General features: G+C 42.2%; 1 protein-coding gene across 1 annotated transcript; it reads left to right on the plus strand.

Moving 5' to 3' along the window:
* The first annotated feature begins 1,187 nt into the window (after positions 1–1,187).
* LOC124270821 lies at positions 1,188–59,734 on the plus strand. The gene is given in 18 exon segments (XM_046705879.1): positions 1,188–1,621; positions 8,072–8,187; positions 32,678–32,837; positions 39,057–39,090; positions 40,071–40,216; positions 42,112–42,486; positions 42,489–42,514; positions 42,517–42,828; positions 44,426–44,590; positions 44,984–45,069; positions 46,221–46,321; positions 48,475–48,545; positions 49,624–49,731; positions 50,159–50,229; positions 51,656–51,776; positions 53,320–53,484; positions 53,821–53,914; positions 54,314–59,734. Coding segments are annotated over 18 exon segments (6,582 nt in total). The 5' UTR covers positions 1,188–1,209; the 3' UTR covers positions 58,333–59,734.
* The last annotated feature ends 12,355 nt before the right edge of the window (positions 59,735–72,089 follow it).

Consider the following 72,089-nt stretch of genomic DNA (forward strand, 5'->3'; position numbering starts at 1 on the left):
CATTTTAACACTCGGCCTAATCCAGCGCCTGGCTTGCATATGACCTGCATATGCACACATCAGGGTCATATCAGCTTAAATATTACATATGTGTTTACGCTAACCATACAATATTACATGTACTTTAAGTCAGCTCGACTAACCGCATTAGAAATCAGCAACTGATACACCGACACCAAAACCTGCTTAGCCTTCAGTCCGTTACTCCTATAAACCAATAGAAATTACGATGACTGTTTTAAAATTTAAATTATAATTAAATGGATATTTCTAACAACACTTAATTCGTTAATCCTGATTTTTTGAAAACCGGACGATTTAAGTAGGGTTATTGATGAATGGGCACTATATATCGTAAATGATATAAAAACAAAAACGTTTTATTTAAAATAATTGATCTGTTGTTCAACTTTATTCACTCTTAAGAAATGAAAATAAATTTGATTTAACTGCAAAAGTATCGAAACCTCGATGATCTAAGATAATTTATGTCCCGGTAGGTAGACCACGCATGTGACTAACTCCATATCTTGTTTGAAGCTGATAGGGGCAGGGCCGTGATAACATATCTCCGCTCTTTTGTACACAAGTTCGTCAAATATTTGAAAATTAAATTTACATATCAATACACAGAAAAAGAACTTCAATAAAGAAAATCACGGAGCGTGATGGCTTCAGTGAACGCATTCGTAACCTTCCTCGTATTTTGTTTACATAACAAGCGAAGAGCCACAGGAGCTCTGCTTTAATACACTGAAAACGAAACTTGTAAAAGCAGGTATGCTGCTAATAATAAACCATTGCTAATAATTTCTCATGAATATGAAATAGCTTCTTTTCCCCTGAGAAATGTGATACGCATGCCACTCTTTCTCCGAATTATGAAATCCTACAAATATTTTAATCTTGCCATCCTAGCTTCTATGGCGACGTTGAACGAAAAATAGCGCATACAGTAGTGGTCTTTGCAGAAAAACTCTTGAATAGTCAACAAATGTTATTAATTATTGTGATTACAGTTATACCTGGCGTAAAATTGCACCCTCATTACTTAAATGTAATTTACATAAATTTCGTTGAATATTAATTGTAATAATTAGTTCTTTAAATACATTCCTGAATGTCATCAGTCGTATGGAATCGTTAAAAAGCACTAATCACATCTATATTTCTTTATTTCCAGGCTGGTATGAAATTCAAACTTTCAAAATGGATGAAAGTTACTATCTCGACAATGGCCCAGGCTTGTGTAAGATGAAGCGTGTCATTGGCTACGCTGTAAGCCAATCAGCGAAGACCAGTACGGCAGTAAGAGCAAACGATCCACGCATTGAAGTGGAAACAGCGTTAGCGCTAGACCGAGCGCCTCGCATTCAAACCTATATCGCGCTGAAGCGCAAACTAAAATGCGACGACGAATGGCTTGCAGATTTTCTTCACAATCATGGATTGGGGATACTGTTTAAAAGTTTGGACAAGTCTACAAGACAAAAGAGTGGGAGATTTTACTGTGTGGTACTTCGAATTGTGATTGTTCAGTGTATACGCGCAGTCATGAGTTCGCAAACCAGCTTGGATTATATCATTGAAAACGAGGAGTTTATACGCAAGTTCTCCACAGGTAAGTTAATATTGCTGAACACAGTTACACATTTGACAACTGCCACCGTAGTGAGAGAAATACACTACATAGGTCTGCGGCAAGGCCCACTGCTCTTAGCTAGCTTGTTATGTTTGCCGGGTCTAGGCGGGAGCTGACGCGGAATTTTGCTTTTAAGTGCGTTTTTAATCACTAATGTGTTGTTTAAAATCGACAGATGTGCTCGTAATTATGAAAGAAGAGGGGTTACAGGTAAAGGAATTGTAGGTGATGTTGGATGTATTGAAATGACTGTGACTGAGACAAGAGGTAACCGTACTGTCAACACAGGTAGCCTTTAGGCCAGGTGAAGTTGGGAGGGGAAGGGGGGATATGTTTGATCTCTGTAGCGGCGGAAGAACGTTCTGGCATTTTGTTTCACCTGAAGAATCCTTTCGTCTCGGGGGACTGGATCGTTGCTTTTTGAGAAACTTTAGATTCGTGTTTGTGAATTATGAATAAAACAGTAACTGTTCTAGAACACACACGTCAGCGTTTTTTGCATATAGTTTAATCACTTTATCTATATATGTAGATAATTAATATACGTGTTAACCAAATAGTTTTGATTGAATTTTTTTACGTTTTAATAAAACCGCAGATTATTCATCAGTCTTGAGTCTCTGGGATCAGGTTCTGTTTCGGAAGTTGTTTGGTCTAAAAAATACAAAACACTTTTTAACGTAAAACAATATATAGTTCATTATAATCACTTTTCTTGTATTAAAGTGGAATATATCCAGATGCTTACACTACGAGCAGGTAATAATTTGAAATGAACATTGGAAACTGACAACCCCAAACAGTGAGCTAATTATCGACTAATTAATCGTTTTCGCAATTCGTCCCCAGGCTAATATTCGTAAAACCTGTCACGTAGCTTAAACAATACTCCACACCCGGGGATGATGTTTCCAGTCGATCCATCATCACCTGGAGCATCTCGCACCTGGTCTACCTGAGCGACCTACCTGTGATACCTGCCGTTTCAGTTTGTAGCGTTCGCCCTGGAGTTGAGCCAATTCAGGTCTGTGTGGACATATTCCTCTGCTGACTAGAGGCGATGCCGGCCAATTTGACACACATTTCCAAGTGATGACAAACGCACAAGCGACTCTCTCTCCCTCCCCCCTCTCTGGTTCAGATGTAGCTTTAATATAGCCCCCACAAGTTGATTCTTTTAATAGCATGAATGGTTGACGGGTACCTGTATTTGTAAGTGTAAAATTAACACAAAGGGGAAAAAACACATTGTTATGTAGTTACTTCAGCTAGTTCCCATTTAACCTTTTAATTATCAATCATGAACATACCTGTGATGAAAATGTCATAGCATATGGAATATTGAACTGTTTTTAACAGATCTGTAAGGCTTTATCACTAGGTATGAGTAATACCTGTTAAACACCTTAAACGTTAATGTGATAGCGGTAATTCATTTTAACGTTATCGTCATTCGAGTTTGGCACTGGTTAAATCTACCTGTGAATACGTATCAATGCATATACATATCAAACTTTATGGTTATCTTAAATTAATTAAAACAGATAATAAAACCAAATTTAGATACGTGATATAACTTTATACTTTCAGAGCGGCGAATCTCTTTGAACTCACAGGCAACCCCGCTAGGCGTCTTATGATTCAGCCGTTGTAGCCTTTAGGTGAAATGATTCAATAACTTCCGTGTTAAGAAATAACAAGTTAATTTAGTCATATTTCAAACAAACAGACCCAGCTTGTACTGTAGCGATGATATTAACGACAAATCTAACTCATGGCACCAACACTGCCTATCCAAGAACACAAAGCCAGGTTAAATTTAATTTAATCCCTAAGCTGTACAGCGACATGGGTTTAACGTACCTACATGCATAATATTCAAATCATACTGGAATACTTATCCGATATTTCAAATGATCCCCACAACATGACTCTGTTCGAAGTCATAAATACATGTGCGAATCTAGTCCATGCTCAATCGTTTTCGCCCGGCCTTAGTCACGGTATTGTAATATAGATATATTTGCCTTAGGATACTATTAAATATGTTAGTATTCATTATATGCGTCAAGTTACTTCTTCAATGGCTACACTTGCCCGATTTATGCTGTTCAGGGTTCATGTTAGACGCTGTACATGAGGTTAAGAGTGTTATAGAAGGGGTGATAGCGTTTGGGGTAGAGCGTGCGAGTGTGAATGGTAACTGGCTGGATACCCCGACGCTCGCTCTGGTAGTTGGGACACTTCATCCACCCGGGAAGTCTACCCGTCTCACACCAGCTTGAGACATCTGGTTTGCAAAAGGGGTTTCAATGATGTCCAATATAATTTTATTTAGATCAAGAATAGTTTGTCGATTTTATTAAAAAGCATATTTGTATTCACAGTTTGAAAGGTTATTAGTGATGTGTTGATTATAGAATTTTCAAATATGCAACTTCAGTTTAGGGCAACATCTGTTATTGAACAATATTGATAACATGTACGCAACCCAGATATTTTCGTTGCTTCCAAATTTTTCGTCTATGACAGAGCGACGAGTCACGGCTGTGAGCCAGGATTACTAAATTAGCATTTGTCACTCAAACGGAGAAAAACAATACAGTGATAGTTTTCCCTAGCTCTCAAGTAAAGGCTGCACTGGAAATAGTGTTAAATTGTTACTGGAGTTTGAAAGTGTGTTGGAAAAGTTGTTTTAATATTTCGGGTTTTTTCTCCATAACATGCTAATATCTGCTGGGGATTTACTCAGTCAATACGGCAGATGGCGATGTTGACGTCTCCATTTCGGCTTGTATAAAAAACCAATATGTCTGCGTCTAGCTAACAACGGCTGCTTCCTCCTTATGCGTTAATTGTGGAATTCGGTTGTCTCAGTCCGTGCGACTTCACCTCTGTGAGACTGCAGCGGAGCTATAGTGTTGGTAATTTTGAAATGCTCAGTGCTATGTTTTCGTTAAGACGCTGCGGCACCATTACCGTCACCATTACCCACAGATGTATCCATGGGTTTGTGACTCAGTTCTTCCTCCACCTTTAACCCAACGGTAACCACCGCAGGGACGGATCCAGGATTTTGGAGACCCCCTCTGGATCCGCCTCTGTACCACACCCATCCCTACACCCTAAGATCTACCCCAGAAAACACGGATATATTTAGGTCCCACCCTGGTCATCGACTCTTAAGACAAGATGGTTAATGCTCATTTTGGCGCCCACGAAACAATCTCACCCCCACCCTAAGGTACCGTCCCGACCCACAGACACCCACCCTCACCCCTGATCCAGTGGTGTTGTTCCTTTGCTGAAACTTCCACCGTCAGTTGAACGTTTAGTTTCCCCATTCATCACCCATTCCTTCAACGTTATATTCTCCCTGTACCTGTCCCTCGTTCCAAAGACTTAAGACCCACATGAACACTAATCCGCATTTATTGTTAGTAACACGGCTCTGGGCCAGTGTTTGTTTTGTTGGTCTGTTATCCCATAACCTATGACCCGATGGGTCACCCAGACGGTGAGAGGTCACCCCGGGTGGACATGAAGTTACCTGTCCTTTACACGTCCAGCTGGGCTGACCCGACGGTGGACAAACCAGGAACGGTTACATCAGACCCAGCCAGAAAATGACACGGAGAGGGACAAAAGAGTTCTTTCTAAGCGTCCTTCTAACTTCAAACCACAGATATCAAACAGCACCTGAAAGGGAATTCTGTCAATATGTAATATGTTTTATATTTGGCTAACTCTAAAAATTGCATATTCATTTCAGACTTTCTTCTGGTTTTTAAACGACATTTGCTGAACGTTCTAGATTTGATCCTCTTCAAATACATTTTCAAAAGAACCTTTACATTGAATTACGTTACAGTTTTGAATTAATATTTATTGAATCCCCAGGCAGACTCAAATACTCACATCCCGTATTTACTTTAATCAAAGAGGTGTTTTTCTTCCACCACCCGGTAGAGACGAAAGCGGCTTTGAAGTGGTAGTAGACGTTGATGAAGATGAGGAGAGAATGAGTCACTGTCACCCTGCCCCCCTCCCCATAGTCTCGTGTCGTCATCAAGCAATACCCCCTGCAACGTCTGATGCTGCTCTACAACAACAGCTGACGAAAAGAAACACGTCTATATGTAGCCATAATTAACTTTCGTGACATTCATTTTTGGCATATGATTGTCTCTAAAAAACACCTCGATTACTCGGAATATACATCAACTGGGACACCACTTTAACACTTCCTCAGAATTTGATTGAGTGGTACGAGACTCTGAAAAAACCCATAGTCGTACATAAAAATCGCACGACCTGTGATATTTCTGTAACACGACACATCCAATACCCTTGCTGGTTTTATTGCCAACACTATCAGAGGACATATCCGAACATACAGTGTATTATATTGCCCTTTCATAATGATAAAAACCCTGTTCCCTACTCAAGTTTCGTTACGACAATGACGTCACCTCCTCATCTTGTCAACGACGTGGCGCTGAATTTCTCTCGGGTGTGATTTGATTGGATGTTATTTTTAGCTCTGAACGACATAACGTGGCGAACGGATCCGGGGTGTACATTTCAACAGACTGGGAAAATAGTGATAATTGGAAACGGTCTGAGAAATACTCATGGTTGATATTTGTTGCTAACACCAAACAGTGGCAGATAACATGCTAGTTTATTGCATTTAATAAAACGCATGTTACGTTAAGAGAACGTATTAAGAGACACGAAATTAAGAGACACGTACTCGGAAACAAAGACCGAACTCAACCTCAACAACAACGTTGGCAGTGTTACCATACATGGGCAAAATTATAAATTTGATTGAAGTTTGCCTTCTGTATGATGAATCAGTCCGTGTATTCTTTGTGCTGCGGCCCATCCAGCGATCGATTAACTACCGAACAGTGTAGTTCCTGTGTCACATCGACTCCTGCCGTAACACAGAGGCCCATGCAATATTGAGACAGTTCTGTTTTAGAAAAAAAACAGCAAACAAAATTCCCACGTCTGTGTAAACACGGAAGATCATTGGACTTAGTTTTTTCGATACCACTGCGCGCACCTCGGACGAGTCATAGAACGTGATATAGGAAGTGTCGGTTTAGTTTAAAATTGAACTTTAAAATTGGAAATACTAGCGTTTTGAAAGAGTAATTCAAGAATAAGGTGCAAAACCTACCTGGGTTTTGGGGGATTGTATACACCGAAATGCTCCAGAGGTTTACTATTGATGTCGTGGAAGTGTATGTTTAAGCAAATACAAAGATATGAGCTGGGTTTGTCTTGGCAGAGTGTGCCCTTATGTCGGACATTCTCGGATGATCACCTGTGTCCGGTTTGGTCCGAGATGACAGTACAAGCAGATGTGGCGGCGACTTGAAAAGGGTCACCTCTTGCACGTGCCATTGTGGTCAGCTGATCCCTGGGCGATAAACCACAAAGGGACACATGATGACCACGGGGACATTCAACTGGACACAGAAAGAACTAGTCCCCGTGTAGTTGTTAATGTAAATCTTACTGTCACAGGTCATTGACGCGAGGAGACAAGGCATACCGTATCTGAATTCAATAAAGAAAATGGGGGATAGTTCACAAACATGGATATTGAAATAGTGAGGGCTGTGTATAGTACTAAGGACGCGCCTTCCCACTGTATTCTCAGAGAAATCACGCCCAAAGCATGATCTAGTAATTACCTACAGTGTTGGTCCAAGAAGGTGTTTGGATGATGAAATGGACACACTGTATACAGAGCAATAAATGAAGATATTTATTGTTTGTGTTCAATATTTTGAGTTGTCCTTTATTACAAATGCGAAGAAATATTATGAGAGGGTGGAGTGGTTTTCAATTAATTACATAAATACATCTATAATACGAACAATTAGTCACAGAGGATGAGCACGTTCGGCTCTACTGTTGTCACAACCACATAATGCATAAACAGGTAAATGTTTGTTTGTTGCCTGGCAACACATTACAGAAAAAAACGATCTTATAATTTTTGGCAGTGGTGGGATTGAGATAATATTGCATACAACCAAGATGTTTGTTATTTACACTGATCCTGATGAACAAGCATATTGTAGACTTTGATTGGGGATTAATTAATAGAATTAGTTACACTTCCCGAAAAACAATCCGTCTTTTTGCACAGGCTGATGCGAGATGATTTGGTGTCGAACGAAGGCGTGTGCTGATTAAACTCAGCCTGTGGACGAATTAATTGCTAGTATTTGTCGTTGGTTGCCCTTATTGGCAATGTCAACAAGTCAACATAGAACCTGACGACTAAATACTCCCCTCTCGCCCCTCTCTGTCCCCTCAACACGCTGCAACCCCCTGAACCCCCCTTCGACTGTACAAACTGTGTATGTGATTAACTGTTTTATCAATATTTACTCTCTGTTGCAGGTTTGGATACGGGCGACATTTCAGTGAGGAAACAGATCTTTGAACTTCTGTCGGCAATATGTGTGTATTCCAAGGAAGGCTACGCACGCGCACTCGCCGTGTTCGAACAGTACAAGGTAAGGCTGCTTGTCATACAACTATTCAATTCATTTCATTACCGGAAGTATGATGGCGGCAGATTAAAGATATCGTCCAAAGCATGCTGGGACGAACTGTTTCAGTTGCAAAGGCGTTATGTAGACGGGACGATGAAAAGAAGCATGCTTGGGGCTCCACAAAATTAATCACATGTCTGGATTGTTGTTTTTAAAACAATACATGGTCCTTTCGAAACCATGTATTGACTTTTGTCTCAGTAGATGCACTGGCACCACGTTAACTACACCGGATTTTTTGTTTCTCGAAATACGGATAAGTCGATATTAACGATGATACTTAGGACTTCGAGTTAACGAGGTTTTTCTACATATACTATTCAACATTTGATAAGCATATTCTCGTGTCCAGGTTGGAAGGATATTGACGTTTGGTTTGGATATGTTGTCATGATAAATAGTATTTGGATGCATATTCCGTTTCAGTTCAAATTAAGTAAACATATGGACATGAATCAGAAAGATACTGTTCCTGAATACCCATTACGGACATGTAAGGACGTTTACTCTTAGCTCTTGTTTGTAAAAGAGCATTGGTAGGGGAGCTTTTATTGCCAGGGAAGTAGTTGTCTGTGATTAAGTCAACATCACAGCAGTATTGATTTAAAGTCAAAACACCGGGAAACTAACACACTGATTTGTTATGGACCGAGGAAATTGTCTTCTTCGTGGTGAATGTTGAACACCTCAGCTGTACGTGGACTCGCTGTCCCTGTCGGCTTATGCGTGATGACTGACCACTTTGGACTCTTGGCTTCCCAACAATCATGGCTGACATTCTAGGAAGGGGTTCAGGGGAGTACACACAGGCCAACACTCTCAGCAACACACCGCAACAATTCACCAACGCGCCAACTCTTGTAGTGAAAAAGTTAGTCATGATTCAGCTCTTCAGTGTATAGAACGATGATTTTTTAGGTTTTCTGTACATCCACCTACGTGTTAATGAATATGATCATTTTGAAGTTTTAGAAATGGGTTGACTAAATTACACAGAGTCAGAACATCGTCACTGCGATACCTCATTTTTAAACTTAAAACAACACACAGTCAGTACACAATGGCAAAGGTGGGGTGGTCAAGTGGTTAAAGCGTTCGCTCGTCACGCTGAAAGACCCGGGTTCTACTCCCCACATAGGTACAATGTGTGAAGCCCATTTCTAACGTTCCCTGCCGTGATATTGCTGGAATATTGCTAAAAGCGACGTAATACCACATTCATTTTTTATTATTATTATAGGATATTTATATAGCGCACATATCCACGCACTAGTGCATGCTCAAGGCGCTGGTATTTTTTCCCTCGACCATTGGATGTAAATATCAACAGCACTCATTCACTCGCTCACTCACAGGACACAATGAAGTACATTATCACCACGATACTGAATTTTTAAAAACACTCCAGTACACAATCTACAGATATCAGAAATGTCGTTATTGAACGTAGCCTAAATACCTTATTCTGAAACTTTAAAACGCCAGGACACTACAATACACATTTCACAATTATCAGTAATGTCTTAATTAAACGTGGCCTAAATAACACAACATTATTCTAAACCTAAAGACGTCAGTACACCATCAGTCCGGAATACACATAACCTATTTAAGAAACCGAACGTGACCCCAATAAAATAAGTTCTGTAACCGTCCTGTAACCGTTCTGTGACCGTTCTCAACCTACTCTGGTAGTGAAGTAGTTTAAACATGCATTAACGTTACCGTCTTGCCGTAACAGCATGGCGTTATCGCAGACACACTTCACCCTTTGTTCTACCGCACATCACAGCGACCAGACATTGAAAGACCAGCCTCGGGGGCTACTGGAGATTGGAGTCCCCCAATGCCTTCAGTGTGTAATAAATGTAATAGTAAAGCCTCACCAGGGTTAACCTGTCGTCAGCTGTTTTGGTTTGAGTGGCTAAGCCTTGATGATAGTACATGGACATGAGATCTCAAAGCATTGGGAGAACAATATTGAATCTCATTGAATGCTCTTTCAATGCGGGTCATTTGGCGATGTTTTCTCAAGTACTTGACATGCATACAAACACAGATATAAGTTAAGAAGGCGGACAAGAGCTACCCCCTTCCCTACTGTACAGGTCCTTGACGTAATATTAGTAAAGCGTTTGAAGCTCGTTTCTTTGGTGTAACATGGCGGTGATGATTGGTCTGGTCTTGTCCGACATGTTGGTTTTGAATACGATTGAGATTTCAAGAACATGGGTGGTTATCACTTAAGTGTGAGGCAACATAAGAGTCTGGCTTTATAACAAACTTGCCGCCCACGATATATGCTCGATCCTTCATTACCAAGGTGGTTTGAATAATTCAAGCGGGGCTCATTACCACTTGTGATTTTACTGTCTCAGATTTGATTTTAGATCCGAAATATTATTCTAATTCAATATCCAGCTTTTCTTCCTGAAATATTATTCTAATGCATTATCCAGCTTTTCTTCCTGAAATATTATTCTAATTCAATATTCATCTATTGTTATTCCTCATAGTACCCCGGAGAAATTTCTCACTGTTGAGACAGCCTGATCGGAATATTTCTGACATGTAATTCCCCCATTATCATATTATTGGGGAACCATTATCAATCACAGCCGTACCTAATGGTGAATTTGTCTGGGGTCACGTGCAGCACATGCGCCTGCATATGCAGTGTTGTGCCACGTCACAATGACTGCACATTATGCAGACAATATGGCATCGTCACATTACCGTAGGGGGTAGTGGCAAACGGACCACATGTGAGATGTCGTGTTGCATCGATTCTGTCAATATTGAGATTTATACGTAGGCATGAGTCATGCTCCTTCTTGAACTAAACAAACAGGTTTGCGCATTCTTGAATTTCTACCTTGAGTGTTTTTGTATTCACAAGAAATGCCTCTTTTATAGCCATTATACTACGGTTGACATTTTATTTCGTTCATGGATAATGCTTGAACGCATTGCCCAAACACATCTGTGCAGTTTGTATTCTTTGAAAATACTTCCTTCAACACACCAAACCGGTTCATCAAAACAAAAGCAGAATATTATAATAGACGCAAGGCAATTAACATTTCGCTTGAATTATCTAATAAGGAGACATCCATTATTATTTAATAATTGTACAAAAATCCTTAAAAATAGTTTGTTTGCCATGCAGATACGTTGTCTGAGAAGTGAAAGAGCGGGAATTTAATCGCCTTGTGATAAATTCACTTATCTGGACATTAATGTTTGGGTTTTTAAATGCAAGACAAGTAACTGTGACTGTTGCCATGTCAACATCTGGTTTGTTCCAGTGTTGAACCGGTTCGTCCTATATTTAACCTACACTCTGGTCCACCATCAACTGACTCCTCCCTGCTACCGTGACGCACGTTTTGCCGAACACTGACACCATGTGATAAACGAGTTAAATATGAAAATGAAGTTTATACAAGTCTATATTCGCTGCTATATGTGATTTATCAACATGTTGGCCGACACTCGTGCATAATACGATTTCATAATACGGAATCCAGAAGCATCGTCTCTTTACAAACAATAAGAGAAGTTGATTTTTTTAGATGAAAAGCGTAATTGTGACAACGTTAAGTCACTATTATGGGCCCAGGCGCCTGTAGGCTGACAAGGAGCAAGTCTCTTGACAGACTGATATGTCACAGCCTCAGTGAAGTGCTCGCGACCAAGCCCATGAAGCTTAAGCATGTTTAAGTTCTTTGGTTTGCACACGCGAAGACCTCAACCATTAACTGCCATCCACACGCACGCACGCACGCACGCACACGTCCATTGAACACATTTACCACCTGTTCCGCTTTCACGCCAACAATATTTCACGATCTACTGCCTTGCGAACCATCCTGGGAATACCCAATATAACAAAGATCAGGCTGCGCGAGCACCTGTTGCACGTGATCACGGGAAAGTGACAATGAGCGAGAAAAGCAAGTGCCACGTGCAGACCGTGATAAAAAAAGGCTGTGGCCGGTATGACTAATGAGGCAGATAGAGTCATTAGTGACCTGTTAAAAAGGCCTTGTCCCCGGGGGATAGGCATAGACCGAGTACCTGTCGATGTCACTGAGATTGCTCACAGTCTATGCGAATTTTAACTGCACAGGTTCTGTAGGATATGTCAAGTTGTCCTATGTTGTATTATGCTGTAATCTGCTTCAGACTTTGACTTGAGGAAATTTGATAGACCACGCCGAACTGTTTTTATGCCGATGTCGCAAAAGTGGACGTTAAAGAAACACTTGAATTCAGTTGTAAATTTTAGTCCCGATCGTGATTTGATATTAGTAACCATGGACATTATTTCTGTGCATTAATGGGTTGGTGGGGTAGCCAAGTGGTTAAAGCGTTTGCTCGTCACCCCGACGACCCGGGTTCGATTCCCCACATGGGTGCAATGTGTGAAGCCCATTTCTGGTGATTCCCTTCGTGATATTGCTGGAGTATTACTAAAAGCGGCGTAAAATAAACTCACTCTGTGTATTTAGGATAATCATTAAGTGATAACTATCTCCCTTGAGCAACCAAACCGCGTGTGATCGTGGGTTTTAATCCCTGTTGTCCCCATACTTGTGTCGGTGGCTTCACCAAGGAGACCAGGGTTACCTCGGGTTTCCTCCCTCATTAAACAGACAAACTGTGATATAAGTGAGATTCTGTTTAAAGCGTCGTTAAGCCCGCGTCATTCACTCATACAATTAACTGACATGTTGAGAGATCATGGCTATCAGTAAGTATAGTCACGTGACTTGACTCGTGATTGCTATTGGTCAGTGTCCAGCTCTTTTATAACTCAAGATCCGACATTCAGTGTGAATATATTTGTTGTAACAATCGTAAGTGAGGGTGCGGGGCATAGATAGGTCACACATGCCCTAGTCGCGGCAACAGGTACATTTGTACAGGTGCGCAGGTAAAATGTATACAGGTAGCAGTCACGTACAAAAACCACTGTACCCTTTATCTGAAGAGGTTTCCCCACGGAGACAATAAAAGACATGCTCGTATTGACATGTGTTTCGCTGCAAAGCGCACCTACACCATATCTAAAGAAAGAGTAACACACCTGCTTGGCACCTGAACTTAAAACAACAACGCACCTGTAGCAGTTTTTCTGTTTGAGCACGCGTTTTTAGAGGTAATTATGAACGGACAGCGACCGGCGTGAATGGGAAGACAAGCGATGGCTTCGAGTGTGGACGGAGAGAGGGCGAGAAGGACCGGAGTTAAGACCTTCCGTGTACGTGACAATGACAACATGGTAGATGTGTGACATACCTGGTCTGTGATCGAGTCTGTGACAACTATGATCAATGGGGTTAAACACATTCATCGAGTTAGGTATACATTTTTTAGAGTGTAGATGTGAATATTCGTGATTCTTGGGACTCATGCGTCCATGTAGACAGATATGCTGGATACATCCAGTCAGACAGTCATGCATTTGCATTGAGTACATCCAGTTAGGCAGTCACACGTTTGGATTGAGTACATCCAGTTAGGCAGTCACACGTTTGGATTGAGTACATCCAGTTAGGCAGTCACACGTTTGGATTGAGTACATCCAGTCAAACAGTCACACGTTTGAACTGAGTACATCCAGTTGGGCAGTCACACGTTTGGATTGAGTACATCCAGTTAGGCAGTCACACGTTTGGATTGGTACATCCAGTTGGGTCACGTTTGGATTGAGTACACGTTAGGGATTGAACTGAGTACATCCACATCACATGTTTAATGAGTACATCCAGTTAGGCAGTCACACGTTACAATTGAGTACATCCAGTCCAGTCAATAATTAGCACACAATGCAATTTGAAGAGTACAGATACTTTGTGCAAAACACACGTACATGCACAGAACTTTGTGCACGTGAAGTACACACAATATGATGACAATCAAAATAAGCACACTATCGCATGTAGTCAAATTAAATACCCACAGTCATACCAAATCATAATCACACACAGATTTGTACACACAGTCACAATAAGCAAGCAAACACATTCATCCAGTCGCACCTTCATATCTCCAGACACAATATGAATAAAACACACAGTTACATCACTGTTTGTTTTCACCGACAGTTGATATACCTTGTATAGCTCATGACATGTTGTAACATACCACGACACTGTTTTGACGATATTTGTGATTGTTTTGGAGATAAACTGACCGACAGAACCATCTCCTATCCCTGATGGTACCCCTCAATCACTCCCCACACAACTTAATCCCTACCCCTATCGCATGTCCCCCATAACTCTAGCGACCCCCCATATCTGTCAAGTGTACCAGACCTTACTGTCACTGTACGAGACACCGGCATTCAGAATATTTACAATAGCTGCTTAATTCTGATGTAACGGGAAAGTTGGAAGGTTAAATGAATTTCACCAGCGTCATAAATATGGGTTAATGCGGTTAGAGTTTGACGTGATTAATTACTCGCCCCAGCAACGACTGTCTTGTTATCCTATTCTGCCCATCATGTAACGTTATACATTTTACGATTTTACTGAGATTATTTTATATCTCAATATTCATATTAAATTAACATGAATGTAACTCTTTACGATGAATGTAACTGTTTTCTATATTTAGTTAATCACCTCTATTCCGAAAAATGTTACGAACAAATGATTTTATATTTTATCCATTTGATAAACCATATTTAATTTGGTCGACGAATGATTTCAAACTGTTAGAATCGAAAGAAACACAAATCAAGCTATATCCAATATGTCTAGACCACGGGTAAGATGGCGACAGTTGGAAGGTCACGTGACAGGAATTTGGCACCCAACTGTGCATGCCGGGAGATTTAAGACCTTTTGTATTGCCGTATCTCGTTCTAAAGAGCCGGTGTGTCATTTACATTTACACTCCAGAGAACAGCTAAAACCCTCAAATTTGATTGCTTTAAATGCCGCCTGTTAGTTCAATATAACGCAAGTATGACATAAAACGTTATATGAATTAGGTGGTACCTGGGAAGATGGTTTATCCCCTATCGTTTTCTGCTAGAGTGATTTCCTAACTAGTAGCTAAAACGAACAGGGCGTTTGCTCTGGAGATTGTGTCGAAGAGTTAAATGCATCCCTGCCAGTATTACCTTAGTATGAACCTTCAAAATTACCACTTATGTGACAATAATTTGAAAAAGGGGGTTATTGCAATTGGTTGTGATATGTCATGACTGTTCGTTTCCAACTTAGGTTTCCCACTTATCCGCTCAGATCTCACGATATTGACGCGTAACTGTCGAAGTATTTCCACCGTTTTTTATATACCAAGTGTTTGGAATGCCGTTGCCAATATAACACTTTAGGAAACCCAGACAATTGTTATCAACAGAACCTTGGAGCCACACCAGTGTAAGACTATCCAGTAAATAGTAGATAGCGGCTGTTCCGCAGTAGTATTCCGGAGATTGTATCGGACTTCTTTCACGCAATACAATACAAGTCTTAGGTCATATATCGTCTTCTTTCATGCCAAATCGCGGTGTTTTTATGCTAGATGAACTTTATATGCAGAGATTTGACCAAAATTCATGACGGTCCGTTACTTATATCATATTGCGCATACGAGCATGCCCAAAACGGATCCATCAAAATGCTAAATGCTGTAGATATGTCAAAGGGATCGCCATTAGTTTATAACGTTGATGATAACGTACGTCAATTATGAATAATAATAAAAAATCATAATTAAATCATGTTTTGGTACTGTTCAACCCATCTGTTTATTTTACTCTGTCATGGCCATTGTAATTTGATCATGAATATATTACACTGATGTTAATCTGATTCTTGGTGTGATATGTTTAAAAGAACGTTGTGTTAATGCCAAGTCTTTATGTTATTGCCAGGACACGCGGTTCTATTTCACTAATGGACTGTTATGGTTACGTATATTAAGATTATTACACGTTCCCAGCAGTTTGTCATGACACAGGGGTCTAACCCCCTACACATTCCAGCTCCACCCCGGGAGACCAATCATTGCCCCATGCTTGTAATGATAAGTTCTATTATGTGACGTAAGGGCGACTGTGAAGACATGAGGTAATTGCCCATCATTATCATAATGACCAAACACGATCTTTCATCAGATTAAACACGATCCCTTCTAATCAGCGCCACATCTACCTGGGTTAGTATGGCCAGAGATGCCATCAGGCCCATTAGTATGGGTTGGGGAAGTTAGTGCATATGAATTAACGGTTTTGGTATTGTTTGTCCGAGACGAGGGCAACGCATTAAGTCGAAAACGTAGTGCGTAGTTCAAATGCACATTGCTCAGGGCCCCGTTCCTAAAAGCGATCGTAGCGCAAAGTTGATCGTAACTCCCATACTCTAACATAGACTTACGACTGTTGTAGCGCTACGATTGAGGAACGGGGCACTGTTCGTAGCGACACGTAGCGACTCTCAACTCCTCTGCCTTGAAACTAACACTGTCGTAGCGATACGATCGCTTTGCGAATCCGATATTTTTGCGATATTTTTTCAGCTGCCATTTTGTTGAGGTAAATGCAGAAAAAATGGACACATGCCTTTGTAACTTTGACAAACCGCCCGTGAATATTCAACATTAAACGACATTTTCAAATAAAGTATTATAACCCCAAACAACACATGTAAACGTAGATATTTGTTTTCGTCTTCCGGGTTCTCAATCAAGCAAGGCACTGACTTTGTAGTCCCTGTCTTCAAATGCGCCGGTAATGGTCATTTTATCAGCGATACCTGCCATTCCCGCCAGTTTTGATATTCTATAATCGCCGTAAACAAAGCCGTGAAGGAAAGCTGTGAACGCCGAACTACCCCCTTCACCCTCGGATCATAAAGTCCAAAGTGATAGCACCATTAACAGTTGGAAGTCATATTGTTGGTATTTTATTGTTACGGTCTTCGTATGGGTCAGTGTTTACATTTATACTGACGGAAAGAACAAACGGAACGTCTCAGGAGAGATCTGTGTGCACCTATTCTTGGCCAGTTGGTCATATAGCGAACATAGCTGCTGTAAATATCACGCAGTTTGTGAATGTGACACATGTTTGTCGAACAAAACTTTTATTAATGTTAACGTTTATCTGGACGTCCAGATTTAAAGCCTAGCCAGGAAGGGTGAGTGAGTGAGTATGGTTGTACCCCGCCTTTAGCAATATTCCAGCAATATCACGCCGGGGGACACCAGAAATGGGCTTCACACATTGTACCCATGTGGGGTATCGAACCCGGGTCTTTGGCGTGACGAGCCAGCGCTTTAACCACTAGGCTACCCCACCGCCCTAATCAGGAAGATATATGTGGCAGTTAGGTATAATAATGCCAAGTTGTGAACTGAATATGAAATAGTTGTATAGTTATAGTTCTGACGTTGTAGTGTGACTGTTGTTTCCGAGTTGTATTATGAGATAACGACGTTACGTTATCTTGCATGATAACAACAAAATAAGTTCTTATGATTGTGATGACACCAACAAAGGGGTACTATAAATTGTTATGATTCACTGAGTCAAGGAAGTGTAGCCGTTTCTGCAGATAGATCGATTAGAAAACATTTACACGACTGTCAGGCAAACTCACATTTTAGAATTATTGATGAAAGTTCATAGTAAATGGTTTTGTATCAAATCCATCACAACTGACAAAAGGGTCTTATTAGGGTCTCTTTGTTTGATTTTCTGATCAGTTTAATAACCTATGCCCACAGATCTCACGGTAATCGTTAATCCGTAGTTGTTGCTGTCAATAACCGTAACTGTTTAGTCTGTGTTCAAGCTGTGCTGTTTTGATTCAGAACTGCTGGCAATGTGCCTTATTTATGCATACGTACTGCGCATTGCTGAGACAATGGCAAAAACGCTCAAAGAACGTCTGGAATTGCTATTCCTAAAGAAGTTTAATAATCGCATTCTTAAGGCTTAAATGGTTTACAGAACATGACGTCAGCGCCTCGTTTCTAATACCGTGACCTATATTTGAGGGTTTTCTAATGAGACGCCGTTTCGACGGTCTACCATGTGTTTAGCGGTGGCGCGCCATCCGTCGTCGACGTCGCCAGTTTATGCCTCATCACACTCTTCACTTCTTAACAAGAAGTTCCTCCGCCACGTCCTGGTTATGATGCGTCAAATATATGATAAGAATTATTGAACTGACATCCTGAAAATCACGACATAGTTACAGTTTGCCCGATCTTTTCCCCCTGTTTATGATGAACTACGTTGAGGAAAACATAGAACCATCTTCTGTTACAGCGAGGTGTGCGACAAGGTGGAGAGCTTTATCAAAAGAATAGGGCAATATAATTCGACTACAGGCGCATTTTCCCTCAACCTGTTGTTGACCAAACCTGCCTGTTAGACAACTCTCAAAGATGTTGTGGAGAGATGTATACCCTGACCTGACTTTTGACCACTCCTACTCCCCATTTTATCCCAACTTAATCTCTCACCAATCTTACCCCCTTTCTGCATCATATTCATCCCCATTCTTTCATCACCGCACCTGAAACCATGCGTTTGGGTGATTTGTTTTCGTGTTGACGTCATTGTGTTTTTTCATGACATGTGCAACGTCAGCCGTTGTTGTTTCAAACCATAAATGGAATGAAACCAATCCTTAGTCAGTCATGCCAGTGATTGATGGCATGAGCATGGATCACTTCTCTAGCCTGCAGGGGCGGTGGGTTAGCCTAGTGGTTAAGGCGTTCGCTCGTCACGCCGAAGACCCGGGTTCGATTCCCCACATGGGTGCAATGTGTTAAGTCCATTTCTGGGGTCCCCCGCCGTGATATTGCTGGAATATTGCTAAAAGCGGCGTAAAACCAAACTCACTCACTCACTCTAGCCTGCACTTTTATTCCCACCAATGCACAGTTGAGTCATTTATGCTTATTTCCTGAATATCCACCCAATACCCAGTTTAATCTCACACACTTTTCCCGAAATATGCACTCAAAACACATTAGGCACAAGTAGCATATCCATCTAATACCCAATTATGCCGCACGTGCTAGACCTACAATTCTCAGGGGTTCTCTAGCACCACATATTCTCACTGCACTTACTTCTCATTGTATTCCCCGGAATACCCACCAAATACACATTAGGCACAATTACCTGTTCTGGAATATCCACCCAATACCCAATTTTGCCGCACGTACGTGACCTACAATCGCCCTAGGTTCTCCAGCACCAGATACTGCCAGACAGTGCACCAACTCATTTCTCATTGTGTTCCGGTTGTATACCAGTTATATAGGTGTCGTCATATCATGCGATGTCCCATGTCACTGATGCTACGTTACGATGCAATTTCTCTTGTCCACGTGCAATCTTACATCGCACATGTTCGTGTGATTAATTAGAACACACCAACAACATGATATTGTTCCGTCAGCACAGACGAGTATCCAACCCCATGTACAGCAACCTGTCAGTGTGACAACCGGACTATGGTGTAGTATTGGGTTGGAGCTGTGAGGGCTCGGGTAAATACATACCCCCTACACCGTCGGTTTGTTGTCTCATGCATGATCCATGTACTCGTTCTGTTTGTTTAAGAGTTACGTTTTCCTTGTTTTTGACCTTCAAAGTGAAAGATTATCGCACGTGACCTTGACATATGAACATAGAGCTCTTGACGCTGTGGCTTAAGGAAGCGCGAAGCTGTTACCTTCATTGAGGTGTTTTCAATTCAACGGGTCAAATCGTCCCCTTGGTGTCCCAAATGAGTCATCGAACGACTTTGTTGTTAGAGATCAAGAACAGTGACTGTGGCAATCTGAATAGGTCGTCATACATATATCAACGTGTAAATAGTGTATGTTATATACAGGTATTAAAAGGATTCCGTGGTCTAATGTGGTCTAAAACTTAAAAGGGTATGACAACAGGGTGCTTGAGCTGAAGGGGGTGACAATGGGTTAGCGTTGTTAAACATAGGCTCTGATCACTTTGCAACAGAGGTAACTGGTCTTCCAGCAAGCCTCGATCATGCCGCCTTCAAGAACCCTTTGTCTGAAGGCAACCGCTGTTGTCAAAGTGATCTGGGAACGGGCCAACCTCCATGGGCAATTTGCACTTGCTAACCGCTTGGACTGACCACTGACCACTGAGTGGACCTTGTCTCAGTAACAGGTGTCCACTTTGCCGTGTCCTCTCTTGGATGAATCCCTAATCTGAAAAGCAGGTGCCCGTTCGGTAATTCCTTTTCTTGGCCCGGACCCTACCCTGAATTGGTTGGACCGAGACACAGGAGTGGCCGTCCTAATGGTCATTCAGGCGAGGTCATTCCTTGACCCAGCGGATATTAGTCACACCCACGTGTACGCCCGTACTGACACGGGGTCAGAGATACACGGGAACGGTGGGGTGGTGTGAGTGGGGAGGATAGGTTACTGAGGGTCAGACCTAGCTGGGTGGGTGTGCTGCCATATTGTCTTTAGAATTGTCATGACAACAGTAAAAGGCTTCATCAGTGCAGAATGATATTTGAACCGCATGTTGTGTCTTAAAACAGGTGTGAATGGTAGTGTGAATTTCACACAGAAAAAACCCATTGAATCGAACACTTTGACATCAATAATCGCTATGCAATATTCACCTGAGACGTGAAACGAGACATGGTGTTCATTTCAAGATTAATGCTGTCAGTTCAATTACCTGTACGCTATCAGTATCCCTGGAGCGCCTCATCAGCTACCTGTGACTCAGCCCCGTCCCAATCAATCCCCCTTGGGATCGCTTCAGGCTTTGTGAGAGTTAATAGTGATCCGTCACTTCAACTCAGGAGAACAGTTCCCGTGCGAAACTATTGTTGTGAGTCTCGCGTACCTCAGAAGCGAGTTTGCGTTAGCCATGTCCATCCCTTAAGACTGCGGTCTAATATCCTCCAAACACCCCCCTTAATGTGAAAGCAAACATCCTTGTTGGTCAGCAATATGCCGGACCGAACGGCTGGTCGTCTTGGCCAATATGTAAAAGACATGATAACCTGTATTTATCATTTCCGAAGGGCGAAAAGATGTCCAATTAACCTGTTTGTCCGTTAAAAGGTAAGGGGAGGATTGAATTGGAAAAGAATCCCCAGGTATGGATTAAAGTATCTTTGAGTTGGCAACAATACGTCCAGATCCTGCGGAATGTTCTTTGTAACGTGGAGTTTCTTTGGAGTAAACTTGTCATAAGCAGTAAATCTTTTCAGCTGTCTTTCTCAGTAATTTACACCTTTTTATGTACACAGGACCGAGACGCTTGTTGAACTAAGGAGCACAACGGGGCACAGACTGTTTGTCCAGTCTATCTTGTAGCCTCTAAATGAAAGTTATGAATTGTTGTGTGTCGTCTTACAGACAGGCGTTACCTGTAATTTGTGGACGACAAATATATTTGTTCGACTGTATTAATGGTAAATGACATCGGTTCATCTTGAGGCTCACGGTGACTGTGAATGTTCGGGGATATGGTGAAAGGACATTGAGATGCTATCCGAGTTACTTTTAGAACATGATCAGCCTCTGGGATAATTCTCCCGCTCCCTGGCGGATGAGTGATGGCCTTTATTCCGATACAAACAAAATACTCCAGGTGGCCATATTTAGTCCAGTCACGCATGCGCAGAATAGAAGAGAACTTAACCGTCTCCTTTCTACTGCAAATGCCAACCCAGGCTGTTTTGAAACATGACGCGGAGATTTTCATATCTCATATTACATCTCGATTTTTTGCGGGTTCGGTTTATCCCATGACTGAATTGTGAAAATGTTCAACAAAGGTATGTATGGTAAGCGGCATATTTATAATGCAGTCACACGTTCAACGCGTGATAGTGAATGCAAAATTCAACAACTGTCAACCACGCCCGGCTACAATCGTGCAAAATGTGACCAGCATCATAAACACAATTTGCATTATAATATATGCAAGCATTACTACACCCAAATTGCTTATCAATGCAGTAGATGCGTTTTATCGTGTCAACATCGAGCAGCCGGAGATGGTGTGTGACAAGGTTGCAGTCTGCGTCCTGTTCCATTCTGTATTTTTGCGGATTTTTATCAAGTACCCGCGAATGGCGCGGAGTTATGCTCTGTCAACTCCAGCTTCTACAGCTGAATTTGAAAGATATTATTAAGAATAACTCGCCAGTAAAAGTCATGGCGACATCGCCGTCCAGTGGGGATCACCACGTCTGTAACCTGTTGCCATGAATAATGCAACCCCTGTAGCTAAATAGCCGCTTTTCGGCTTAAACGTCCTCAGTGGGTTGGTATAAAAGTTGGGTCAATAGGCTGGGATCATAGAACTGAGGGAAATGGTAAATAGAACCGAAAGTGTGATACAAAAATAACCGGTTTTTTTTAGTTTTAGTTAAACTGAAGCTTGGCATTTGGAAAAATAGCCAAAAGTGTAACAACAGACATTTCCGTTTCTTGAGTTTTACTTGATAAATGTTACCAAAACTTGACAACAACATTGAAACGACAGTACACGTTATTCATATTTCCATCGTTGTACCATTGTTGTTCTCAGTTTAAGGTTTACTATTTTCATATATTTGTAAGCCAGGGTTTTGATAGATTATTCATGTCAGAACGTACATCTTTACCATGAATCTACTTTTCTCGCTATCATAAATTCAGTCAGGTATTATACAGTTTGTATTCAAATAGTAAGTATACAAATATGCAAACAATGTCAATGTTTGCTTTTACCCTCACCATCTTGTCATAGTTGTTATTTGTCAACGTGTCACTCGCTATTGTACTGAAACAATATTATGAATAGCTGGCATGTGACGTGTAAGACATGTAGTATCAATAATTAATATCTACACGTAACCCAGATTAACCGTACATAGATCACTCAGCGAGTCAGCTCCACGTTTTGCATGTTGCCAACGCCCGTGGGTGACAAGATTCACTTTCAGCGCTAGACGCCATGTTCTGCGTGTGAATGCCCCCCGAGGGGGGTCGGGTGACACGCTTATCTGTCTGTCACCGAAGCTTGATGACCCTGATATACGGAGCCCGGGGGTGGGGGTTGGGTTCGACACCCAGCTTCAACCCAGAGTGTATTTGACCCGCGAGTAAAGACTACGTTGGTTTGCGTCGGTTTGACAATGGCGTTACACTGTGTTAAAGCTGTGGTCGGTCATAACCATAAGATCGGGCGATTATTCACCGCAGGGGCGTTGCAGTCACGGTAATAAACGTTGACTTAGAATACCGTCCACGTCGAAAAGAAATTAATCTTCATTACACTACCAACGACATCGTAAATCTGTACGCATTGTTCTTAGTAACACAAGCATGGCACATTGACGACACCAGAGACATTTAATTACCGCGACGTACGTAATGAATAAATACTAACGTTGTAATCATGGCGTGCATTGCACGACACTGAAGATATTTCTAGCAAATCATATGCTTGATGTATTTACGAAGATCTTTGCAATAATCCCTTGGTGTTGGACAAGCGACACAGCTTGAAAACAACACCTCTTCAAGCTCTTGGAGCAGATGTTTGTTGAACAAGGTATGGACTGGGGATTTATTCTTGTGACAAGTAGCACACTGCTGCCTATTGTGAACGTGAAGAGCATTCCTCACAGCTTGCCATGTGATAGGTCCTACGTAATGCTGCATAAGGGTTCTTGGATCTGATTAAGCTACATCTGACACTCAAACTTCAACATATCAAGAGCTCCTTTAGCGGCAGTATGGCGTAAGGGGTTTATCTCAGCTGTAACCTGTGCGACGGTTATAAGTAATATCTTTCACATACATTGTTGACAAGTTTATGTCAGACTGAACGCTGATTTGTGGACGGATCTTGTAGCGCTGGCTTCTAAAGTCACGACGGTGGCCGTACGTCCTCTTTGCCCAGAACAAATCTTTATTCAATTCCACTTTTGCTTAAGCCAAAGATTTATGTCTGTCATTGTTGTTATGGAAGCTTACAGCTCTTGAGCATCGCCACGTGAACGATGCAAACACGGACTTGAAGTCACAACGTTGTACTCAATACTGACTCTCGATGTGTTGAGCGCGCCCTGACTGCTGAGTTTGGCGCCATGACACCAGAAATACAGTGACAAATTAACCATTAGGCTACCCCACCGCCCCTGACTACAATGACAAATTAAACATATCAGAAAACGGTAAAAATGGTGTATTCGTGGCCCATTTAAACAATCCAAATCAATCATTATGGCAAAAAATGTCCACGAGCGTTAAAAATATCAAATGCATGATAAATGTATTTCTTTCCATGCCCTTGTTGTTAGCTATGAACACAAACAGGATTGTACAATATACTTTTATGATCCTTACTAAATTGTGTTTGATTCACAACCCCCTCCGTGAAACTGTCACGCTTTTTTGTGTGTCCTCTCTCGATTCTCCCCACCTTCATTCCCCACACCTACAATTAGTGAGCAGTAGTTGTAACACTTTGAAACCTCATTGCTGGTACCCCTCAGGGCAATCTACTACTGCCATAGTCACCGCCTTGGTCATATATGCAGCTATTCACATCCATGAAATGGTACATTGACATCGAATTTCTCTGTGTAAACATGGTCCATATATTGAGAAAACCTTGCTATTGAAAGTGTTTGATTGGTGAAACTGCCATACACGTTGGCATCGTGCCGGTGTACCTGTACAATCATCCCCGGATCTTTTTCAATGGTTGCCAAAGTTCGTTGTCCCTTCTCTGACGATTGGTCATAAACAGCAAGCAATCGTGCTATCATCGTTACAACAGGCCTCACATCCCATATTCGACGGCAGGTATATTGGTGGATTAGTGGTTATAATGGAAAGATATGTTTCATTAAATAACAAAGGTATAGAATAATGGTTTTATGTTTGGATCTTAACAAAGGCGACTGGACGATGACCATGGCGGTCAGTCATGTATCAACTATAAGGTTGGTCATATAACATGTCTATTGTATAACGTAATTAGGACCATCACGGAGGATGGTGTTAGTGTCAGGTGATCGTCTCGCTGTTTGACAAAAGTGTCAATCTTCTCATATACATCAGCGTAATAAACAATTACCTAGTGTTTCTCACCCGTCATGCCACAAAGTTGTCGAACGAACATGGCCTTCAGTCACGTGTTTTCTTAACCAGTTTCCGTTTACTTGTACTTCCAACTGCGTTGTCATGGTAACGAAATGTTCCCTAAAGTCACAGTTTGTTTTAATATGTGTGATAAATGTATATATTGTATTGGGAAAGAGCAAAGAGCAAACGTTTACGTCGCTCCGTAAGGAGGTTGGCGTTGCCTTTCTTAGAGTTGGAACTATATGCCAACAAACCGCAATCAAGATAATACTGATAGTACTGATTTTCTTTCTCCTGCTGTGCCGTATTTTCGACATGTCTAGATTAGACACCTACAAATTTAGAATTCAATATAATAATTTCTATGGTTGTCAAAGATAGGCCATGAAAGACTCTGACTTTCGTTACCAGTTTAATCTTATTCTCGGGAGTTTCATTCTCCCTTGAATGGGTCTCCATAACATATGTCCATGAAAAATGCTGAAATGATTCATGTGCACCGAATGTAATATTGGCTGCAGGTCGGGTCAGATGACAAATTAGCTCTGTATTTTGACACGCTGTTATCTGCGAATGGCATGCTTTAATATTCACTGCTATCATAACATAGTCACCACACCACACTGTCCTTCACATTGCCATTCACAGTGGCTTATACGGTTTTGTATGGAAGCTCCTTATAACATGGTGTCTTCCTTACTGGTGACGATGTTTCAAATATGTTTGATTCGTTACAGTGACCGAGGACATGTCTCAATATGTGTGAGTCGAGTTCCTGCTGGTTGAGAATACGAGGGAAAAGATTTGAGTCATGAACATAAAGAAACCCGGTAGTAGTAACGTTCCTTGCGTCACTCCGTTCTTGTTTTTCAAGAACAATATCCAAGACGAGTCGAGTTCCTGCTGGTTGAGAATACGAGGGAAAAGATTTGAGTCATGAACATTAAGAAACCCGGAGGTAGTAGCGTTCCTTGCGTCACTCCGTTCTTATTTTTCAAGAACAATATCCAAGACGTTGAAATAGGAGGAATATATTAAAAAAAGAGTGAAGAGATACTTAGCTCATTTAAAATTAATGTTATGTAGTAGAAAGAAATATATGATTAATGAGTTGTTTCAAAACGTATTTAACGAGCGAAAGCGAGTTAAACACTGAACATTAATTAAACCCTCTAAAACGATGATGTTACCATGCAAATGTGGATGATTGTAATTCTTGCAAGCGTAAAATATTTGAGCGTGTGACGTCATCGTTATCGCTTAGTGGTTGTCGTCATCATCGGAAGATTGTTTTGGATATCTCTGCACATTGGGGATCTGTACTTGTGTACCAGTTTACGCTCAATGTTCTACCACCGACCGGAGCCAAAGGTTTTGAGTTTGTGTAATTAGGTGCACCCAGTGTGCTTGAATGTGACATTGCTGAGGCTACGTTCACTGTCAATGGGGGACTACTCTTCTTCGCCACATCATTCTCGTTTTCCCGAGCCAGAAACTGCCACTTGGAATGTGATGGAGTTTACGGAGTTTTCAGTATGAAATGTGAGTTGATTACATCCTGTAAGTTATCAAGACATAAACTTTTCATTATCATGTGTCAGAGGAATATCTTGAGCAATGACTTATGTGTAGATCAACCGTTCCTGTACATAGAGAATATGATGACATTAGAATCAATAGTATTTCCAGTGCTCTACAGTATCTACGTTTGTGTTAAGGTCTAATAATAGCGGTGTTTTGTACATTTTGTAAGGAATCAAGTGTTTGTATCAGGGTACTTTTGACGCTTCGATGGCATCAATATTGCAAACAACTGGTCACTGCTAATAACATGTCGGATTATTTTGACGTAAGACCACTTGTGAAAAAAGCCCTTCAACCATGAGGTCCATTGTTGGCAATTACACAGATGGTTTACACGAGCCGTATTAATCCTAATTTTACTATAGAATACAATATACCGTAAATAAATTGTTTTTCCTTTTGACTGGTAGGCTCAAAATTGTCGATTCAATCACCAGTGGTATACACAGAATTAAAAGATAGGGAGCTGGGAATTGGGGCTTAGGTACGGGTAATTTACGCAGTCTCTACAAGTCCCTTAATTCTGCCCCAGTCAACACTTTGTTCACAACCTGCCACCATCTTTCATGAGGTCTCACTCATGGCACTGATCCAGTCGGCCGAGCCGTGGTAATCCAGGCGACGACCTTCTCAATATTGTCACTGGTTATATCGTACAAACAAACCTGACCGAGTCTTGAGTGGTAGCATTTTGTGTCGATACGAAAAACAATGTAAAGATCTTTTTTAACCTGAACACGATCACATGTTTAAAATACATTGTAGAACAACGGTTACACAGACCCAAAAAGCCAATACAGCCCATGCAAGTCTATAATATGTGGCAAGTCTAGATTTCTGAAGTATCAGATGAAGAAAGCCTCTGGGCTCCCTTTTGTGTTATTTTCTCAAAACATAATTTCTGGGGGGTTTTCTTCTCTAAAATATGTTCATTTCAGAGACGAGGTGTTAGTCAAGGCAACGTTTATCTCGAACGTTTTTGAGTCACAGTTAACATAAGCAAGAGTACATGACTTTATTCGTATATCAGAAAATTCCCTGCACCATTATGGTCTAAGATGTTCATTTAAAATTGTATGAATAAATTTGTATAAATTACTCCCTGTGACACTTGTGATGTAATAGTTTGACAATTCTTTTTGATTAGAATAAATATTATAGATACAATCAACCTCCAACTTATATGGCATACAGTAAGACTACCTCATGGTTGCTCACCTCCACAAAAAAGCAAAACTGCCAACTCAATAAATCTGAAGAACAGTCCATTGATATTTTATAATAGATAAGAGTTGTTGTAACAGCTCACGTACATACGCCATTCAATGTGAACTATTGATAGCAACGCCTATTGGTGCTAAACGGTTAAATATATGTTTAACACAGAGGTGTGTTTGTGTTATAGGCTAGAGGCGTCACACTTTCACTCTTTATTCAATGTGTAACTACAATGGCTCCAAAGTTGGACGTTCACGGTACTGTGCAGGTGTAATGGGTTCGTCGTGTGATTTTCAATATACGTACTCCGCCTAGATATATACTGTGAGTCATAGCGCCGTGCAAACAATTCGTGTTATCGACTTGTATCAACACACACCTGTTGTCAAACATGTCTATGACAAGCGGGTGTTTGTTTCATCATATGATATATTGTATATATCCCTCATATGGCCCCATTAACCGACTGTCTGCATCATATATGTCCGGTTGTCGAGTATTTTCAAGCTGACACTGCAAAATGTCCTTGATGCATTAAATTATGACGTAAATGCTAAGAACTATAAAATAGGGTGAAATGATAGAGCACTATGTACTGATGTTTGGCACATATCTGACTGTTTGCTCACACCGCAGGCTTCCGTAGGAACTGTTTATACCAACATATATAACAGATATAATGTTCCACCGTGGGCGTAATATTCCGGGTTACCTGGGCGCCATTTTGGAAGTGAGTAGGTCAAGCACTTTAGGCTTGAGACGGTGGTGCGAGGCCATTGTTTTGAATATGTTATGTTTGTATCATATGAGCCAGAGAAGTAGATTAAGTACTGAGACATTGTCCTTTCATCGACGTTGGTGTGTATGTTTGGAATGTAACTGACGTTTGGTTAGATCAGACAAACTTGACGTCACAGTGTTGACTCTCTTGGAAGGCTACTTGATACATGGGAGTTTATTTGGAAATAGAGCGGGTGGTCTTTGATAGTGGACATTAAACCGATGCGTACTGACCGCCGTGGATCACACTTTGTACACGCTGTGTCCAAGCTGTTGATGCTCCGGACGTGCCTGTTGTTGCTGTCATCGAGGGGTCGCCGCTATGACGTAACGTCGTTGCAGGGTTCGAAGAGGCCTTTGTGTCCAAACTGACCAGAGTCACGTCATAGGGTTTACGGTACCCAATCAAATACCATCAACGTGACACCAAAACCATGAACGTTTGACTTCCGTGATTGTAAAGTCAAACGAAGAGGAAGAGGGAGGAAGAGAAAGTGAAGGGGGAGGGAACTCAAACAAGATGGACACTTTCATTTAGTAACAGTATCGGCTTTGTATGAATCGGCCAATTGTCGACATGATGTTAGACCAAGTCGTCACAGTGTCATGTTGACGTTGGAGCAGCTGTTGACGTTGGCTGAGGCCTCCCAACACGCTGTCTCAACACGGCAGATCAACATGTAGAGTCTGAATGAGTGTCCTGGGGCACATGCACCTCAATAACGCCATGAACCTCACGACGCTGGGACGGTGACGTAGCCATTATTCCATGCTTGTGGTGCACATACAAATCATCCTCTGCTTGGGTTACTCATATATTTACTTTGATCCATAAGGAGGAGACGACCTATGGCCTGAGTCTGAATGAACCCATATCTTGAAAACACTTCAGAAACTAGTTGACGTAATGCTTTCCCAACCACACCGCCTCAAATCCCACCCAACGCCCACCGCCAGTGTCACCTATAATGGTTTCGTTTGATCCTCCCAAAATCTGAAAACCCTTCTCTCAGTCACATCTTAAGCTGAAACGAAGCCGGTAATGACTAGGTCTGCATTTCTCTATTTATGATTGAAATGTAAGCGCACGCTTTGAGTCTCCCTTTAAAGGATTCTGAAAGTATGTGGCGACAACCTAGAGAATGTTAGACCGTAGACTAGCATTTTGGTTTGTTTAAAATCGACCATGGAGTAGCCTTTGTGGTTTGTGTACAACTGAACTAAGAAATATTCCAGCTAAGTGTTGGTATGTCAATAGACCAGTTTGAACAAACAAACCAGTTATTAATGACCAACGTCCAACGCCGTCTGGTGACGCTTACACATTTACAGGGGCGGTGGGGTAGCCTAGTGGTTAAAGCGTTCGCGCGTCATGCTGAAGACCCGGGTTCGATTCCCGACTTGGGTATAATATGTGAAGCCCATTTCCGGTGTGCCCTGCGGTGATTTTGCTGGAATATTGCTAAAAGCGGCGTAAAACCATACTCACTCACTACACACATACAACCATATCACCTTGCCTGACCACCCTTTCCATTTTCGGGCCAAGGTTTCTGGGGAATAATTCTAACCTGGAATTCCAACAGCGGGCATAAGGACGGATGAGCTAGACACCAAAATGAGAAACCATATGTCATGCCAATTCACCATTTGTCCTGCTGATAATCACAGACGTTTATGCCAATATTTATATAAGTACCATCAACATCACTAAATACCCGAGGGGCGGATCGAATGAGTTAACAGAATATAGCAATGGATTGGGATCGCCACCATTGTTTATGACATGACAGGGAGAGGGTACGGACTGCTACTGTTTGTGTGAAAACTGCTTCAAAGGTGTGGCAAAGCCTGGCTGAGCTAACATCCCAAACCGAGCTGTAGTTTGTCCAGTTGTGAGTACAATAGGATCCCGGCTAGAAGGACAGTGGCGATCTTTACCAAGGCTTTGGGGCCAGGATACGAATAAACGCAGCAATTTGAACATCGAAAACACTTGGTCCTGGTGCATGGTTGAGGATTTGCCAGCTTACGTGGGGCAGTGACGTTCCTAGTGGTGTCAGGGGTAGGTTTATACAAGGCTTGCCGGTCTACCTTGTAACGACGGGGCTGGGAATAGACGCATGGGAAGAAGACTGAAGGACCAGAACGTGTGATGAAAATATGAAGCGTTGATACTTTTACATAGGGAAATCCATTTGAGTTTCTATTCGCGGTTTTGATTTTCTATTTCTGTATGGTGCACAGTAAAAATTAACTTGTTGGATAGCTGGGAAAACAATGGTGGTTTGAAAACAATGGCCCGAATGGGTTGAAGATCTTCAGGTGGAAGTGATAGGGAATGTCAATATATGGCTTGTGTCAGGGTCATTTTTTGTTTTCGTCTCTTGCAGCTATAATCCTGCTGTGTTATGGGAATGGACAAAAAGCGTTGAGTTATATCACAGAAATCCGTATTTCAGTTTTTACTGTTGTTCTTATGCTCAAAGTCCTGCGCTGTTGGAGTATCGTAACACGCCTATTTACCCATTTAGGATTCGAACCTGGTAACAGGCGCATCAAAGGATCGCTATACCATTTGGGCCACCCAAACTGTCCTTAATATTGCTCCGAAGGCCTTCGTGACTCTCCACCTCTGCTTTATCCTTGATATGTACATCAGAATACATTATCTATACCAGATCCGGCATTGCTTCTGAGTAATGAAGTCCCCTGTTGTCTAACGGTCCAGTCCAATAGATGTTTGGCGTTTCAATAGTAATTAGTGTGAAGGACAATGTCATCTGGTCTTTACCGTAACACTATGTCCACAATCGTGTCAAAGGTCACCCTCGTGTCCACCCTCTCTGACGATGTCACCTGAGCCGACCCTGACAGCGTCTTTACGTGCTAATTACACGTATATCTCGACCATCGGCGTCTCCGGGTTTTAGTTGTAGCAGACCGCGATACATGTCTTGTCTTCCGTCCATCTTGCCGCCATCAAGGCCACTGACTACACTCCAGCAAACCAACACATAGTTTCACGCAAAACCCTGGGATACAAGCTCAATAACAACACAGAATTACTTTTATCACGTTTCTAGAAACAAGGCAATTATAACTGGAGCAATTACAGAAAATTGCAGTATATTCAGTCACGGTATACCTCGCTCAGCCTTGGTGTATACGGGCAAGTAGTTAGACAATCTGCGCCTGATCGCTAACATTGGCTTTGAGATCTTGGGATAAGCACACAGTAATGAATGCATTTTAGAACTGCTCCTGGAATCGTTAATAGTGAAAAGGAAAGTTGGTTCTGACTTTATCTTTAAAGAACAAGCTACAATAACCCAGTTTAATTCATGTTCACCTACCCTCTCGTTATCGCCAGTGTTTATCCTCACCAACTGGGTTACCAATGAGGCTGCCTTATCAAATGCAACAATGTGTTTGTCCTTGTAATAAGCTAGATAAATCTGTCAGTACCATCCGCATCCGCTTATCCTTACTCTGCCATATGTACTATCAAGACGTTTGTACCATTTTGTATCTACGAACGACCTATGTTATTATTTGTATCGCCAAAAACAATGAGGTAGCCTAGTGGTTAAAGCTGTCGTTTGTCACGCTGAAGACCCGGGTTCGATTCCCCACATGGGTGCAATATGTGAAGCCCATTTGGGGTGTCCCCCGCCGTAATATTGCTTGAATACTGTTAAAAGCTGCGTAAAAGCCAACTCACGCAACTCTCTTGTTACAGACGAGCAAGAAGAAACGATACCGTTTCTCCATGGTGTTGGACGAACTGACCCGCACGGACAATATCCATTACAAGGTCATCCTGCTCGAGTTCATCAACTGTGTCATCATATACACAGAAGACGTCGGGGATCGAATCCGGATCAGGAACGAATTCTATGGTAAGTCCAAACCTTGCCCAATACACCTTCACTGGAATACGTCCAGTATGTCAGTCTTAAAGTATTTAAACAGTCCATCGGGCATCCGGCAAAGTCACAATTTCGAAATATTTTGGCACAAGCCAAACGCTACGAACATGATGCTAAATATATAATGTGTTACTTTAAATTAAAAAAAAACAAACTTAATCTAAGTCTATGAGAGAGATTTGAAATCACGGTTTAAAAGATGTGTGAAACGGGCATAGGAACAATATGATGATGCTGATCAAGACAATTCGAACACACTCGTGGAAGTGAATTTACAAATCGGTGTCGTTTACAAGTGATTCATGTAAGGGCTCCATCCCTCGTACAAGTATCGTTGCGAACCCTGCCCTCGGAGTGACGAATAGGTCTGTGTGCGGCATGTTGCGCTGCGTTTTATCACGATCGGTGGACATTCAACAAACCGGTGGTAAATAAGTCGAGAAGTCGCTACAAACCCTCACTGCTTCTCACTTTACACGCCGTATTATACCCCCGCACGACTGGGAAACGTTAGCGTAACGCTTTGTCGGTAACAACGTTATCCCCCATCCCCTCGGCCCTCCCCCTCCCCATACATTTTATTCACCCACCCGGGAGACCTGGCGTCGAAAAGTGTTTTTAGTGAAAAGTGTGACAAGTGGATATTATTTTTTAAACAAGACAGGGGTTATTGTCAAACCTTGTCTCACCCCTGCACCCCCCGCCTCACCCCGTGTCTGTCACGGTAACGCTGAGCATGACCCATTCAGCCGTACCTGTCCCCCATGCATTATGCAGCACCCTCCATGTCGAACCTTTAGGGCATGCAATGTGTTTATTTCGCTTGTCGCTTTATGAAATTTGCATATATTTCTGAAGGTCGTAAACACCATTGTGGAGATGCCTATGCCGTATGAATACGTAACTCCTTCAGATAAGACGAGGGTATTTTGTAAGTAATAATTTCCTTTAAGTCCCGGTGTGAGCGGTTTGGACCAGATAGACACTCCCTTGTTGGAACCAACTCATCCTTCACCCCTCTGCATAGTTTAGTACACTTCAATGCATATTCAACCCCAAGCCAAGTGTGACGAAGACGAAAGGTGAATTTCAGGTGACCTTGTTCTTGAAACACAGAGATGACTTAGCGCTGCATCCTAAACAGCCCACATAAATTCACTTTATAGATGTACATATTGTCTGACCATGTGTACCTTCAACCGTAGCGACAGGCCCATATGGTAGCCCAATCCCCAAACACGCGACTTCGAAGACAACCTTATACCCGAACATTCCCCCGGAATCTAATCAGAACATCAAGTTAAAAACTTGTCTACGTATATGAATATCCACTGAATCTAATCAGATCAATCAAATTTAGGACTATTTTACACATATGAATTTTCACTAATTTTAATCATATTAGTCACGTCAAGGACTTTTTTAAATATACAGTATACTTCGGTTATAACGAACTCAAAAGGAGCACTAACTTTAGTTCGCTATAACCGTAGTTCGTTATACGCATCTATACGAAAATATACAGATGTTTACTATATTAATCTTCACGAAAAATAATCAGATTCTTCAAGTCAAAGGCTGTTTTACATATCCAAACCTTTGCTGATTCTAATCAGGTTAGTAGACGACCTTAACCTAGATACCCTTAAGGTGCGCCCCTTCCTACGCACCCCGGAACGCTAGCACTGCGACCCCTTGCCTTATTCAGTCTATCTACCTGTTTAATTGCTCGTACACAGGATGGGCTGAATATTTCAAGGTCTTGTCCTCTCCCGTGCAGCTCCACAAAACGGGTGCAGCTTAAGCAAACCTGTTCAAGGTACACAATACTGTCAAAATCATATCTAAATATTTTCTGTTTATCAAATGATAAACACTAACCCGTCGTATAGCCATGTTTATGAACACGGAGTCTTGAAGACGGATGGCAAACAGACGTGTTTGATCCTTGTCACAATGCCTGTATGGCTGGCCGTCTTAGCCATGCTTGTGGTCATGGCGAGGCCTTTGTGAAGAAATCCTTGATACTTGTTACTGATCCTCCTGAACGGGCTCGCCTATTGATGACCACAATAACATGTATATACTGGCCGTTGCTGGACCGTGGCCAGAGTTGTGAGGACAGAGTGAGGTCACGTCTCCATTGGTCAGCTCTACCTACTCATAAATACAAGGCGATGGTCATTAGCAGGGGTGATAGGGTCAAGAGACTTCATGAATATGGTTTAAGTTTCCAGTCGTATTTTGGTCGTGAAATACGTCAACCCTCTGACCCGTGTCCACTGAAATTGGGAGGTATTCGTCAAAGATCCTCGTTGGAGATCAGTGGGGGTCTTTTGTTCTTCTGAAATGGCATTCAAAACGATACGACATAGAATTCGGTCACCATTTTTGTGATTACACAGACTCATTATTGACAACCTATGCTTGCTATTGATTGGATTCGTGAGTGAATGTATGATTTGACATCGAGTTAACATTATGATCACGTAAGGGACACAATGTCCTTTAACACGACGTGATCTTAGCATGAAGACTTGTGTAAGTGTATGTTAAAGTATGGTAGTTACGATGATCTTAACATGAAGACTTGTGTAAGTGTATGTTAAAGTATGGTAATGACGATGATCTTAGCATGAAGATGATGGTAGTTACGATGATCTTAGCACTAAGGTGGTTTAGTGCAAGCGAGTCCAGGAATGAGCCTTCTGTGCGTCTTCAGTGAGGTGAGACAACGATGTAACCATTAGTTACCCATCCTTCATTTTCTCCTGTCGAAAACACAGACGGAATATATAAATACTTCAGCCTTGTCTTCAGTCGGTCACCCCTTTGTAGAAAGTACTCTTCTCAGGGGTTCGCCTTTACATAGGGTCTATTCGTAATTAAGGTAATTCTACGTCATCAAAAGCACTCGAGGTCAATAAAACAAGTTTGCTTTACCTCACACCAACCTTAGCCATCAAAGCAAGTCTGTCTTTCATTCGCACTTTGAACAAACAGAATGGTGCAGAGCAATTCCGTACAAAACATACAAGCAGTTCTTGAGGTTTTGGGGCTATTATGTATCGGGATTAAATGGTTGCAATTAGGCGATGTCGTATTGTGCTCGGTGCTCCAAACAGCCTTACTGGTACCGTCGCCGACAGCTAGAAATTGCCAGGTCGCCAGTTCACCTGACGACTTCTCTCCTGTACATAGTTCCAACAAGTCGTAGGCAAATATTGTCTCTAATTGCTGCGTAACGAATCGGCCTGGTTGACCTTTCCGGGAAGGCGTGACGCGGGGATATCCCTGTTCGTCAACACAGGTGACACAATGTGTTCGGTAAAACAATGAAACATATATCAAAACATCAGGACATCATAGAAAGACAACCATTATGCCTCTGAAAGGGTGATCGTGATATATCAACACTTGTGACCTTGATATCCCCGAAAGGGTATATCATGATATCCCAGAAAGATAGTCATTATGTCATAGTAAGGCCCATTATCGAGAAGAGTTGTATCATTAATGTCCAGAAAGGGTAATCACGATATCACAGAAAGGATAATCACGATGTCCCTGAAAGGGCAACCACGATATCACAGGGAGGGTAATCACGATATCACAGAAATTGTAATCACTATATCACAGAAAGAGTAATCACGATATCACAGAATGGGTAAGCACGATGTCACAGAGTGGGTAATCACGATATCACAGAAAGGGTAATAACGATATCACAGCAAGGGTAATCACGATATCACAAAAATGATAATCATAATATCCCAGATATGGTAATCACGATATCACAAACATGATAATCATAATAACCCAGAAATGGTAATCACGATATCACAAAAATGATAAGCACCATATCCCAGAAAGGGTAACCATGATCTCACAGAAAGGGAGGGTACTCCAGACATCACATGACCGGAAATAACGGTATCAGAGGTGAGATAATCACGATTTCAGAATAAAGACGGGTGATGTCACAGAAGGTATTCGGGATTTTTCAAAACGGGTAGTGATGATGTCATGGAAAGGATAACGCATACTCCATAACGTTGTGACGAAGCTCTACGGTACAAATCGGTAATGCATGCATGCATAACTCAACGTTAAATAAACTGACTTTACGTGTAACTAAGTACGCAGCATGCATAATCAGCACACCCAGCATTTCAGAAATGTCACGCATGTGGGGAATATGTTTATTCTAGTTTTGATACATACATTAGAAGTATTTTAATCACATTTTGTCTTGTTAGCTTCAATTTGCCTGGCACCCGCTTGCCAAAATTGCGACCTTCAAACTTGTGACTTAGCACTTCTCAACACTTCACAGGGGTGAGCTCGACCCTTGAAGAAAAACAATTTGACATTTTAAATAGGTGTTGAAACAGAGCTTCAATTTTAGCTGTGCCCGTGAAGCTCGAAGCATGCGATGCCTATGTACGCTCATCAGCCTCATTTCAGAGGAAGAGTTCTCAAATACCGCCCATCCTTTGTTGTGTCAGCGGGTTACACTATTTGTGAAATTGTTACGCGGCTGTTATCCCAGTGTTTTTTAGGATAATTATCTCTTGTTTGCTGTCGAGATCCGTTCATCTTTTGGAGACTATATTCGTCAGTATAGCCTGATGTGTCTGTATGCATATACGGTAAACTATGTTTATGCCGAGCACGCATATAACGAACTATGGATATAACGAACTACATTTAGTGGTCCATTTGAGTTTGATGTAGTCGTAAATTACTGTAAATGTGTTTGTTATAGTCGTAAATTTATGTAAATGTGTTTGTTATAGTCGTAAATTTATGTAATTGTGTTTGTTATAGTCGTAAATAACTGTAAATGTGTTTCTTATAGTCGTAAATTACTGTAAATGTGTTTGTTATAGTCGTAAATTTATGTAAATGTGTTTGTTATAGTCGTAAATTTATGTAATTGTGTTTGTTATAGTCGTAAATAATTGTAAATGTGTTTCTTATAGTCGTAAATTACTGTAAATGTGTTTGTTATAGTCGTAAATTTATGTAATTGTGTTTGTTATAGTCGTAAATTTATGTAATTGTGTTCGTTATAGTCGTAAATAACTGTAAATGTGTTTCTTATAGTCGTAAATTACTGTAAATGTGTTTCTTATAGTCGTAAATTACTGTAAATGTGTTTCTTATAGTCGTAAATTACTGTAAATGTGTTTCTTATAGTCGTAAATTACTGTAAATGTGTGTTTCTTATAGTCGTAAATTACTGTAAATGTGTTTGTTATAGTCGTAAATTTATGTATTTGTGTTTGTTATAGTCGTAAATTACTGTAAGTATGTTTCTTATAGGCGTAAATTACTGTAAATGTGTTTTTACATTGTATACATCTGAATATGGTCTATAGATCTGTATACACTTTTTCGATGGTATAATGATCTGTATACAACCTTGAGAGGTGTTTATACGACTGTATACAGCTGTATATCCTCTCTATGTTTGCATACACGGTAAAAAAGATTAAAGAATACATTTTAAGACTGGTTATATACAACTTAAATAGTCTCTGTTGTCATACCAGATAGGAAGAGGTATTACAGATACGGGCTAAAGAGCTTCACATTTTGAATGACTCATACGATTACAAATCTCCAAATTAAAAACCTCAAATTTCTACTTTCCATAGTATATAAACATACAACCTATTTAAAAACATTTACATTAGTGAATATGGGAGAGGCATTAACAAGCAAATCACCTGGTTTAAAACGTAACAAACAGGTAAAGTCTCCTCGTTGGTTTACATGAATGTTTGTGCGCATGCGTACAGTTGAATGGGGATATTTCCATTCAATTGAATGTTTTTCATCCATGACTTGCAACAAACATTGATAGAATCTACCCATGACTATCTTCCAGCTATCAACATATCCTATAGAAACATCAACGTAAATGGGCCTTTCGTGATCCTTGTTTGGAAGGGTGTACAAACACATTGACAATATATGAATAACACAAGCGACCTTCAAACAACAGATGTCCTGGATGTTGCTTCTGTGAGACATGGGTGTGCCTTCTATCTAACTGTATCAAAGAAATAAAATATATTTATTTTGATGCTATATCTATATACTAACACTGTCAATAGATAAAGTTGTATCCTCAGGCGCTGAAATAAATATACGTTTCAAAACTTTTTGCCTATATTTCAGGTCTCAAGCTTCAAGACGTCCTAAATTCGCTCAGGTAAGACGAAACGCTGTCACGTGACCTTCTTTAATTACTCGTTACGGGTTTAGGCGTTACAGATGTCATGCGTATATTGCTGGCATTAACAGTAGGCAGAGAAACATGCTGAAGATAGGAATGTATTTGGGGCACCATCTGGTACCAACTCTTGTGGCACTATCTTGTACCAACTCTTGTGGCATCTTCTTCTGCCAACTTTTGGGGCATCATCTCGAACCAACGTTCTTTTTAAAGAAGGTTCTTCTGATAATAGCTTAAGTAAACCAACTATTTACACCTTGAATTCCGATGAATGTTTCTCAGGGGGGTTTAAAGTATAAGAAATATTTAGGTTTTAGTTGTACTGGACACAGTTTACTTTATTGATTACTTTTTTTATTTAAGATGGGTAATGTTGATGATTTGGTTCAGTGTATGCCCTAAAAGGTGTGTTCGTGAATTGAGAGTGAGTCATTGCAAGCTCTGAAAACACATGAAGGTACCTAAAAGAAGCGTATATTGAATGCCATGCAGTTTTATTCCATGCAGTTGGAATAAATATGTAAGGAAATGTAAAGAACGAATTTTAAGTTAAGTTAGAAAAGGAAAGAATTACAACCAAAACATCACCATGGTGGCACTCCTTGATGTCATGGTTACCATGACCATGGACCACAAATACAAGACCATTGTCCAGTCATGGCTACTTAGTGATTTGTCTCTGTCCAGTCCGACTGCAGACAACCTCACTTTACTGATTTGTGATAAGATATTTGTAAATTGAGCTAGATGAATAAATTTCACTTAAATCCGCAGCCACCAGCAACATTTGCATAAGACTATCCTTACCAAAATGTCGGCGATGGAGACCTTTAGGTTGCAGCTGGATTTGGCCCAACGTAAACATTATGTCACTTCCTCGGTAGCCATGGGCGAACGTAGATCCATTTGGGGTAGTTTAAGATGTCGCTAACGTCGTTGTTAACGTCGTATTACAGGAAGGAGGAGGAACATGGCGTTACGTTACAGCTGCAGCTGTTTGAGGAACACAAGGCCAATGATGATGAACTTCATCCTGCCTCTAAGAACGTGGACCTCAGCTGTCCTATGGACGTCTTTCACGCTATCTACAAACATGTGAGTCGAATCTCCTTTTCTCGAACGCGGTTATCTCAAAATAACATTCACTTGGAAACTACATTTCATTGCGTAATATAATATTGGGAGATGATCCCAAGTTAGACACAGTTCATGTTAATGTGACTGGAATCTTAATTTCGAGATCATAAATGTGTTTCCCTCGAAACTAGTTCCTTTACATAGTTATGAAAATTTAAATTGCTTAGACTCTTACGTCTTATTCAGATAAGATATTTCACAATACCTTAGGGGAATACCTTATGCCCACATACTATTCATCTCTAACTACCTTACCTTAACTGTCGAAATAACAGACACTGTCTGCATATTGTCGGGTGTGGTACTTTAATTTTCCTTAAAAAACCATTTCAAAATTGTGTATTTGTCAGTTCATGACTAAACATGATTTGTGTGCTGGTACACAAAGTATCCTGATACCGTAAGTCAGATAGAAGTGAGTACTGATGTCAGAAAAAAGGTCAAATATCACGATATGTGTCCTCCTAACCTTTTTGAAGTTGCCCCTCTTGTTAAGTAACACCCGTATACTGCTTAAAAGTCTTATACATCTCTGCAAAATGTCAAAACCAACAAAGTATCAGTGCCCCCTCACGTCAAGGCACGGTTATTGCTTTACATATTTACCAGTTGTAAGGGGGATAGTACAATAGCGCACGAGACACATTGACATTCATCATATGTCACTGTCACAACAGACCAGGTCACGTGCAGTGCAAGCCAAGGACATGGCATGTTCCACACGTCAGATGACCATGCTTGAAATTCTACCTGTCCTTGGGGCATCCATCAGTAAATATTTACTGTCTGTGAAACATGTTACCCAAAATTTATCACACCTCGTTTATTGGTTGTGTAAATCAAGTAGATACTTAAAATGAACCCATTCAATATTTTCTTCACGATATTTGGTCTGCAGGTGTTGAAAATACAGTCAGTATACAATAAATAATGAAATCTATATATTCTAAATATTTACCTGTTCGTGAAGTTGTTTGAATTTATTAGAAACTGTGCAAGAGAGCTTGGCTAAGGTGTTTTCTCACAGCTTTATAAGTTGGTATCCGTGGTAACAAAATATTGATAAAATATTCTTATGTGTTTTATGTTCCTCCTCCGTTTGAAAACATGGTGACTCGAGAGCTATGTCACGCATGTCAGTTGCTCTTCAAGTACGTTCTGTGTGGACTCCGTTTTAATGAACCTGAAGGTTTTACGTGTTCGAGGCTCCATGCATACGCTAACAGTAGTTTAAACTCTTAAAGTTCAAACCGAAACTGAGACTAAAAACAAGACGGAAGTTCCAAAGACTGTGACTAGGTTATATGTAGATGTAGACTATTCATGTGTCATGGAGGCTTCTAACAGCAGTCTGGTGCCAGCCCATAGCAACAGGTCCGGCTTTGTCCCCAGAACGGGGATGGCGGGGTAGAACTCAGGTGCGAGACGGTCCTAATACCCTGACTACCTGTACATATCTTTACCTTCACTGCAAAGCGCGCACCTGCAGCGTTCGGCTGATTAGCATGCAAGCAATAACAGGTAGAAACGATGTGCCAAACGCCTGGCTGCATGTGCTGGAAGGGATAGACCCAGCTGACCCCTATACGTGACATGTTCTAGACCTGTTAATCTGGTTAGTTAAGGGGGAAATGCAGTTAGATTTTAAGATCAAGTTTTCAATCTGCCTTAATGCCTCCTTGGGCCTGCTATATCCTCTATCTTACAAATGATTTTCTCAAGGACATGATTAAATCTTGAAACATGATAAAATGCAAAATATTTGGTTAAGGTTATGGTAGTAGAAATTGCATGGACAATTTGTAATAGATTTGGTAAATATATATTTCATATGAACCTTTATGTTTCTCGACAGGTATGCTCTTCCCCAAGAGCTGAACTTCCTCACATGCCTTCAGCATCTCCTAAAGATAGATCCAAATGATCCCATCAGCGACACAGTCTGGCAGACAGTGGAACAGTTGGTGTCCAAAGCCACGCTTATAGAGAATGCTTCGGAGGCTCAGAAACTGCTGGTGTCTACGTCTAGGAAACTGGACCGATCCGGGGACCCTAAGTGTTGTTGTTCCTGTCACAAGGAGGGTGGGGATGGTGGACACGGAAACCCAAAACAGAGGACTGGGAGGGGGTCAGCGCCAAGCACACCTGACGGGGAACGACCTCCACTTGGGTCACCCCCTGCTCCTCCTCCACCACCTCCTCCACCACCCCCTGCCTCCGTCCCTCCACCTCCTCCACCCCTCCTCCACCACCAGGAGGACCACCCCTCCACCTCCACCCCCAGGATGCCCTCCCCCTTCCCCACCTCCGGGTGGCGCACCCAAAGCACCGGCTTCTAACCTCCCACAGGTCAATGTGCCCAAACCTAAGTCAAAGATGAGGACGTTTCAATGGCATAAGATTTCAATGAACAAAGTGATGGGCAAGAGTAACTTGTGGACGTTGGTTGGCAAACTGTTCAACAACTATAAAGTGGACTATCATAAGATGGATGAGTTGTTCAGCGTTGCACAGCCCCGACCAGCCGCCCGATCGGATGCCCCGGGCACCCAAGAGAAGAAGAGAGAGAACTGTGAGGTGAGCATTAATAAAAATATGACGTTTTTGAACGTCACCAGTAATGGATACATTAGCTTGCAGCTTGCTTACAACTAAGACACATGTTTATGAATCTGGTACTAGACTCTCGCTATTTTGTGTTGGGACCAGGTAAGACAATCCCGTCTGTGACATAGATACGGAACAAGAGATTGTCCCTGGAAGAAGTTAGCCGCGCATGACGTTGAAACAACGAGTGTATCACCGCGACACACAATAGGAGTCTGTCGTTATAGTTATAGCCTCTCTAGGGTATTATATCACCACAGCTGACGTATTCGTGACTAGGTTCCCTCTACCATACATATTGTTCCAGCAACAGACGAACTTTCCGCTTCCATCCCTGTTCAAATTACAGCGTAAACCGTCCCCATGTTTACGACCAGTTTAACGAGATTCCTAACATCAAGTCGTCCTCCGGTTGACAGCATTGAAGATGTGCATGTTAGGATAGATCACTAAGTTTGTTTTCATGTTTGATATTAACCCACCGACGGCCTATCCCCACTGATGTTCCACAGACACGTAAATCTGATGGCAGTGGCGAGAAAGCACGTCGAGTAGACAGCGCGTGTGGGGTCTAGGAAAACTCAGAACCATCAGGGTGGCGTGGAAAAATATGCATAGGGGTTACCAACATTACCCGCTCGTCAACCTCCATTGTCTGCATGCACAGGCAGCAGCTTAAATGTCGTCTGCTCTACCCTTCCAATGTTAGAGATGAGCCTCGGAACCGCGCATGCGTAAAGTGGAAGAAGATCGCTGCTTAGATACTTTCAAGTCATTTAGCCCGTCAATTCTGACCCAGAAAACCAGTGTCTTTCTCATCATAGACAAAAGACTCCTCCGTCAGTGACGGGTAGGGTATCACTGATCTCCACTGATAAATGATAATCGTGAATGGAAATATGACTAGGCATTTTTGTCAATATATCGGTGTAAAAAAACTCGTAGATCGGACCAACTTTGAGGTTTACGTAACGATTTTTGAGCTTCGCCTCACACACTTGCGTGTCTTCCTTGTCGTCCCGCCACTGATCCAGTGACAGACTAGGGTAGTGAGGGGATCGGAGTCTAGGGGGACAGATTTGGTGATAATGCGTTTGACACAGGCCCCCGGGTGTATGAGTCAACGTTACTGTCGGGTGTTTAGTCTTGATCTAATCAATATACCTTCACGTATTAAGCAGACGATCAAAACATTGATGCGTTTTAATATATACCTGGCGTAGTGGATAATGTATCAATGAACCGTGGTTTAATGTTAAATGTTGCGACAAATGTACATTTTACCCGTTTCTCTCAATCGGAATGAATTATTGTGTAGGTGTTAAACACTTCCTGTTTATCAGACGCGTTTGAAGTGGATTCAAACATTCCCATATCTTTTATGTTAAATATCCTCTTTTATAATCCCAGCCCATTTTACCCTGATGAAATCCAAAGTGGGCAAATGTTGACTATTGAATCATTGTCGCCTTTATAAACCTTCTTCTCCTTCAAATCAAACTTTTTAACGTCATTTAACGAACATTTCGATTGTTTCCCTTGGTAACCTTGACCTTTCTATCACCAGATCAACCTTCTGGACGGCAAACGAAGTCTCAACGTCAACATTTTCTTGAAGCAATTCAAGATGCCGAATGAAGAGATAGTTCGTCTGTTGAGAGAAGGTAGCAGTGCAAAATTCGGAGCTGAAAAGTTAAAGGGTCTGCAGAAGATTCTCCCGCCAGTTGATGAGGTATGAACAACTCTTCCGTCCGCACGTGCTCAGTACCTCCGTCTCGTATTCCACGTCTCTCTCTCTCTCTCTCTCTCTCTCTCTCTCTCTCTCTCTCTCTCGCTCTCTCTCAAACACACACACACATACACACGTCTCTCCCTTGCAAAAACATACACTAAATTATTTTCAGCATTTTCAGTCTTATAAAGAAATAGTACTTAGTAATCGAAGGATTGGTGTACATTGAAAGTTATTGGTTATATTGACAATCGAAGGACATGCTGCCTGGACTTCTGACTGCCACAGTCATATGGGGGTCTTATCGACCTTTCCATCCAAATCTAAACGAGCCATCTTTATCTGTGTTAACATTAACAAGCATCTCATAATCACATCATTTTCTCTTTCCAGATTGAAGTCTTCCGAAGTTTCGATGGCGACAAAGAGAAGCTAGGACATGCTGAAAAGTTCTTCGTGTGCCTTCTCGGCTTGCCAAAGTACGTTGAACATGAAACATACACTGCAGAACATCCATCTTTTGAATACCCATGGTGTACTGAGGCCTGAAGGAACATCAAGTCTATGACACGCTCTCTTTGCTTTATAAAGAGGACGTTCTAGTAGCTGATGCGTTCACCATTTGTCTGACCTGTCGGTATAAGGCGAGATATCATAGTCAATCAAATCTTAACCTGAAGCGGAACAATTCGGGAAATTGTCCATATTCTGTTTATCCGGACACAATCCGTATGGATAAACGGGGTTAAATTGCATCTTCCTTTCGACTGATTCCAAGTATTCATGATAACTTTCCGCAGCTTCAGATAACCATGTGTTACGCTGCGATAGAAAGGTTTATTAACAATAGCTAACCCTTCAGACATTGTTTAGTGCTATACGATAAACAATCTCTGCTGGTATAGCTTTTTGATGGGATGTTTATGATCTAGACGCCAGTATGTTAAGAGAGCACCCGGATAGGACATCGTGATCTTACGTCCCCCAAAGCCTTGTAATAAATCCTATACCCCCGCACCCCCTCAGGCAACCGAGGGGGGGACGCATGGACTCTGAGACGGTGGGGTCATGCGACCGGACGAGAAGACCCTTTCATCTTTTTTATATGTTGTAATAATGGTCCGGTAACTGCCTATTCACCCTGAGCTGGCTGTACCACTTTAGCTTGTTGTCCTGGGTACTTCGAAAGATTTAAACATGTTCACAGAAATATAATTATGTTCGTGGTTACAGGGGCCATATATATGTACCTCCTCGGAGTGTTATGTAGGTCAGGTGTCCGAGGCATTCATCATTTCAGGGGGGAAACTCGACAAGCGAGTTAATTTGATTGACAGAATCTTTTCTTTTTTCCGCATTACGGTGAAGCTAATTGAAACAGCACATATATGTTAAAGTGAACTGGATTAATGCAGCTTCTTAATGTGACATTTATGCGTGTGCCTGAAGGCGGATGTTTTTGCCAGGCTCTTCATTGTCAACTGGACGATGTTTAGAGTCGTTTAACGATTCACAAACAATGAGAGTGTTAATACTTGGGACGTGCTGACAAAAGTCTGAAACATAAAAAGTCCAGTGTATTATTCCCTGAAACGCCATCAGATGTTTAGAATCCGACGTTGTCTTGCAGCTACAGGCTCCGCATCGACGGGATGCTGATCAAGGAAGAGTTCCACGCCAACATGGAATGGATAGGCCCTTCTGTGGAAGCCATCATCGCTGCTGCTAAAGGTAGGAGCCGTCGGTTACTGAGCGTCATCATTGACGTGTATATTGTGATGATGATGGTAGTGATGATGATGATGATGACGACTACGACGATGATGACGACGACCATATCATCCCCATAATCATCAGATTATCCAGTCCCCTAAACACAGCAGACAAGACCGAAACCCAACTGCCATACCCCTATCAAGAGCACCGCCATTGGATTTAACTGTTTTGGTTTCATTTGTAGCCAGCATCAAACGTGGATGTAAAGTTTCTTTTAACAGTCATTTTTTTATCAGGCTATTAGCATTACCAGTATAAACAGTCACAACTGCTATTATTGAAAGTATGGTACATGTATATTATTATACCAATATCAACTTCTCAATGGAAACTCACTTTCGCTGAACTTGAATTTATTGTGGTTGAGAGAATTCAGCAAATTGTTGCATCGGCTGAACTAAATACATTTGCTCAGATATTCAAAGAATGCGGTGAAGAGTATACCTTGTGAGCCTCCATGTAAACCTTCCTGTAATTGTAAGAGCTGTGAAATGCGTTGTTTACCCCATTTGAATAGTGCTGGCCATCCCTCCCCCATTACCTCCCGTGCTGTGATACTACCCCCTCATTCCAATCCCGCCCCACTACACAATTCAATTCTGTTAGTGATGGTTTTTTTACAAATATGTCCTGTCGGTCGTAACTCTACCTTGAAATCTGTCTCGCGAACTGCCATGTCCAGCCATGATATGTATGTAGATCGGTGCGCCCCGCTATGATATTGTAATTGGTGGGGAGGATTTGTGTAAGTGGTTTTGAAACCCGACCAGGGCTGTCTGTTCGCCGCGGTCAACATAACTGGACTCAGCCTCTTCCCTGGCCGTCACGCACGGACACTTAACAGTTATATAACATCAACATGTTCCCTGCCGCACGCGAATGTATTATGTGTATCAATATTATGAAGAGTTCAGTGTCTTGTAAGATAAACAGGGATTGTTTTGACAGGTTGATGCATCCCTGTGCTTCAATCTCTCCTCACCCCACCCCACCCCCGACCCTCATCCTCCATGCTACCCGCTTACATCTCTTCTCTACTGCCTCGCTCCACCGAGTGCGAAATATATGTCTGAAAGCGCACGTTAAATCCCCAATGTATCATCATCATCATCATCATCATCATCATCATCGTCTTTACTCTATCATTCTCTGCAGCCGCAACATCATCACATCTCCCCCAACACCCATCACCCTCCGTGCTCTACGCTCACTATCACTACCATCATCATCATCATCATCATCATCATCATTACACCACCTCTGCAGCCGCAACTTCATCTTGTCTCCCCCACCCCTATCTGCTTTCTCAGTCCCTGATCCAATCTCGACTCACCCCCAGTCTATGACCCCCTCCCTCCCCATCCCCGCTCCCCAACCCTCACCTCTGAAGCCCCATTTCTTTATTACGTGCCCAAAATCCCTCATCTCGTCTTTGTCTCACCCCGCAATTTGTGACCCCCCTCCCTCCCCAACCCTCACCTCTGAAGTCCCATCTCTTCATTACGTACCCAAATCACATTACATGATCAAACATCAGGGCCCTTGTCATCGGAAGTGTTCAACAAGCGATTACATAAACATACCACATACTTACCTAAGTACCTATAGCGGAGCATTACACTCCACTGAACAAATCCGGCCCTAATGATATGATTACAGGGTTTCAGCTGAAGAGAATGTTGTGAGGGCGCATTATGAAGACACATGCAATTTTCTGCAAAGTTAGATCGGTGATTAGGTGATCGTGGTGGTTGTTGTATAAATAACGCTAAGACCACGTGTACAAGGACTACGAACAAGTTTCACCCTCTTTTAGGACTTGTATTACAGCATGCACCGAAGGACCGGACCCTTCAACGGGCTTCTGAGAGTGCCCTCAGCGATGTGAAAAGATTACTTTCAACACGAATTTTCTGCTGTTTACAGCTCAATGTACGGGAGTCGTGTTTTGGCGCTATATATTAGGTTTTATCGCAAGGGGATCGGATCACTCATTGTCGTGCTGTTTAGTAAAACAAGACGTGCGTCCGGATATTGTTAATGTCAACAGAGTATATAAACGCACATTAGAATAAATTAAGCTAATCACTTTTCTTTGTATATTTCAGAGATCAAAGAGAGCCGGTCCCTACGTGAGCTGATTTACCTGGTGTTGATTGCTGGAAATTACTTGAACGCGGTAAGTCGACCGCCGTAACCGACTTGTCATTCTAGCGTTTACTAAACCAGCTTTATGTGGGCCGCTCAGCTTTGTTCATGGAAAGTTAACAAACTAACTAACAAAGAGACACGACCTTTAGTTAGATTTGTAAACAAAGAGGTTAATTTCTCACAAGCAGTACCGCGCTGCAACCTCCTCTCACACGAGTTGTCAAAGAATCACGTTATGTGTAATCGTTGTTGCGGAAGCTGTTGTTCAAGTTCAAAACACAATTAAACCTCCGTAGTCCAGACCCTTTTGAATCGGATACCACCTTTCTTACGGTTGTCACGTCGTGTGCCATCGCTGTTCATACCCGTTTTCAGTAACCAAAGGCTTGTCGTAAGAGGCGACTAACGGGATCGGGTGGTCATTTTCGCTGACTTGGTTGACACACGTCATCGTATCCCAAATGCGAAGATAGATGCTCATGCTGTTGATCACTGGATTGTCTGGTCCAGACTCCACTATTTACGGACCGCCGCAATATAGCTGTAATATTGCTGAGTGCGGAGTAAAACTAATCTCACTCACTCACTCACTCATCGTTGTCGCTGTGATGTTGCTTTAGTTGAAAATACAGCGTAACTTTATGATTCCGGACCGAAATCCAGACACCTGTCCATCTGGTGTTTTGTTTGGGACCTGTTTATATATACAGATTTGGTAGTCCGGACATTTGTTAATCCGGACATTTGTTAGTCTGGACGTTTACCCCAGAACGGTAGTGTCCGGATTAAGGAGATTTCACTGTACATCACCAAACGCACTTGCTTATTCACAATGACTGTGCAGGAAGTGGATTCATCTTCCCACTAAGCTATTCCGACAATGACATTATGCCTACAATCATCACCATCATGCAAGCAGCAGATTACGTATTCAAGCATAGATAGATATGTAATTATCCGGATCCGTTTATATGATTATAATAAAAAGAGACGCTGTGTATTTATTCGTGTCATTAAGAAAAGATTATGGCTCGGTGAGTAATACCTGTTCCGAGTCAATTTGAAGCTAGTGGTGTTTTTAATTGCACATAATTATCTCCTTGCAGGGTAACCATGCCGGCAACGCTGCCGGGTTTAAGCTGTCGTCACTGCTGAAGCTCACAGAGATCAGAGCAAACAAACCTCGAATGAATTTGCTTCATTATGTCGCACAGGTAAGCTTAAACGTGGTTTCACTTCAGTAGCGGCGGTGGGTAGCCTAGTGGTTAAAGCGTTCGCTCATCACGCCGAAGACCCGGCTCGATTAGCCACATGGGTACCATGTGTGGAGCCCATTTCTGGTGTCCCCGCTGTGATATTGCTAAAAGCGGCGTAAAACTATACCCACTTACTCATTTCAGTGTGTTGGATAAGTGAACCCTGTACATCGTGGAAAACAGTAAAGCTATGTGTCATTGTTCGGTAATGTATGACACATTGAGGACATTGTGACAGTTTACAGACATGGACCGGTAGCAAATCACACATGAAAATTAATGCCAGTGGACACCTGGTGTTTGCGCGAGGGCGACCAGTGTAGCAAAACACCATGATGTAATACATATGTGGCAATTATTCATTTGGATTTCATCTCGTTTCCAGGAAGCAGAGCAGAAGAACCCAAAGCTTCTGAACTTTCCAGAGGAGATGACGTTCTTGAAGGATGCTTCCAAGTAGGTTTCTGTTTTTGTTATTGTAATAAATATAAAACATTAATGTTCTGTAACATTAAATGTTCCCTGTGTTGTGTCAGATCAACCATGCAGTTTCCTCTTCCTCCAAGATAACACAAGGACTTTGTCAGAAAGTAAACGGTATCCTTTTCTTGTCTATAAAGTTCTCGATTTCAGAGAACCGTTTTACAAAGCGACATTACTGTTACGGCTTTCCTAAGTCTGTGTTAAAGCATTGGGGTACGACAGCCGTGACGCTGAGATTACTTTGTAAAATGCCCCTTGCATATGCTGATCAAGAGCATATGAGGCAATACAAAGATTTTTTAAAGACCAAACCACCCCAATGCACTGTTATATAAGGTTTGTGAACACAATCACGTATGAAGTACATGAATGCATTTCTTCACGTGCTGACTGTGTGTCAGAGCGCAGGAAAGTGCAGTTGTTATGAAATAACGTTAAGAGTAAACATGGCGAAGTGTGATATCCTCTTTGATCCCGGTTACGTCTTGTAGAACACAATACCTCTGATATTTCATTGTGAACCTGACCAGACCTACTGGAGACACACTGCCGGCTCTGTATGCAGTTTACTGGAATGTTGTGATGTCGTTGCTCACCCCGTCACGTCGTCATGGCATTCCTACACTCATCGACATCGGGGGTAGCGTTAGGGCGGGTCAAGGGGAACCGGCTGTCACACATAGGACTGATGTTATGACCTGACGCCGAGGCAACATGGGGGCTGCACCATGACATGATCTGACCTGCGGTATCAGTAGTACATGCACAGAGTGCAGCCAGGTCCCGTTATACGCTTGATGTTATTCATTCCAATAGTGCAGACAGCGAATCCATTAACGTACACAAAACCACGCACTTCAAGTCCATATTAAGTACTCGTAGTATATGACCTTTAAAGTCAAGTCGTTGTTCGGAGACAGACCGCATTCCGCTACGGACTTAAGTTCGTTAAAGAGGTTTTTAACAAGGCATGTATGTTATCCTCTCTTGGTAGTCACGACTACTGCACCTAAAAAGGAGGTGTCATTGTCGAACGAGTGATTGGGTGGCATAGTTCTGGGTGTGTTCACCACAAGGAATATTACCCATTGTCCATCGCTGGCGCCCCTCTGAAGATTGCGATGGTGTAATTATCTTCGGCCTGCAAGCATCGTATCCGTGCTCGTTCTTAGGTGGTACAACTTGAGAACCTTCACTTGTGCTCTCGCTTTAAACTGAACGTCGTGGCTTAACTGAAATAACGTTTAAGCGGCGTTAAAACTAATTCACTCGTACCATAGTGTTAAAGTGTCTCCTCTACATCTGTTCTGGGTTATAATGATGAACACAGGTGACGTGGTCGTTAGAGACGTTGATGTCGGGGTAGATGCGATAATGATGTCTCCTTCCTCTCTTCCAGTACTGCCATGGACAGTCTAATGTCAGACATCAAGAGCATCACCACCAAGGTCAAGGACATATCTGACCAGATCAGCAAGACTGGCGATGACTTCAAATCCCAGATGGCGTCTTTCCTAATGGTGGGTACATCTGTGTTTCTCACATAAAGTTACGAACTTCTAACCCAAATTAACCCAATTACCCCGACATGGAGTCGTCATAATTGTATAGGAGACCTTACAGTGTTGGCAAGTACAGATGTGGTGAGTTGGCTGGCAATATCTGAAATCCCTAAACCAATGAGGTGAGGTGAGGTGAGGTGAGGTGAAATTGGGTTTTACGTCGTACTTGAGAATATTTCGCTCATATGACGACGTGCATGCGTGTGTATGTGTATGTGCGGCTGCTTGTACTAGCCCAGACTGAAGCTGGTTTTATAGTGCTAGCCCACTGAGATACCATGCCGCAGTGAAGCATGAATACCCCACTCAGACACATTATACTGACTCCGAGCCGACCAGTCCTTGTTGTACCCATTAATGCCGAGCGCCAGGCAGGGACCAACAAGTACCTTACTTTAACGTCTTTTGATATGACGCGGTCGGGGATCGAACCCGCGACCTTCCGCTCTCCGGGCGGACGCTCTAACCACTACACCACGGAGGCGGTCCCTAAACCAATTGGGTAGCAAGGTAGAATAGTAGTTACAGCGTTCACTCGTCACGGGAACGGCCTGGGTTCAATTACCTCACAGGTACAATGTATCACACCATCCTGTCTCGCCTTAATGACTAGATCACTAAACGCAGCCTAAACTTTACCCTCCGCAGATTAAAGAAATGTTCCCCTGCTTCTTCAGAACATATTAATAATACTTCTCATATGTATTCCGACCTTTTAGCCTCTTGGCCTACGAAGCCTCTAATTTGGGGGCTTCCCGTGTCAATCTGCTACAGTCCTCCTCCCATACCTATGTTGGTGCTTGGCGTGTTCCAGTACGTTATAACACGGGTGTGTTTACCTAAGCCAGGGGCGAGATATGTGATACAGAGCTATAACGCCCGACCGGTTATGGGATACAGTTATGTCATCAGATACCGTGAGAAAAAGGGAGACTATTTTGACGTTATGGCCACCACGCACAGAATTCACTTACTTCTAATTGTTTGGTGGCTAGATCGGGGATTTCGAGTAAACCTTGGCGTTTGATATGTGACAGTTTGGGAAAACAGTCGTGACCATATATGTTTGAGTCAATATTGGATCGCTGTTTATACCCACGTACTCACCGAATGAGTTATGTTTGTGCATGTGTATGGTTGAGATATTTTGGGCAGGTATTGACACTTGTAATTGTTCTACTAGTCAACGTTGATATTTTCTACCTTGTTGGTGGGCTGATCTGGGAATAACCTATTTAACATATTACCACAATTGTCGAAATCAACCACCCAAATCATGAACAGCCGTGTTGATATTTAAGAACTGAATGAACATTTTGCTACGTTTTGAAACGAAAACATAAAGACTTACCGTTGGATACGTTTTGTACAACCAGTCACAATAGAAGGCAATTATTTAATTTTTACAGGAATGTATTAAAGTTACGAATATTCATCTTAGATCTTTTGTAATCTTTTGTAATCGTATCCCAGCAACTAATCATTTGTTCTTGCATTCCAGGAAGCCAATGAGGAGGTGCTGGAGCTGCAGGAAGACTTGAAGGACATAGACGCTCTCCGTCTGGAGTTGGCCGACTTCTTCTGTGAAGAGGCATCAAGCTTCAAACTGGAAGATTGCTTCAAGACACTGCAGATATTTATGGACAGATTCAAGAAGGCTATAGAGGTGAGGCACAGAGATCTTGGAGTATATTGATAGTGATTTACTTGTATTTCAAAGTAACGTGTAACGACTTGGATGGTGTTCCCGTAAGGCATGCTGTAGTGCTTGGAATACTAAAATTTTGTTTGTGTGGTTAAGTTACTTATATAGATATAATGTGTTTTGTTTTTGGAAGGGTATAAGGAAGAAAAGTCTTAAGACAATATAGATATGTACTGGGTAATAATACAATTTCAATCTTCCAGTATGACTAAAAGTTCAGTCAAATCATATATCAATGTTTGACATATAGTACCGCGATCAGCGTCATGTGTCTGACGTTTTATGACTGTTTTGCAGGAGAACAAATCTCGACGTGTACAGGAGGAGAAGGCTGAAGCCAGGAGAAGGCAGAAGGAGTCGGAGAATTCCAAGAAACTGGCTGAAAAACAAGGTCAGTAGTGGTCATTTGCGTTTACGCAAGGTATATTTGCATTTACAGTTATGTAACATTCCACTAAACAGTCGTGCAAAAGAAGGTAGAATCCCATGTTTGATGCTGGCTATATGTGAAACAGAAAATGGAGATTCGACTGTAATGTATTTATTGCATACGAGTGGCATAGCCGTGTGTTGGATCTTAAAATTGCAGTCGTTCGGCGTCTTTTTTTAGCCAGTAACGTTTGTATTTTAAAAATACAGATTATAAATGTATTCTTTGGTCAGCAGTTTAGTTCTTATGATCATTCCAAAGCTATCTTTTACACGACCTGACCTTTTCAGTGTTTTGGATCAGTTGTAGTGCCCTCATAAACTATGTAACACCAGTCTAAACGTATTTGTTCTCTTGCAGCTGAAGGTTTGAAGGAACCAGGGGATATGTCAATGGACCGAAGTTCCCCAACTAGTCCTGAGAACGGTTCCATCGTGGACATGCTGTTGGCTGATGTGAGATCCGGGGTGACCAACAAGAAATACAACGATGGAAGCTTCAGTGTGAAGAAGGTTCAGAAGGTGAATCTGGACGTTGCTAGTGGCCTCATCAGTGGGATGGGTGATGCTGCTCCGGCTGCTGACACTCCGTTTGTTCGGAATGGTACTGGGAGGAGAAGCACGAGAAGAAGCATGAGGAAGTCTGAGAAGCTGGAGGATAAGAGTCTGGACACGACGGACACTGAGAGTACATGCAGTAGCCTTGAGGATGCCGTGCCAGACATCCAGAAAACCAGATCCAGGAAGAGCTATGCTACTGAGGATGACGCTTCCCTTATAGAATTCTTGAATGATAATGTTGGTGAGGACAAGAAAGGACCAGATCTTGCGTTTGATCGGTATGGTAGTTTGAGGCGGAAGAGGAAGGATAGAAAAGGATTGCTGGACATAATAGACAGGGAAAGAGCCCCTTCTCCTCGCGTAACAGATCAACAGAGTCGTGCTTCACCAGATCCTAGTTCTGCGAAGGAAGTGAAAGTTACATCCGCTGATCGTCCTTCTTCTGAGTCATTACCAGGCGATGCTCCAGTTCGTCCATTCAGAAGGACCCGCAGCATGTATGACAAGACGACGTCAAGGCGTTATAACAGTGACAGTGACAGTGTAGTGTCTACTTCTTCAGGGAAAGCTGACGATGATAGCAAGGATGACGTTCTTGAAAGGGTTAAACGGAAATTGTATCAAAAAGGTAGAAGTGACAGTCCCGATGTCACTAAGACGCCTCCTCCATCAGAGGATGTTGAAAAAAGAGCAAGGAAGCTCCCAGATACTCCCAAGAAGCTTGATATTCCTTTAAATTCAGGATCTGAGTCTCCCAAGGCAAATAATAGATGGCGGGTAAATATTTCTGGTCCAGAATCGCCTCGACCTCTTGAAACCATTGATGAAAAATCCAAACTTGTGACTCCTGTGATCAGTGTGGGTAATGATACCAGCGTTAACGGAGATACTAGATCCGATATTACCGGTCTTGAAAATGATAATAATAACAGTGACTCGAATGAGAAACTAGTTAAAACGCGGGAAAGACTTTTTAAGCGTTTCCAGAGCAGTTTGGATCCTGCTGAATTGGACATATTCCTAAGGTCTATGAAAGATCATGAGAAAAGATCTCGAGATGATTCTGATTTGAATAGTGGTAAACTGTCCATCCGTGCTCAGATCAGTCAGAAAATGGGCACAGATATCGACCATGTCTTGAAGAAGATAGAAGACACCGACCGGGCTATAGATAGTGTTGGTGTTTCCCGGCCAATGCAAAAGAGGCCTGTAAGTGCTGGACCTGAACTTATGTCTAAAGACGATAGCAGGTCTTCCACTCCCAATTCTGAACTCCTTCTCAAAACCAAAAGAGAAACAAGAAAGAAACGGGCTCATGTTTCCCTCGATGAAGTACAGAGTGCTTTAAAACAGAAGCAAACTGAGCCAGATACAAAGGTACATTCACCAACAGAAGGGCCAGAACCTACCAAGAGTCCTGTTGTTCCCCCTAGACGAAAGTCCATCGGAGAAGCTGATGAAAGCAAGGTGAGCCCTGACAGAGAAAAGAATGAGAAGTCTGGGAAACTGACAGGGAAGCAAAAGTTCAATAGAGACCGGTTCGGTTCCAAGAAACCAGAAAGTGACTCAGCAAGTAGCAGATGCAAGAGTAATGTGGAGAAGGACTCTGTAGATAAAGCCCTCAAGGAGCTAGAGGTTGGCATGAGCCGGTCTAAAAGCTATGATGAATCGGTTGCAAGAAATGCGATGAACCAAAAGGATGAGTTCACGATACGGAATAGTGGTAGTGCCCCTGATACCACTGACGAGAAACGTGCAATACTCAGAGGGAGTGCTAGTCGACTGTCTATGGATCCTCGTCGGCATGGTGTGTACGTTCCCAGCGATGACAGTGACAATGAAATGATGAAAATACCAGAACGACGTCCTTCATCCGCAAAGAGTGACAGCCCAAAAAGTCAGAGTCGTCTCTCCATCAAATCTACCAACACCTCAACTGAAACACTGCAAGCTGATAACCTGAGTGATGGTGACTCCTCCCCAGAACAAAGGAGGAGAAGTGTGGGCATGGAAGAGAAGACTCAGCGAGTATCCCCAATCTGTCAAAATAATTCCGAGCCTGGTTACTCGAATGTAGACCCGTCTGTAGCTCGTCATAACATGAGGAATCGTCAGTTTGAGCCTGATGATGAAAGTCCATTAACAGCCATGGCCAAGTGGCGCCAGAAGCGAAACGACAAGAGAAGGATCAGTGGTTATGATAATATCACTGATCATGATGGACACCTGATGCCTCACAATCGTTTACATCATCATGACCAGGACCAGGATCTCAAGAACGAAGTGGGTTCAAGAAGCAGCTATGCCAGTAGTTACGCCAGTAGCAATGAACGTGATGAAGGATTTGAAAGCATGTCAGGAACTGTCTCACAGAGAACGTCTCTTAGTAGTAACGTAGACTCTGAATTCCTAAGCACACCGATTCTCTCAAGGAAAGCCGACTCACACAGATACAGGGCTGCCAACAGCGACCTAATAACCAATGCAGCACTGCCTGAAGAAGACAGTCGTAAGCAAAGAACAGAGAGCTGGACAGCGTCCGTCATGGCCAGCAGTCAAGGACAGATCAGCAAGAACTCCTCTCTAGATTCATCAGTTGAGTATTCAGCAACATCTCCAGATAGTGGTCATGGCACTTCAAAGGAGGAAGTTTGGAGTGAAAAAGAGTCTGAAATGAACAGTAAAACGACACCCGTCAATTCAGTGAAAAGAGCAACTTCTCCAAAGACTTCCAGACCATCTACGCCTAAAGATACGCCTAAAACCCAAACAAAGGCAAAGACGGGTCGCTCAATTCCTGGTTTTATGAAAGGTACAGCTTGCGCCTCAGCAAGAGTTAGGGCCGACTCCACTGGCACTGATAACGGCAGGGCTTCACCTTCACCTAGCACTCTGAGTCGCAACATCTCTGCGCGAGCATCCATGCGGGCTGAAGCTGCTACACGGGCATCTGCTTCCACATCCTTCACCAGAAATACAGCAGCAAGGACTTCCATCCGTGGTACAAAGTCTCGTCTCTCCACCGGCTCTCCAGGTACAAATCTGAACAAATCTAAGGTGGGAGGTTCCAACACAAGCTTGTCTTCATCAACATCGACAACCAGTTCCCCGACCAAGACCAGGCTGAACAACACATTGTCTCCATCCTCCCGACCCACAACCCCAGCAGGTAGTTCCAGGCCTACTACTCCCTCCACTCTCAACAGAACCCAGTCCATGAGGGTGACGTCTTCCAAAAGGAGTTCATTATTGGGGTCAACCTCAGCTGAAACCAAGAGGAGCTCAACTCCCGTGTCATCTGATGGAAAGAAGAAACCTTCATTCATGTCCCCTACTGCTTCATCTAAAGCACAGAAGAACACAGACTCCCCATCACCTTCCGCCCCTCCCAGGACCAAAAGACACGCCCCACCACCCCCATCAGCATCACGCGCCATGTCCCCAGCAACAACATCACCCCTCACTCGAACCTCCAGTCTGAGGCTCCCGTCATCCAGATCGTCCACGCCCAAGCCATCGCACGCAGAAACTCCGGTGACAGATCGGGAGAAGACTCAGTCGGAGAAGAAAGGAAGGCCTTTCCTCAACAAAATCGGAAGTGTGAAAAAGTCTGAATCTCCAGACAAAAGTACCATGAACAATTCACTTTCGACTGTGACTGAAAACGATTCGGAAGGAAGTTCTATGGACAAATCCCCGTCCTTCCTGAAACGAATTGGACTCAATAAACCAAAAGAGCGCCTCTCCATGAGAGGAACAACCTCCACAAAAACAGATTCTCCAGAAAAGGCGTCAGTACGAAAGAAGGCCGTGAAATAAGGCTTTAGTAATGACTTAGAGACTTCCCCTGACGTCAGATCCTGGCGCATATTATTTATGTGATAACTGCGGCTGTGTACATGAGTCTACAACTCATAGTCTCTAGAGATTGGGCTGGCCCATTTCCTATTGGTCTCAATGTTTCTCGTGGTCTCACACCATACATGGCGAGGTGGCGAGTCATTGGTGGAGAAAGTCACGTGATTCTGTGATAAGAGAAGCTGAACCAGTGCATGATGTGCGCGTGACGTTGATGGTCCCAGCTGCGAGTGCGACGGACACAGGCAGAGGGACGAGACAGGACGAGAAGTGGGACGAGAGGTGGGAGGGTGACCTAGCCACCGGTTCCATACCCGGTGCTAATACAAATATATAGTCCTTCACAGAGCTCTACATGTCTCGGCTAATGTATTCAATTAGCTAACTATGTAAATAGTGTACATTGGGTTTATACAAAACACAATGCAACGAAATGCTTCCAGCTGATAACAGCACGTGTCTCTTGCCACGGAAACGACAACGTGCACGGCGGATGTTGTAGTAGCGTAGATCTGCGACGATACGACGACGACGACATCCGAAGCTGATAAACGGGTAGCAAACGGAATGCCGCATTTATTTATGTCTGATAAACATTGACAACTACAGTAGATAGAGCGTGTGCTAACCGACGCCGCCTGATGCGAGAGTTATTCTTATACAGAAGTTCAAATTACCTCGACTTTAACACTATGACTCTAATGGATGCATTTGATAGATGAAGGAAATGACTTAATGATGTACATGATATTAGTGTGATGAACATGTATCGCCTTTCACCCAGAAATGTAAGATGAACGGCTTGGATATTGCAGATACGGAATACGTTCACCAACATGCCTTATTACGCTTACAAACGTCAAATGACGTCTTCCTTAATAGTGCCTTAAAGATACCCCCACAATCTTAGCGTGAGTTTATAAACTCATAAGTCTTTCAAAATGTCATCATATGTCATCATATGTCACATATATATACCTATCTATCTAGACCTATGTTATTTAATTTCATACAATGTACAAATAAGACTATGCATGTTTTGTGCCTGTATTGGTTTATCAGTGAAAAATGTATAGTTTTTACTACGACTTTCGATGACGTAAAAGTTACGTGGCAGCACGTCATTGGCTATTTTTCTACTGATGAGAACTCCTTGTAACTTGTATATTCCAAAGTGCTGAACATGGAAACACGTCCGACCCTGCGAGTGTTGCGGCGAGTTTAAAGTTTGTATACTGTAGATATAGGAGACGACTCACTTATATTCATTGTTTCAATACTAAGCACACATCGCCATTTGGTCCTCCACAGCGTGTATCATATGTTGTTATATTTTGTTAATAAACCAATCCCTTCATCTGAACAAAATATGGTTGTTTTTCTTATTCATCCCGAATGCTTTCGATTTACCGGACGCGGAAATGGATTTGTTAGATGGGATCTGTTTGAGGTCAGAGTTCATGGAACCTGAGTGGCTAATTGACTGAATCTGGGTCATAACTGGTGAGTTTTTGAGATCACAGTTGAGGGAACCTTTCTCAAGCCACACTTGATGGGACCTACTGAGAAGTACAATTGTTATGATGTCGTGGGGGGCGGTGGGGTAGCCTCGTGGTTAAGGCGTTCGCTCGTCACGCCGAAAACCCGGGTTCGATTCCCCACATGGGCACAATGTGTTAAGTCCATTTCTGGTGTCCCCCGCCGTGATATTGCTGGAATATTGCTAAAAGCGGCGTAAAACTAAACTCACTCACTCACTCACTATGATCTCGTGGAACAGTTGATAAGATCTACTTGAGGTTCTATCTGACGTGGCCTTTTTGAAAAGTCAAAATGGACAGAATCTGTTTTGAACCAATATTTAAGAATTATATCTCATTGCTCTGTTCAAAACGTATTACTCTAAAGGATACACTGACATCCCCGTAATCGGGAACCCCAACTATCTGGACAGTTGCTCCCTGGAATGTGTCCTACACACAATGTTGACAACACTGCGTTCACATCCTTTGTTAATCCGGACATAACGGACTCCGCAGTATGCTGGGACACAACCGATGGCGAGATAACAATGTTGTTTTTTTATTATTATGTTAACTCCATGGGGACGATGGGGTAGCCTAGTGGTTAAAGCGTTCGTTCACGCCAAAGACCCGGGTTCGATTCCCCACATGGGTACAATGTGTGAAGCCCAATTCTGCTGATATTGCTGGAATATTGCTAAAAGCGGCATAACACTATACTTACTCACTCACCCATTAGCTCCATGTGCCTGAATCAGACAACGACCTTAACGCTACAATCATCATTGGCCAAGTGAACGTATTTAATAATAGAAAGTTATGTGGCTTATAAAGCCTATTGGAACATCACCCAGAAATCCTGGCCTGATTTGGTCACGTGGTTGTGCAACAGCAACATCTGCAACAACAATCGATGACATCCTCTAATCTGTCACATTACAGGCTGGCAATACCATGTGCAAGACGCGTGAAATGAAACTGCAGTATATTAGGTAGATGTAAAGGGCAGATCAACAGGTAACACAATATGAGTTCTGATATCTTGTAATGGGACATTACAAAGGCTATATCATCTCATCCATCAGAACGCAAGGGTATATTAGTGCCTCACGTCGACAGACAGGGAAGTTCTTATTGGGTGAGGTGAGGTGAGGTGAGGTGAAATAGGGTTTTACGTCGTGCTTGAGAATATTTCGCTCATATGACAACGTGCATGCGTGTGTATGTGTATGTGCGGCTGCTTGTACTAGCCCAGACTGAAGCTGGTTTTATAGTGCTAGCCCACTGAGATACCATGCCGCAGTGAAGCATGAATACCCACACTCAGACACATTATACTGACTCCGAGCCGACCAGTCCTTGTTGTACCCATTAATGCCGAGCGCCAGGCAGGGACCAACAAGTACCATATTTTAACCTCTTTTGGTGTGACGCGGTCGGGGATCGAAGCCGCGACCTTCCGCTCTCCGGGCGGACGCTCTAACCACTACACCACGGAGGCGGTCTCTTATTGGGTGAAGATTTAGTACAAATGCTTCAGACGCCACAACAAAGTCATTATAAACTATTTCCTGTTATACACAGCAGGGCAAAATAAATTATACACCCATGTTTGGTGGCGACTAAAACAGAACGAACCAGAAACGGTTGGTTGTTTCATTGTGCTGTATTCGACACGGGCATCATAGTTGTCTTTTTATCCGTAAGTTTGGAGCGTGTTAGCGACTGTTTTCAGCGTAGTGATGTTTTGATATTTGTAATGTTTTGTTAAAATCCAAATTTTGAAGTTATACATTCTTTTGCTCTGCAGTTAAACACGCGCACAAGTACATTAGAGTTATAGGGTTTCAGGTGATAACATTTTCTTTGAAAATTGGTGTGTTTCTTTCAATCAAAGAATGTAATTTTCAAATTTTGAAATATATTTAGTCAGTTGCATTTGGAATTTGTTAACACCTACGATTTGCTCTGATAAAAACACTGATACCTTCTGTAACATCATGTTAAATTTGGGATTACACTTTCTTAGTAAAGTACAGATTTTAGTACTTTGATGGGTTGGGTCCAATTCGGGATTAGAACCCACACCCTCACAGCCAGGCACCTAATCGCGAGCACGCCTAACCTTGACATAGCTCAAAAGTGAGTGAGTGAGTTTAGTTTTACGCCGCTTTTAGCAATATTTAAGCAACATCACGGCGGGGGACACAAGAAATCGGCTTCACACATTATATCCATGTGGGGAATCGAACCCGGGTCAACGGCGTGACGAGCGAACGCTTTAACCACTAGGCTACCCCGCCGCCTGAAGCCATGGCTCAATAGCCATGTTAATTCAACCATCATCAAATACCTGATCATTTTCAGCCTATAATAGATATATTGCAAATGATTTCAGTGGCATTTGATTGGCTGAGGAACCTTTTATTAAACCTGAAATAAATTTAGCCTCGGCCATTAACGAACTGTTGTCCAGAGTTCTGTTCGGATAAGGGTGGTGGGGTAGCCTTGTGGTTAAAGCGTTCGCTCGTCACGGCGAAGACCCGGGTTCGATTCCACAGACTGGTACAATGTGTGAAGTCCATTTCTGGGGTGCTGGAATATTGCTAAAAGCGGCGTAAAACCAAACTCACTCACTCTGTTCAGATACTGATTAAATAAGCAACCATTGAGGTATTATTGCAAACGCAATTATCAATAAAAATACCTTAAATATTTTTTTGCGTTTATTTATTTAAAGAGTGTCCAAGCCAGTTTGTTACGTATATACTACCGTTAACATACAACTGTATTAATGTCAAATCCTAAATAACACACGTAACTGAAAGACATCAGATAAAGCTATGTTACAAAAATAGACGTATGAATTTCATTGAAAGAAAATACAACGGGCAAAACATGATGAAATTGCAAATTGAAAAAACGATTACGGGACTTTTCTGATGACCTGATGAACAGTAAGAAGAAAACGAACGTGTTAAAATATTTTATGCGTAATACAAGGTTATATTTTCACATTTAATTTTAAATTTTGTAAATTTGTTACAAACAACATTTGGACATCATGCGATATATTGACTCTAAAGAGACATAGTGACGTCACATCCGGATTAATTACGAGGTGAGATTATCTGCTGCCTGTTGCACAACGGGCACTTGATAACACCCCAGCAATAAGAGACAAAGAGTTGCCCCAAACTGCGAAGGGTAGTAGGTAGATGTCGTCGGTCGAACTTCACGTCTGCAATCACACAGGAGGGGGAGGAATGTGTCGTCAACGTGGAGAGCTGCACTTCCTCTCGACATCTCCACCTGCACACCTCTCACAGTGGACACTAGATGGCGCTGTGTGTCGAGGGTCGCGTGACGTCAAACACAGTCCATCATGTCAGCTGCGTGTTGTTGGCGCAGCGCTAGTTTAACGACAGAGTCACCTAGGCGACTGATGTAACGGGTCTAGTATTATCCAACCTCTCTGTCCATCCTGACCTGTGTGTTTTACCACACCTGCTCGCCAGGGGGGAGAGGAACGTGAGAAGTAATGCTCAGTGTCTTCTGTCTCTTGGAGAGTTCTGGGCTTGATGAGAGTACTGGAATTGACACCTAACAATTGCGTCAACAACGTGAGTTCCAAACAAAATGTCTCGGACGATTCTGTGTGAATAAATTACAAGTAAGGCCATAACCGGGTGGTCCATATTTCCTTGACAGAAGGGTCCTCATACGGCACCAACAATGTCCAGATCTTGTACTTGTTCATGATCAACTCCAGGCAAAGAAAACATTCATATAGCTGATGGTGGCTACTAGACAAGTAATGTTGATTCGATAGTACTGTATTTGATAAGGGGCGGTGGGGTAGCCTAGTTATAAAAGCGTTCGCTCCTCACGCCGAAGACCCGGGTTCGATTCCCCACGTGGGTACAATGTGTGAAGCCTATTTCTGGTGTCCCCCGCCGTGATACTGCTGGAATATTGTTAAAAACGGCGTAAAGCCCAACTCACTCACTGCATTTGATACAGGTGTCATACGTATGTGATTTGAAGTTCAGATTAGTAACGTTTGTTACTGTTTGACTGAATCCGATTTTCAAGTGTATACTTTCTTTTGAAGTCCTGTTTACAACGTGGTGGAACAACTATCACTGGTACATTCCAATTAAAACGTCCGAAATACATTCATTTTGCTGGCATTTTTTACCGTTTCTCCATGTCCATTTGGGAAACAGAACAGGTTTTGAGAATCCACAATAAACATTTCTCATCAAGGGAAATGAATTTGCCCCATTTGAAAGTGCGGCATTTTCATCATATTACATGTGAGTAAGTTCAGGGCTATAATTGTTCAGAATTGCCTCCATTAGCCGCTCCAGGATCCGCTAATCATCAGTCGGACTTGTCCAACATGTGTCAGCGCTGTAGGATTTCACCAAGGCTGTGAACGTGATGCATCACATTGGATTTCTCCCACTGAACAGTCACCCGGTTCCAGAATTAGTATTTTTGGGAGGAGGGAGGAGGTTTGTTGACCGTTTTATTGAAAACAAAATGGCGAAGGGGAACACTTTATTTCTTTTTCCTTCCAAAAATACCAGCAAACACAACTGGCAACAAACTGGCCCTTTACTTGTCAGCAGACAGCATGGACACCGGAGTGTGCTTCATGCTTGTTTGGGGCAGCTGGGCAAGAATAATGTCCGTATTTGTACGTGTTTCTCATCCCCAAACTCAACCAGCCAGAGAGCCGGAGTGACTTGAGTTTAGTTTTACTCCGCACTCAGCAATATTCCAGATAGATGGCGGCGGTCTGTAAAAAAATCGAGTCTGGACCAGAATATCCAGTGATCAACAGCATGAGCATCAATCTACGCAAATGGAAAACGGTGACATGTGTCAAAGTCAGCGAGCCTGACCACCCGGTCCCGTTAGTCGCCTCTTACGACAGGCATGGACTACTGAAGATCAATTCTAATCCGGATCTTCATGGGTACTGAGAGCCGGAAAGAAAGAAGAAAACATGCTGTTAACTAATATTGTTAATAACTAATAAACTTGTTTTATGAAAATTAGAGCACTTGGTAATAGTCTTTAAAACAATCCCTTGAAAATGACTTTTTATAATGGAGAAAGGTCAAGATAACCCGTGTCTTTATGAGTACTGTACAAGGTCCAGAGTGCACTTTCATCACACAAGTGCATAAATTTCAACTTTGGCAGGGAAAATTGAGATAAGAAAACCTTTTTATTATTTCATATCAGAATAAAAATTCAGGGTGAGGAGTCTAACAGAAATGTCATTGTAAGCTGCGTTAACCCTTAGCCCCCACATATAATGTTGTCGAGGGTGGTGTCTGGGATGGTTGTTAGAGGACGCTTGTTTCAGTCAGCATTTTCTTGTGAGTGAGTGACTTTAGTTTTCACGCATTGTACCCATGTTGGGAGTCGAACCTGGGTCTTCGGCGTGACGAGCGTACGCTTTAACCACCAGGCTACTCTATCCCCCAATTTTCTTGTGGCGAACATTTATCTTTTCGTAACTCCTGCAGCGAATATTACATTTTGTGGAAAAATATCCATTTATTACAGTTTTTAAAAATAACGCAGACTGAGGCACTGTATCATGGGGTATCATGGGGGTTTAGGGTCATTAAAATAGGGGACGGTGGGGTTTAGGGTCATTAAAATAGGGGACGGTGGGGTAGACTTGTGGTTAAATTGTTCGTTCGTCACACCGAAGACCCGGGTTCGATTCTCCACATGGGTACAATGTGTGAAGCATATTTCTTGTGTCACCGGTCGTGATATTGCTGGAATATTGCTACAAGGGGCATAAAACGAAACTCACTCACTCACACCCACCCACCCACACCCATTAAAAACGGCTGGATATCCATCATGATGTTTGTAGTGACAGAAACTATGAATAACTTGGTGGTTCAAAATTTGCCTCGCCACCTCAAAAGTCCGGTTCGAATTCCAACATGGTTTCCATGCGATATAGCTGGATTGTCATGAACTGCGTAAAACAATTTTAACTCACTCTACCTTCAGGGGCGATAGGGTAGCCTAGTGGTTAAAGCGTCCGCTCGTCACGCCGATTTCTGGTGTTCCCTGTCGTGATATTGCTGGGATATTGCTAAAAGCGGCGTAGAACCATACTCACTAACTCTACTTTCAACCAATAGCCCCACGGTTACCGGTAATCACCCACGGTGATGTTGGGGGGCGCGGTGGGCGAGCTGTCTAAGGCGCCAGGCTAGTAATCCAGGCATCGGTGCCGGGATCGAGCCCACCTGTGACCGGGTGTAAAAAAGCTTAGAGTCAACTTTGTGTGCAGACTCTTTCAGTGTTGTCACAATCCCTAGTGTACAGTACACAACCCTGTGCACTTGAAAGAACCCACGAATCCGTTGGTAGATGACTAGATGGTGGCCACATGAATACGTGCAAACACCTAGTTGCGGGTGCAGCAACGTGCAGTAAACTTGGACAAAGTGCTGTGACTTTGTGTCCCAGTCCACCCAGCTGTGAATGGGTACCTCGTAAGGATGGGAAAGCCACATTAACTCGGTGCGCCTAGTAGGCAGCAAGAGTTGTATGATCCCCAGGGAGTTGAGATTGAAAATACGATGTGCCGTTGTGATGGACATCCAATGATCGAGGGAAAACAAAGCGCCTTTGAGCAGCTGAACTGGGGTATCGGTGCTATACAAATGTTTGTATGTATGTATGTTGTCACGCATTTGGAGTGACATTTACGACGTCTCCGGTGGCCACGGTCCTTATCACAGCGTCGGACCCGCTGTGGAGATACACTTGGGCTACACCTTATAAAGTACACGCTCGTGACCATGGAGAAAATTCCTATTCAAATTTAATGGTATAATAAAACAGTAATATTATTCAAAAGTTATAGTGTGAGAGACATTTTAATTTTTACGCACATAGTCAAGTCACACATGAATCATTACTTTCCTGTGTAAAATGCACCCCACAGCGGTTGTCTCCCCTTAACTTCAGACAGCAGAAAAAGGATCAGATACCTATGTTGATGTAGTAAGATTAAACGCCTATAATGATCTTTGTGTACCTTGTGTGGTAAAAGAAGTAATTCCAAATATTAAATGAGGGGAAATTTGATAAATGTAGTTCAAATGATTTGGAAGAACATAACCTTTTTGCTCAAGTCTCGCGAGATCTGAGCGGTCTGTCAGACGAACTCTCGTACCTCCGAGTGAAAACATTTTGTCAGTGTTCACGCTACCAAGTTGACACCTGTCCGCCCCGCCCAGGAAGAAAATGCATTTACATATTACCTGCGGCCATAGGTTACACAGGTAAACACACAGGTATAATAGCGCTTTGTTACTGTGGCTAATTAATATATAAAAAACTGCTTTAATGTACCATTGTTTACGTAAAACTATGATGTGTCATACATAAAAACATAGCGAAAATGCACATTTGTAAAGTTTTAAAAAAATCTAAAAAAATCAAACAGACTTCATATATGAATAATGTAAACAAGCCTTTGCACGAAAACGTGATATCCAGTTATTCCTTTGTCATAATACTAAACCTGAAAAATGAAAGTAAGTGAGCTTGTGTTTACGCCGCTTTTAGCAATATTCCCGAAATGGAAAGCAGAATTTGGTTTCATATGTTGTGCCCATGTGGGGAATCGAATCCGGAACTTCGGCGTGACGAGCGAACACTTCAACCACTAAGCTACTAGGGGTGGGTATTGCAAAGAAATTTTCATATTGCGATATATTGCGATGCAAAAGCGTATATTGCGATATGTATTCAAATATATTGCAAGAAGGGTTTTTTCAACAAAAAACTACGTATAATCGAGTTAATGCTTGATTTATAAAGCAAAAAAACAACAAAATCACTATGCTTGATTAAGATTTAATAAAAACTTTTTATCATGACAAAAAACAAATGTAAATAATATTTGGCACAAATACAAAAAAAAAAGAAACAACTCAAAAAACGGAAATATCCGAAGATTTCCGAGTGTTACGAGGTTTTCCGAATGCATTTCAAAATACCGGTTTTCGATCAGCGTATCGCAATACGTATCGTTTTCATGTCTGAACCGGTAAATACCGGTAAACCGGTTATATTGCGCAGCACTATAAGCTACCAAGTCGGTAGATAGTCGATAACTCACACAAAGAAGCTGTCTGTGTTTAAGTTCTTGAAAACGTATCTGAAAGGCTACAGATTACTACCCTTCACAGAAAACCTATGAGATCCATCTTCTGTCCCATTCAACACAACCACTTCCTACATCTTCAATGAACAAGAGCTGAGTGTGGAGTTAAATGCTTTTGAATGATCATAGCATGAAAATTGAAATTTAGCTGCCAACATTTTCAAGAACAGGGCCAGATATTCGTTTAAATTTTGAAATTCTTTCCCGTTACCAAACGTCAAAGATCCATAGTTCGTGTTTCAAAAGCCTGATCCGATAACCAATGATATGGTCTCTATTTCTTGCTTCATAGTCATTAATGATCACGTTCCCAGGGTGTGTGTCGTATCAACTTAGGTAGAACTTCGGCTCAGCTACAAAACTAAGATATTATCAATATTAAAGAACACAAAAATCGCATTGTGTTACATCAAAGTGCCATTAAATTCGTTTTCAAGGTATGGCCTACATCCTGTCACGGCTGTTCGTGTCGTGTGGACATTTGTCACGCCCAGAGCCAGGGAGTCTGCCCTTGGTGATAAAAAGTTGGATCGGCGATTGTGTGGACACAATGTTTAGTTATCGTGATAAAAAGTTAACTTTAGACTTAGGACAAGGATCATGTAAAAATATTTTGTTTTATTATTGTATTATTTATAGAACCTTAGGAATTCAAGAAGCTATGTGAAGATAAACTAACTTACGTTGACTTGACGTTAAAAATGAACGTTAAAATGGTTTAATGTTCTTCTCATTTTACACTTTGGTTGTTTCTCCTGATTAAATATCAAATACATGCCACTGTTTGGTGCGAGAACCATATATTATTTCAGTATTGTGCCAGATATTGCATTTTTGATATACGAAAATATGAGGTATATCACATATATATATAATCAGATAAGAGTTCAATGAGAAACACATCCATTTTTACAACTATGTTAAGGTGTAATATTCTAGCAACTGAGAAGATATATTTCTCTCCTATCTAGGTTGAGTGTAAAATATGATGATAAAGAATTATACTTCATAAAACTCATATTTTGCAGATTTACCGCAAACCACACCGTTTTTCGCTCACTGTGACATATTGGTGTGCACAAAGAATTGCATAAACTCCCTATAGGGGTGTATGGGTATAAGAACAAATATATACTCATGCCAATAATGGTTGTCACCCCTCCCCACCCCAACCCCTCACACACCTCTCACACCCACCCCTCACCGATTAAAAAAATTGAAGGGGTGACAACCATTATTGGCATGAGTATACTTAACTAGAGTACGCGATCTTTTACTGATAAATTTACCCGTTAAGATCAGGGTTAGAATTGGTGTTCACCAACTCATGCTTGTCGTTAGAGGTGACTAATGGGATCGGGTGGTCAGAGTCGTTGTCTTGGTTGACACATGTCATCTTATCCCAGTTGCGTAGATCGATGCTCATGATGTTGATCACTGGATTGCCTGGTTATTTGCAGGTCGTTATGGTATTGCTGGACCTAAAACACCAATGAACAGTGTGTGGTCAACAGATATTCACAATAGCTGAAATTATAGTTCAAACAAGACTTCGAGTTTTGGGGAGGAAAATATATAAGAGGGAAATATCCGTGGGTCGAAAGCATGAAAACCGGAAAAACCCATATCGGTATAAAACGATTTCAAGGAGCGCGGGTGACAGAATGACCACGTTTAGAAGCAAAAATGGAAGTCATAGTGGGCGAGTAAGCGTAGTTTTACGCCGCTTCTAGCAATATTCCAGCAATATCACGTCGGGGAACACCAGAAATGGGCTTCACACATTGTACCCATGTGGGGAATCGAACCCGGGTCTTCGGCGCGACGAGCGAAAGTTTCAACCATTAGGCTACCCCACCGACCCACGGATGTCATAACATGTGAGACTGAACACCCTTTCATGACCTACCTCGGGGGCTCAGGGGGAAACAATACTGTGAGGTCGCATGTTAGATGCTCTTCTTGGAATTTTCACGTGAACATTTAACCAGTCAAAAGCCTACACTTTATGGATGTACACTAAATGGCTGTATCCAAGCAGGTCTTACATTTTGAACGTAAACCTCCGAGCAGGTCTTACAATTCATGCGCGGTGGGGTAGCCTAGTGGTTAAAAAGCGTCCGCTCGTCACTCTGAAGACCCGGTTCGATTCCCCACATGGGTACAATTTTTGAAGCCTATTTCTGGTGTCCCCAACCGTGATATTGCTGGAATATTGCTAAAAGCGGAGTGAAACTATACTCACTCACTCACTCACAAATGTAAACCTCCGGAGGGGCGTACAATTCAAATGCAAAACACCTAGGCAGGCCTTAGAATTCAAATGTAAAAACTGACTGACTGACTGAGTTTGGTTTTACGCCGCTTTTAGCAATATTCCAGCTACATCACGGCGGGGGACACCAGAAATGGGCTTCACACATTTTACCCATGTGGGGATTCGAACCCGGGTCTTCGGCGTGACGAGCCAACGCTTTAACCACTAGGCTACCCCACCGCCCCCAAATATAAAAACTCCAGATAGGACTCACAATTCAGATTTGGAACTCCAAAGGGAAATGCAATTTAAATGTAAACTCGCTTATCAGGACTCACTTTTCAAGAGATAGCATAAGCAAACGGGGGGTTATAATATTCCTGCATGCATTAAGAATCACATTAACTTTGATATAAATCTTTTGAAAAAAAACCAGTTACATAACCTGCATGTTAGGGCACGAGTTTGTTTAATGAGTTACACGGCAATGCCACTGCTGGTTAGTCATCAGGAATGTAGCACCATAAAAACATATCCCGCCAAAAAACACCTTCGTGAACTTCCTGTCTGCGTCTCCGATCAATGGTAATGCTACCCAGAAACGTGTGATCGTTTTGGCATGCGCAGTGACACACTGGCCGTTTCAACGAGATTGCGCACCTCGTTGTGTTCGCTCTGCTAACAGACACACAATGTATGTTAAACACTTTATACTTACTCAAGTATCTGTTGCGAGGAGTGTATCGAAAGGTAGTCCTGCAGTACCAGTGACGAATATTTACATATAATTAACATTAAATTTATTAGGAAAGGTACCTGTGAAGATCCGGGTTAGAATTGGCCTTCAGCAATCAATGCTTGTCGGAGAAGGATCAGATGGTCAGGCTCGCTAACTTGGCTGACACACGTCATCGTATCCCAATTGCGTAGATCGATGCTCATGCTGTTGATCACTGGATTGAGCGCGGCGTTAAACATTACAACCAACCAAACCAAATCAGTATTGGGAAGAGGGTATGTGATACACACAGGCAAGTGTAGCTTGATATATGATGTTTCTATTTTGAACATGTATATCGCATTACTTACGTCAGTTTAACTGACTGGCTTGTGATATACAGCATATTGTCAGTTTTCTACAATCAATGGGAATCAGAAGTGAGGATTATTATTATAGTAATATTATTATAGTATATTTATATAGCGCAACTAGTACATGCTCAAGGCGCTGGTATTTTTCCCCCTCGATCATTGGATGTCAATCTTCACGGCACATTGTATTATCAATCTCAACTCCCTGGGGAGTATACAACTCATCTGGTCATTTGCCAACGGATTCGTGGGTTATTTTAAGTGCACAGGGTTGTGACAACACTGAAAGAGTCTGCACACAAAGTTGACTCCAAGGTTTTTATACCCGGGCACAGGTGGGCTCGATCCCGGCACCTCAACCTCGCTGGATCAGTAGCCTGGCGCCTTAGACAGCTCGCCCACCGCGTCCACAATGGGCAGTAATGTCCCTGCAACTGCACCAACTACGAACCAATTCTGCGTCAATGACGTTGAGTGCTACTGCGCGAAAGGGCTGCTACTGCCGTCGGTTGTGATATTATAGTGAGTGAGTGAGTGAATACGTTGCGTCTTACATCACTGTGTGTATGTGTACGATTGATGTACCAAGCAAATGTGGATACCCAACAAAGACCCAGAATAC

The sequence above is a fragment of the Haliotis rubra genome, unplaced genomic scaffold (genome assembly GCF_003918875.1).
Source record: "Haliotis rubra isolate DU_JTF1 unplaced genomic scaffold, ASM391887v1 Scf155, whole genome shotgun sequence".
NCBI classification, from domain to species: domain Eukaryota; kingdom Metazoa; phylum Mollusca; class Gastropoda; order Lepetellida; family Haliotidae; genus Haliotis; species Haliotis rubra.